This window comes from Somniosus microcephalus, unplaced genomic scaffold (genome assembly GCF_052327205.1).
Source record: "Somniosus microcephalus isolate GS21.2 unplaced genomic scaffold, FLI_Smic_1.0 unresolved_chr3, whole genome shotgun sequence".
In the NCBI taxonomy this organism is placed as follows: Eukaryota; Metazoa; Chordata; class Chondrichthyes; order Squaliformes; family Somniosidae; genus Somniosus; species Somniosus microcephalus.
This window is the reverse complement of record NW_028225181.1, coordinates 6146569-6218657: the sequence shown is the minus strand read 5'-3', so window position 1 is coordinate 6218657 and position 72089 is coordinate 6146569. Positions and strand designations below refer to the sequence as shown.

General features: G+C 49.6%; 1 pseudogene; it reads left to right on the top strand.

The window, feature by feature from the left end:
• Positions 1–50746: 50746 nt before the first annotated feature.
• LOC147091181 (uncharacterized) lies at positions 50747–53095 on the top strand (annotated as a pseudogene).
• The last annotated feature ends 18994 nt before the right edge of the window (positions 53096–72089 follow it).

The following is a 72089-nucleotide window of genomic DNA, read 5'->3' as shown; positions in this document are numbered from 1 at the left end:
CCTACACTAACCGTCCCAATCCCCTCCCTCTCAAGGACCCAATTCCCTCCTTCTCACAGACCCAATCCCCTCCCTCTCACTGAACCAATCCCCTCCCTCTCACTGATCCAATCCCCTCCTCTCAATGCCCCGCTACCCTCCCTCTCACCGACCCAATCCCCTCCCTCTCACCGATCCAATCCCCTCCCTCTCACTGACCCAATCCCCTCACTCTCACCAATCCAAGCCCCTCCTCTCAACGCCCCGCTCCCCTCCCTCTCACCGATCCATTCCCCTCCCCTCACCGCCCCCCTCCCCTCCCCTCACCGCCCCCCTCCCCTCCCCTCACCGCCCCAATCCCCTCCCTCTCACCGACCCACCCCTACACGGCACAAACCCCAATCCCTCCACATCCCAAACCCCAACCCTCACCGACCAACTACGCTCACACTCACTGCAGCACTGCCCTCCCCACCCCTCCCTTTCCCCTCCCACTCAGCATATTCGGAAGTGACCGCTCTGCGTAGACTTCTGCGCCAACATGGCTGCTCCCATGGGGTCTCCGGGGTCATGGGCTTGGTTGACACACTTTCCGAGAGTGCAACGCCTCACTGAGCCGCCAATCCAATGGGGGATCAGCCCACCCGACCCATGATGGAAGGATGGCGAACCAATAAAACAGGTACTGCAATCACTGACAAATAACAGCGTGGCTGTGTCCACTCAGCATTTGCCTCCCGCCGGCACTGTGTTGGACAGCAGAGTGAATCAAAGGCTGAGGGGCGCTGTCGCACTCTGAATATTTGGAGCGCTGCCTTGCTTTTCAAGTGCAGCCCGCCTTATTGCGTCAGTCCCGGATTAGCGTCATTGCGTCATTCCCCGACCAGCAGCTTTGCGTCATTTCGCTTTGACTGTCTTTCGAGTGAGGCACTGCGGGGTTCTGGAACCAATGAGAAACCGGAGGGGGAATCAGCGCTCATTAAAGCGGAGCCAACCACTGGAATTATGGTTGTGCAACTATATTTCACTGATGTCAATTAAAGCGGGAACCAAACTGCGATAATTCAGCGGATGAGAGATGAAGAAACCGCGGGGAGCGGAAGGGAGAAAAATGGAGGGGAAAGGGGTAAAGAAATGGCGTTAGTTGAAATAAAAAGGGAAAGCGGAAAATTACTATCATTGCACAGAAAGAGGCCATTCGGCCAATCTTGTCTGTGCCAGCTCTTTGGTAGAGCAACCCACATAATCCCACTCCCCTGCTCTTGCCCCATAGAACTGCAAATGTTATCCCTTCAACTATTTATCCAATTCGCTGTTGAAAGTTACTATTGAATCTGCTACCACCGCCATTTCAAGCAGTGCCTTCCAGATCACAACAGCTCGCTGTATAACAAAAAAAGCTTCCTCATGTTGTCTCTGTTTTTTGCCAATCACCTTCAATCTGTGTCCACTTGTTACTGACCCTTCTGCCACTGGAAACAGTTTCTCCTTGTTTACTCTATCAAAAACCCTTCATCATTTAGAACACCTCTATCAAATCTCGTAACCTTCGCTGCTCTAAGAAGAACAACCTCAGCTTCTCCACATAACTGAAGTCCCACTTTCCTGGCACCATTCTAGTAAATCTCTTCCGCATCCTCTCAAAGCCCTTGACACAGTCCGTAATGTGTGGTGCCCAGAATGGAACACAATACAACAGCTGAGGCCTAACGTGTGTTTTATAAACTTTTAGCATAACTTCCTTGCTTTTGTACTCTATTCCTGTATTAATAAAGCAAAGGATGCCGTAAGTGTTTTTAGTAGACTTGACAACTTGTCCTGCCGAATTCAAAGATTTGTGTACATACACTCCCTGTCTCTCTGTTCCTGCACCCCCTTTAAAATTGAACCATTTAGTTCCTCTGGCCTCTCTCGTTCTTTCTACCTAAATGTACACTTCCCACTTCTCTACATTAAATTTCATCTGCCCTGTGTCTGCTCGGTTCACCAGTCTGTTCACCTCCTGAAGTCAGTTACTATACTTTACATTGTTTACTACTTTTCCGAGCTGTGTTTCATCTGCTAACATTGAAATCCTGCCCTGTGTACCCAAGCTCAGTTAATTAATATATATCAATTAGAGCAATAGTCCCAACTCCGACCACAGGGAAGCACCACTGCACACTTCCCGCCAGTTCAAGAACAATCGTTCACCACTTCTCTCTGTTTTATGTCCCTTAGAAAATGCAGTATCCGTGGTGCCACTGTCTATTTAATCCCATGGGTTTTAATTGTTCTATTATGTGGTACTTTACCAAATGTCTGTTGAAAGTCCATATACATAACATCAACCGCATTACCCTCATCATCACTCGCCATCAATTCATCAAAGAACTCGATCAAGTTAATCAAACACGATGTGCCTTTTATAAATCTATGATGACCCTTCTGATGAAGGGTTATCGACCTGAAACGTTAACTCTGTTTCTCTCTCCACAGATGCTGCGTGACCTGCTGAGTATTTCCAGCATTTTCTGTTTTTATTTAATATATCTATGCTGATTATCATTTATTAGCCCATAGTTTTCAAAGTGGAAAATAATTTTGTTCTGGATTAATGTGTCTAAAAGTTTTCCCACCACCGACATTAAGCTAACTGTCCTGTAGTTGCCGCCTTTTTCTCTCTCCCCATTTTTATATAGAGTTGTAAAATTTTCATTCCTCCAGTCCCCTGGCACTACGTTCACAGGGCTCAGTACGATGTCTCTTGCTTTTTGTGGTATACATCAATGATTTAGACTTCAACGTTGGGGGCATGATTAAGAAGTTTGCAAATGAAGCAAAAAATGGCTGTGTGGTTGATAGTGAGGAAGAAAGCTGTAGGCAGCAGGAATATTTCAATGGAATGGTCAGTTTTACGGAACAGTTGTAAATGGAATTCAATCTAGAGAAGTGTTAGGTACTGCATTTGGGGAGAGTTAAAGAGGTAAGAAAATACATAATAACTGGTAGGATACTGAGACGTGTAGAGCAACAGAGGGGCCTTGGAGTGCATGTCCAAAGATCCCGAAAGATAGCATGACATGCAGATAAGATGGTTATGAAGACATACGGGATGCATAGAAACATAGAAGATAGGAGCAGTAGTAGGCCATTCGACCCCTCGAGCCTGCTCCCCCATTCAATGAGATCATGGCTGATCATCCAAGCTAAGTACCCTGTCCCTGCTTCTCTCCATGTCCCTTGATCCCTTTAGCCTTACGAAACATATCTAACTACTTCTTGAATATATTTAATGAATTGGACTCAAATTTATAGATATGTGAAGAGAAAAAGATTGGTGAAGTCAAGCGTAGGACCCTTGCAGTCAGAATCGGGGGAATTAATAATGGGGAACAAAGAAATGGCAGACCAACTAAATACATATTTTGGTTCTGTCTTCACAATAGAGGACACAAATAACCTCCCAGAAATACCGGGGAACATATGGTCTGACGAAAGGGTGGAACTGAAAGAAATCAGTATTTGTAGGGAAATGGTGTTAGGAAAATAGATGGGACTGAAGGCCGATAAATCCCCAGGGCCTGATAATCTACATCCCAGGGTACGTAAGGAAGTGGCCCTAGAAATAGTAGATGCATTGCTGGTCATCTTCCAGAACTCAATAGACTCTGGAACAGTACCCATGGATTAGAGGGTAGCTAATGTTACCCTACTATTCAAAAAAGGTGGCAGAGAAAAAGCAGGGAATTATAGACCGGTAAGCCTGACATCGGTAGTGGGGAAAATGCTAGATTCCATTTTAAAAGAAGTAAAAGCAGAGCACTTGGAAAGCAGTGACAGGATCGGACAAAGTCAAAATGGATTTACAAAAGGTAAATCATGCTTGACTAATCTACTGGAATTTTTTGAGGATGTAACTGGTAAAATAGATAAGGGAGAACCAGTGGATGTGGTGTATTTGGACTTTCAGAAGGCTTTCGATAAGGTCCCGCATAAGAGATTAGCGTGCAAAATTAAAGCACATGGGATTGGGGGCAAGGTATTGATTGGATAGAGATCTGGTTGGCGGACAGAAAGCAAAGAGTTGGAATAAACGGGTTGTTTTCTGAGTGGCAGGCAGTGACTAGTGGGGTACCGCAAGGATCGGTCCTAGGACCCCAGCTGTTCACAATATATATTAATGATCTAGACGAGGGAATTGGATGTAATATCTCCAAATTTGCAGACGACACAAAGCTGGGTGGGAGGGTATGCTGTGAGGAGGATGTCATGAAACTCCAGTACGATTTGAACAGGTTAGGTGATTGGGCAGAAACATGGCAAATGCACTATAATGTGGATAAATGTGAGGTTATCCACTTTGGTGGCAAAAACAGGAAGGCAGATTATTATTTGAATGTAAATAGATTGGGAGAAGGGGAAGTGCAAAGAGACCTGGGTGTTCTTGTGCACCAGTCGCTGAAGGTAAGCATGCAGGTGCAGCAGGCGGTTAAGAAGGCAAATCTTATTTTGGCCTTCATAGCAAGAGGGTTCGAGTACAGGAACAAGTATGTCTTGCTACAGTTGTACAGGGCCTTGGTGAGACCGCACCTTGTGTATTATATGCTGTTTTGGTCGCCTTATCTGAGAAAGGCCATGCTTGCCATGGAAGGAGTGCAGCGAAGATTCACCAGGCTGATCCCTGGGATGGCAGGAATGATGTATGAGGAGCGATTGTGTCGATTGGGCTTATACTCACTGGAGTTTAGAAGGTTGAGAGGGGATCTCATCGAAACCTATAAAATTCTGTCAGGCCTGGACAGACTAGATGCTGGAAGGATGTTCCCGATGGCCGGGGAGTCCAGAACCAGGGGTCACAGTGTAAGGATAAGGGGTAGGACATTTAGGACTGAAATGAGGAGGAATTTCTTCACCCAGAGAGTGGTGAACCTGTGGAATTCTCTGCCACAGAGGGCGGTGGAGGCCAGTTCATTAAATATATTCAAGAAAGAGTTGTATATATTTCTTAAGGCTAAAGGGATCAAGGGGTATGGGGAGAAGGCAGGGACAGGGTACTGAATTTGGATGATCAGCCATGAGCTCATTGAATGGCGGAGCAGGCTCGAAGGGCCGAATGGCCTACTCCTGCTCCTATCTTCTATGTTTCTATGTTTCTATGCCTTCTGTGGTAGAGAATTCCACAGGTTCACCACACTCTGGGTGAAGAAATTCCTCCTCATCTCTGTCCTAAATGGCTTATGCTTTATCCTTAGACTATGTCCCCTGGTTCTGGACTCCCCCGCCATCGGGAACATTCTGCCTGCATCTAGTCTGTCTAGTCCTGTTAGAATTTTATAAGTTTCAATGAGGCCCCCTCTCATTATTCTAAACGCCAGTGAGTGTAAGACCAATCGACACAATCTCTCCCCATACGTCATTCCTGCCATCCCAGGTATCAGCCTGGTGAATCTTCGCTGCACTCCCTCCATGGCAAGAACATCCTTCCTCAGATAAGGCGATCAAAACTGCACACAATACTCAAGGCGTGCTCTCACCAAGGCCCTGTACATACTTTCCTTTGTTAGTTGTGGCATAGAATATAAGAGCAGGGAGGTTATGCTTGAACTGTATAAAACACTAATTAGGCCACAGCTTAGAGTACTGCGCACAGTTCTGGTCGCCACATTACAGGAAAGATGTGATTGCACTGGAGAGAATACAATGGAGATTTCCAAGGATGTTGCAATGAAAGGAGAGTTTTAGCCATTCTGAAAGATTGGATAGGCTGGGATTGTTTTATTTGGGGCTGGGGGGGGATTTAATTAAGGTGTATAAAAAATGAGGGGCCTAGATAGAGTGGGTAGGAGAGACCTATTTCCCTAGATAGAGTGGATAGGATGGACCTATTTCCCTAGATAGAGTGGATAGGACGGACCTATTTCCCTAGATAGAGTGGATAGGAGGGACCTATTTCCCCAGATGTGTGGTCAATAACCAATAGAGTTAAAGTAATTGTAGAAGAATTAGAGGGGAGTTGGGGAGAACTTTTTTCACCCAGAGTGTGGTGGGGATCTGGAACTCACTGCCTGAAAGGGTGGTAGAGCCACATTTAAAGAAAGAAAGACTTGCATTTATATCGTGCTGTTCACGACCTCAGGATGTCCCAAAGCGCATTACAGCCAATGAAGAAACGAAAGTGCTGTCCACTGAGCCAAAGCTGACATAAGTACTTTAAAAAGTTAAAGGCGCTATATAAATGCAAGTTGCTCTTGTTGTTTTCATCTAGGGATCTCGAGCCTTGGAGGCCCTTCAGTTCCCCTCATGGGCATATGTCTAGCCTTTGGCTGAACTATCTCCTCTTTGAAATTTTCCCATTGTTGAATTACTGTTTTGCTGACCAATCTTCGATTCCACTGCATCTGGGTCAGGTCCCTTTATAACTCCCTGAAATTAGCCCTCCTCCAGTTAAGTATTTTGGTGCGTGATCGTTCCCCGCCCATTTTCATAACTATTCTAAATCTGATGATATTATGATCACTGTTCTCCTAATCTCGCCTCTCCCCCACTGAAACATGCTTCACTTGCCCCACTTCATGCCCCAGAACTAGATCCAGCACTGATTCCTTTCTTGTTGGACTGGTCAGGAAAGATCCCTTGTGCAAATTTGAGGAATTCCTCTCCCTCTTTGCTCGTTACACTGTTACAATAGATTCAAAGTAAGGGGCAGGAGGTTTAGATTGGATTTGAGAAAAAACTTTTTCACCCAGAGGGTGGTTGGAATCTGGAACTCACTGCCTGAAAGGGTGGTGGAGGCAGGATCCCTCACAACATTCAAGAAGCATTTACATGAGCACTTGAAATGCCATAGCATACAAGGCTATGGGCCAAGTACTGGAAAATGGGATTAGAATAGACAGGGCTTGATGTCCGGCGCAGACACGATGGGCCTCTTTCTCTGCTGTATAGCTCTATGGCCTAGAAATTCAGTTGGTAGCACCAGCCGCTAGTGTCTTAAGGAAGCAATAAGTGGGGTGCAAAGTGGCTAGCGCCCGGGCGTGGCGCGACCTGCGTCTCTCGCGAAATTGAGCGTACATTTAGTGGCGGCGCAAAACCGTAATGCCTGCTCAGCTGCGCGTGCAGATCCTGTCGTCATTTCATCATGCAATGCCCTTGGTGTGCCCCGAACTGGAAATTCACTGGCGCGCCCCTTCTTTGGACCTGGCACTCCCAGCGACTGGTTGACTTGAACGGTACACATTCGCTGTGGGGCTGCGGGGGCGCTATATAAAGGGGGCTCTTCCTGGCTTCTTAGTGGTAGCCATTTTTGGACCACTCCTGTGTGAGAGAGAGATAGATTTGCAGCGAGACAGAGGGAGAGAGCTTTCTGCATTGACTCAGCGCTCGCACAGGTACTTCCAGCTTCAGCCCAGAACTTTGCAGTTGGATTGATTTTTCACTGCCACAGCCTTGAGTAGCCAAATATTATGGGGGCTGCAATGGGTTCAAACGTTGCGTTTCTCCATTGCATTGAGAGGGCTCAGAGACGCTGAGAGAGAGTGCCAATCATGACCAGACGGAGGAGGGACAAGAGGCGTCGGCACAAGAGGCCTTACCCTCCCAGGGTATTCCGCCAGCAGTTCTCATACCTCAACATGTCTGAGGAGCAGTGCATTTGGAGGCTTCAATTCAGAAGGGAGGTGGTCACTGAGCTCTGCCACCTGTTTCAGAGAGATCTGCAGCCTCAGCTGAGGAGCAGGACGTCTCTGTCGGTGGCAGTGAAGTTGACAGTGGCTCTCAACTTCTATGCCACTGGCTCCTTCCAATCCGCTACTGGGAACATTGCCAGTCTCTCCCAGTTCGCGGTGCATTGCTGCATCCGCCAAGTCACCAATGCCCTCTTCAACAGGAGACGTCAGTACATTTCCTTCCCCATCTCCCTGAACAAGCAGCAAGAGCGTGCAATGGGATTTGCATCAATCCCGGGCAACCCCATGATCCAGGGCGCCATTGACTGCATGCATGAGGCTTTGTCGGCGCCTCTAGAGAATGCTGAGGAATACCGCAACTGGAAGGGGTTCGATTCATTGAATGTGCAGTTGTTGTGTGACCACAGACAGCTAATACTAGCTGTCAATGCCCGCTTTCCAGGCAGCAGCCACGACACCTTCATCCTGTGCCAGATTTCTGTTGCAGACCTGTTTGAAGCCCCGGCTCACCCAGGAGGCTGGCTTCTCAGGGACAAGGGCTGTCCTTTGTGTACCTGGCTGATGACCCCACTCTGTGCGCCCAGCACCCCTGCTGAAAAACGATACAATGACAGCCATCAAGCGACCAGGAACATCATTGAGCACACAATCGGCGTGCTAAAGCAACGGTTCTGCTGTCTGGACCATTCTGAGGGAGCCCTTCAGTACTCGCCTGAGCGAGACTCCCATTTCGTGGTAGTGTGCTGCATGCTGCACAACCTGGCTATCCTCAGGACTCAGCCACTGTCAGCAGACATTGGAGCACCACCAGAGGAGGAGGAGGAGGAGGAGCACCAAGACGGGAGGGAGGCACAAAGTGCAAGGGCCGTCCATCAGCGTCTTATTGCAAGACGGTTCTAGGCCCCCTCTGAGGGAATGGCTTGTGCCAGCAAACCCTGAGCTGGTCAAGGCAACAAATAGTTCAAAGAGCAAACATGCACAATCTGAATAAAGACAATTTCTTATTCAACAAGCTCTGTGCCCTTCCCGCATGACAAACAGAAACATAGAAACCCCGAAAAAAACAGTCAAACACATAACTGGCTCTCACCACCTGGAGACAATGAACAAAAGATTTAACCAAAAATGACCATGATCCTCGGCCTTCACAAAAAAAACAGCATTTTGCAACACCTCCTATTTCTCTCCTGCTTGCGCGATTGGCCCCTTCCCACCTTGCTGCTCCTCCGCAATGTGACCCCAGTAGCTGCAGCAAGGCTGGGGGAAGGCTGCTCTGTGTCTGATTGTGAGTTGGCAGATGCCCTTGGGGGACGGCCTGGACCAGCTCTGGGCCTGGAGGGCCCGGCTGCTGACTGCTCCAACTCTGCATGGGCGGCAGCAGTCTGTCCTATGGGTGGTGGCAGCTGCAGTGGAGGAGTGACAGTGTTGGCAGCAGGAATGCTGCCAACCTGACAGAGCACAGGCACTCCCTGGTCGGACGAGACACTGGCACTCACACGGGGCAGCACTGAAGCATGCACAGCAATCTGCTGAAGCACAGTCTGCTGGCGTGCTGCGGCGCAGTGAGGGTCCCGGCTAATGCTGCTGGATCCAGCGAGGGTGGCAGCAGTTAGTGCTCATGTGGCCCTGATCTTTGTCTGCATCAGACCAGCCAATGACTGCATGGCACGCATAAGCACTTGGCTGGAAACCGCCTGTGCTGCACTGAAGTCTTGCAGAATCCTTGCCTGTGCTGCCCCGAATTCCTGTACACTCCTTGCCAGTGACTGTATGGAGTCAGGCATCCTTGCCACTGCAGCCATGAGCTCACTGTGCCTCTGCTCTGCCTTGGCACCCATTTCAGCAAGGAGCCGCATCTCCTCTGCGCTCACTGTAGCAGGACTGGAGGCCACACTCTCCCTCCGGGGAGAAGGCCGCTGAGGTTCCCTACCCCCCTGCATTGCTGCAGCCCGCTGGGCCCCGGAGCTTCATCCTCCTCAGACCCTTCCCACCTGCTCCCCTCCAGGGAAGACATGTCCCCATTATGGTCGTGGCCTGCCTCGGCTGAGGGTGGCACTGATGTTCCGGCTTCCTCTTCCTCCTCCTTGCCTTCTGAATCAGTCCCACTGGCAGCTTGAGGGCCCGCCTCCTCACCTGGCGATTCAGCATCTGAAAGCAGGCAGGTACAAGAGTTGCTTTAGCGCGAGGACAGGGCGGCAGCAAGGGAGGCATGAGTGCTGGAATGCACTGCATTGGTTCGATAGTGGCAAAGGATGCTGGTGTGAGGCACAAGTGGAAAGAGAGAGGACAAAAAGGTGATGACCTTACCATCGCTGTCCAGAATGGGGCCGGCTTCTCCAGAGGTGACGGGGCCACTCAGCCGGCCTGCCATAATCCGCTCGACATGCTGCTCCAGATGGCTCAGGTCCTTAAGTTCAGCATGGCCTCCCCCGGTCCGCTGCTTCTGCCTCCTGTTATGGGCCAGCTTGCCCTGCAAGAGAAAGGACAGGCTCTGAGAACAGTGTGAAGCCCTGATATTGGCTGCACTGCCTCCCATGGTCGAATAGCCCTTACAGTTTGAAGCCCTGATCTTGGCTGCACTGCCTCCCATGGTCGAATAGTCTTTACAGTGTGAAGCCCTGATCTTGGCTGCACTGCCTCCCATGGTCGAATAGCCCTTACAGTGTGATGCCCTGATCTTGGCTGCACTGCCTCCCATGGTCGAATAGCCCTTACAGTGTTTGAAGTGGCGAATGTACATGTGAGTTTCATGAGAGGCCTATAGGTGTTGGATGAGGGCTGGGCATTGGGGCTTTCAGGACACTTTGGCCATAAAGTGAGGTGCACATGCAGGGATGAAGAGGATACTGGAAAGGGTACTCACCCTGACAACCCGAGTGAGGTCGTTGAACTTCTTCCTGCATTGCGTCGGGGTCCTAGGCACCATGCTCTGGAGGTCACTCTGTGCGCCACCTCCCTCCAAACTTCTCGGTACTCATTGGGCAGCGGCCTCCTGCCACTGTCTGGAAAGAGGATCTGCCAGCTGTGCTCCACTGCACCATCCAGCACGTTCAGCGCCCCCTCAGTAAACCGCTGCACCCGCTCCCTGGCCCTCTCCATGTTTGTTGTCCTAAGAATGTCGCAGCAGGTCAGTCCATATCGAGAATCAGGGCTGAAATGCGCAGGGCATGGCTGCAAGCCAAATCGACCCTCCCCCTTTAAGAGGTCACCGGCGCCAGCGTGTATGCCTGCAATCACTAACTGGCCGCACCAGCGCTGTGCCCGCCCTCGGTGGTAGCGCCTCGCCTCTCCGGCTTAGCACCTTAGGATAGTCGTGCAGCGCCTGATTTAGCGCACCAACAACCTCTTGGGGCGAAGCAAGTCACTTTCGCTGAAGGTGGCGATAATTTGCGCCGGGTGTTAAATTTACCGCACGCTCAACTATAGCGCCCCAGACGTGGTGATACTGAATTTCTAGGCCTATGACTCTAATCTCAGTCTATATTAGGATAATTGAAATCCCCCGTTATCACTACTGTGTAGTTCTAGCATCTTTCAGTAATTTGCCTGCAAATTTGCTCCTATATCTCCTTCTCACTATTTGTTAGTCTATAGTGTACACCGAGAAGTGTAATATCTCCTCTACTGTTCCTTAATTCTAACCAAATAGATTCTGTCTTTAGCCCCTCAACTACCTCATCCCTTTCCAGTGCTGTAATAGTTACTTTCATTAATACTGCTACACACCCTCCTTTCTATGCTTCCCTAACTTTCCTGAATACCTTGTAGCCAGGAATATTAAGTTCTCAATCCTCCCCATCTTTGATCCAGGTCTCTGTTATTGCCACTATACCATAGTCGCATGTGGGGACTTGTGCCTGCAGCTCACCAACATTACTTACCAGACGCCGTGTATTTATGTACATGCACTCCAAACCCATCTTAGCCTGCCTCGCATTTACCCTCCAGTCTGATCACTCCTATTTCTGAACTATTCTTTACCCACTGCTACTCGCCTCTCCCTGTCCTCTGTACACCTTGTTCCTCCTCCCCTAATGTATCAGCCTGGTGCCCATCTCCCTGACAAATTAGTTTGAACCTTCCCAGCAGCACAAGTGTGCAGATGTCGGAATGACAGGGGGAGAAGTGGGAAAGGAATGTTGCAATTGGGAAAGAAATGGGAGACCAGGGAACTAAATGGGAGACGAGGGAAAGAAATGGCGAGCTGGAAAGAAATGAAGGGGGGGCGGGTGGGCGGTGTTAGAATTTCAGGTCCGACAAGTGTACGGGGAATTAAGGCTCAGTGCGACTCACAGGAAGTGACCTCATCCCACAGAGGTGATCGCCAACATGGACAACGCCGGCACCACCTTCCTGTCCACTGTCCTGTCAATACTCACCGCATAGACCAGTCAGAGTGAGAGTGAGACAGAACGAGACAGAGTGAGAGAGAGAAGAGAGAGAGAGAGAGAAAAAGAGGAGTAAAGAGAAAGGGTCAGAGGGCGTGAGATGAAGAGAGAGACAGACAGACAGAGATGGACCAAATGGGAAAGAGAGACATACAGAGTGAGTTGCATAGAGGGTGAGAGGGAGAGAGACACAGAGGGCGATGAAGAGTAAGAGAGAGTTAGCTGGGAATGCCACATCCTGTTCCAGGAAAGAGGGACACGGGATGAAAGGGGGAAGAGAAATACCTTATAAGAACATAAGAAGTAGGAGCAGAAGTAGGCCATCGGCACCTCGAGCCTGCTCCATCATTATAGAAGATCATGTCTGATCGTGGGCCACAATTCCACTCTCCTGCCCGATCCCAATATCCCTTGATTCTCTTAGATTCGGAAAATCTACCTCTCTCAGCCTTGAATATACTCAACGAATGAGCATCCACAGCCCCCTGGGGTAGAGTATTCGAAAGATTCACAACCCTCTGAGTGAAGAAATTTCTCCTCATCTCAGTCCTAAATTGCCGACTCCTTATCTTTGGTTGCACTCATGGGAAGCCCATTGTGAGTGTTTGTTTCGAGTATTAACGTGGCTCGTCCACGTTGCAAAAATCCATCAGCTAGCCACAGCCAAAGTGGCCGGCAGAACCAGGATCTTATAGGGACTCGGCTGGTCTTGCAACGGCCATACATATCCACCAAGCGTGAAAGCCCCACCGAGGTAAGTGAACTGAGCCAGTACCGTTCAGTATGATGGTCATCCCTCATCATCTGATGTGTAAATTTAAAAAGCAATACACCGCAAACAAACCAGTCACTTCAAACAACATCAACTATTATATTCACACCCCCGTGTGGAATCCACTTGGTTGCCATACCCCACCCGTAGGGCCCGGCAGTTAATTCTCGGGCAGTCATAGGATTTGACAAACACTTTACCAAATCAGCGGTGTCAGTCCTCTGCCCTAATCGATATCGTCAACTTTGGAACTAACATCCCGGGGTTGCTATGCCAGGCGTCGATGGCGTTGACTGGCCTTTGACTCCGATTCAAAAGTCCTAGGTTGGTAACAAAGTATATGACATTATTCACGCCTATAAGCTGTAAATGGCGGAACCTTCAGCCGGGTAGGACCGAACTGACTCTTGAGGCATTAGACTGAATCCTCTACACAGTTGACTCCAATGAGTCAAAATAATTTTTCCTTGGCCCCTCCTACGGGGAAATGGTTGCCGCCAACCGATTTGAGTTATTTTAGAGTCGATTAGGCTTAAAGCGCCGACTGGACCACGAATGGTACGACCCGCACACGGCCCACCACTCAAAGGCACCGTGGCTATTACAACATCAGTTGCAATCCAGCCTATTTAGCAGATTTCTCGGCCAGTCGGTTTAGCTGCCCTCACAGGCAGCTGGTGGGACCCCAGAGGTACGACTCACTGTGGCGTAGATATCTGCAAGATTACCGCAGCTACGTTTGCGAACACCGGCTAACAACAATCGGTGGAATAACCGGCCTGAGATCCTCGAAGGTTCTCAAAGGTACCGGAATTCTACATCCGAAGAGTTTGAAAGGTTTGGTTGTATCCCACCGAATGAGGTTCTCGGCCAGTTGCTTCAGCCAACACCTAAGTGTTGCCCAGCGGGACCACGTGGAGGTACAACTCACAGTGATATAGAGCCCCAGATTCTCGCTGTTACTAGTAACCCTGAAAACATTTTCGGGAGTCGAGGGGGGAGGGATATTCCCCCTCAACGCCTAATGTAGCCACAGGCTGACCAACTCAAGGAAGACCCTTAAGAGAGTCATAGTTACTCTCTTATGACACCTAGTTCCAGACTCTTCAGACAGAGGGAACAACCTCTCAGCGTCTACCCTGTCAATCCCCTTCAAAATCTTGCAGGTTTCAATGGGATCACCTCTCATTCTTCTAAACTCTAGAGAGTATAGGCCCAATCTACTCAACTTCTCCTTAGTGAACAATCCCCCTCATCAAAGGAATCAATCTAGTGAACCTTCGTTACACCCGCTCGAAGGGAAGTACATCCTTCCATAGGTTCGGAGATCAAAACTGTACACATTACTCCAGGTGTGACCTCACCAAAGCCTTGTACAATTGCAGCAAGACTTCCTTACTAATATACTTGCAATAAATGCCAACATACCATTTGCCTTCCTAATTGTTTGCTTTAACTGCCTGTTAACTTTCTGTGTTTCGTGTACAAGGACAGCCAAATCCCTCTTAACACCAACATTTAAAAGTTTCTCAACATTAAAAAAAATATTTTTTCCATTCTACCTACCAAACTGAATAACCTCACGCTTCCTCACATTACACCCCATCTGCCACCTTCTTGCCCACTCACTTAACCTGTCTATATCCCTTTGCCGGATCTTTGTGTCCACCTTGCAGCTCATTTTCACACGTAGCTTTGTATCATCAGCAAACTTCGATACATTACACTTGGTCATTCATCTAAGTCTTTGATATAGCTTGTAAATTGCTGAGGCCCCAGCATTGATCTTTGTGGCACCCAACAATTAACAACAGCCTGCTGTTGGATTGCAAAAATTGGCCTGTGAATCAAAGCCTGAATCCTCCAGTCTTTAAATATATTAACCAAAGCTGTAGGGAGGGCTGTAGTACTAGAAACCATTCAAAGGATGTTTAGCTTAACGTATTAGGAAATATATATAAAATGAACATGTAGCATTTAGGTAGCTGCGAAGCATGATGGGATACTTGACCATCATATTAACCAAGTACTGTAGGAATAAAATATTTACTAGATTCTTAGTCTCTGTCTTTGTTGTTATCAGTGTTACAGAAGCAGTGTTTAATGCAGCTGGCCTTCTGATAGATAAGGGGAACTGAACTTCATAGGGAGTCGGCCATTGATATCTCTCCCTCAAACACCTTATCTTCCTTTGAAATATCTGCTCACAACCAAAAGCGGACATTGTTTATCATCTCAAGAATTAAGCGACCTTGCTCACAGAAGCTGGAAACTAGATGTTATGCTGTATGTCAGAACACTTCAGGGCAGCTCCCGACATTGAGTGACGAATCACGCCAACCAAGAAGGGAGTGACAGTAGTGACGCTGTTTGTATGTGTACACTTACTTTTGCAACCTAATGGGCGTTACCTATCGAAAGGTACATCAAGGATTGTAGATTGTATTTCGTTGAGAGGAACGGTTCGATTCTGGGGAGATCAGCCTCTCTCCCTTGTGCACAAGCTTTCTAGCTATTTACTAAAAAAACTTTTACTTTATTCTCAATTCCGTTTCAGTCTAGAGTTTCTCCGAATTCGAATCTAACACTGCCAACCATTAAATGACCCATTTGGTCCCACTCTCTGTTTTCTGTCCTCATCTGAACCACACGGTCGGTCTCACCATCGCCTGTGGGTACAATTCTAGACTCCTCGGGGAACGTAGCTGAACTCGTGCAAATATGGAAGCAAGGAGCGGGGTAACCTGGATTGGCATTGGATTGGATTCTGCTGTGCCCCAGCCGAGCTATGCTGGGAGCTGTTTTGTTTCCAGTTTTTCTTATTCAATCACGAGATGTGGGCATCGCAGGCAATGCCATCATTTATGGCTCATCACCAATTGGCCTTGAGAAGGCGGTGGTGAGCCTCTGCAGCCCACACTGCTGTTATGGTTTGGGGTGTTGCAGATTTCCAGAGATGATGAATTAACGGCGATATATTTCCAAGTCAGCGTGTGTGATTTGGAGGTGTTGGTGTTCCCATGTGCCTGCTGCCCTTGTTATTCTAGGTTGTAGAGGTCGCAAGCTTGGGAGATGCTGCCGAAGAAGCCTTGGCGAGTTGCTGCAGTGCATCTTGTAGATGGTACACACTGCAGTCAAGGTGCGCCGGTGGTGGAGGGAATGAATCTTTAAATTGGTGGATGGGGTACCAATCAAGCGGGCTGCTTTGTCCTGGATGGTGTCAAGCTTCTTGAGTGCTGTAGGAGCTGCACTCATCCAGACAAATGGAGAGTATTCCATCACACTCCTGACTTATGTATTGTAAATGGTGGAAAGGCTTTGTGGTGTCACAAGATGAGACACTCGCCACAGAAAACCTAGCCTCTGACCTGCTATTTTAGCTACAGTATTTATGTGGCTGGTCCAGTTACATTTCTGGCCATATGTGAACTCAAGGATGTTGCTGTTGGGGGATTCAACGATGGTAATTCCATTGAATGTCAAGGGGCGGTGGTTAGACACTCTCTTGTTACTAGCCACTTTTCAGTCCCAGCCTGAATATTGTCCAGGCCTTGCTGCATGTGGGCACGGACTGCTTCATTATCTGAGGAGTTGCGAATGGGGCTGCGCACTGGGAAATCATCAGCAATCATCCCCACTTCTGACCTTATGTTGGAGGGGTGGTCATTGATGAAGCAGCTGAAGATTGTTAGGCCTAGGACACTGCTCTGAAGAACTCCAACAGCGATCTCCTGGGGCTGAGATGATTGTCCTCCAACAACCACAATCATCTTCCTTTATGCTAGGTATGACTCGTCACTCTTACAGGATTTGGAACTGAGGTGGGAAGCTGAGTGGGATTCACATTGACTACTAAGAGCAGCTTAGATGCGAGTTGGGTAACTGGGTGGAAGCCTGCAGGAGGACAATGCCGAGTGGGCTGTTGAAGGAAGGTCAGGAACTTTATTCCCCATCTAAGCCAAACTGGGGCCGAATCAGATCCATTCCATTGGCATTGCTGGAGGAACAAAGACCAAGGTCCATCTAGTTCACCTTCTCCCATCCTGGTAGGCGCAGGGTACAATGATAATGGAGTTTTTGACAAAGCACAGCAATCAATCTCGTTCAATTAGCCTACAACAGACCCAGACATTAGATGAGGAAACCCCCCAGTGGTGGAGAGCTTTGGGAACCGTAGGTTTAAAGTCACCGGTTCCTCTCAATCCCCGCTATACTCAACATATGTCATGTCTCAAGTTACTCATACACTATCCTTCAGAGAAATCTCTTTAATGTGCAGGGAATATCTGCTTCCAGCATCATCCTGGGAAGCTTGATCCATAGATTGACATAATGCTCACTGAAATAACATTAGAATAGATTCATGTTTTGGTAAAATAATTACAATGCTAGTGGAATGTTGGCCTTTATCTCAAAGGGGGCTGGAATACAGAGCACTGGAAGTTTATGCTACAGTTGTATGACGCTCTGGTCAGGAGCCATTTGGAGAAACTGTGTTCAATTCTGGGCACCGCACCTCAGGAAGGATATATCGGCCTTGGAGGGGATGCAGCGCAGATTCAGAATGATACCTGGGCTAATATGGGTAAATAATGAGGATGGGTTGAAGAGACTAGACTTGTATTCCCTCAAGTGCAGAAGATTAAGGGCATTGAGGAGTTTAAGATGATTAAAAGAGTTGAAAGAGTAGATAGAGAGAAACTATTTCCTCTGGTGAAAGTACTCCAGTACAAGGGGGCATAACCTCAAAAATTAGAGCTAGGCCGTTCAGGGGTGATGTCAGGAAGCACGTATTCACACAAAAGGTAGTGGGAATCTGGAACTCCCTCCCCCAAAAAGCTGTTGAGGCTGGAGGTCAATTACAAATTTCGAAACTGAGTGTTGTGTTAGATCGGGTTATTAAGGGATGTGGAACCAAGGCGGGTAAATGGAGTAAAGATACAGATGAGCCATGATCTCATTGAACGTGGGAACAGGTTCGATGGGCTGAACCAGCCACTCCTGATCCGATGTTCCTATGTAGACCATTGAATGAGATGGATTGTCCAAGGTGTCCGCACTGAGCTGAATATAATGGTGCAGCAGTAGGTGCTGGGAATTCGGGACAGGCCCACCAGTTACTGTAGTATCCCATCTGAACCCAGCCTTCACCAATCATCTAACAGAGAGCGTTCCTTACGGGAAAAACATAGGTGTCTCATGAATAATTGATCAAGCCATTTCTCCAAAATCAATAAGCTTCTTGAAAAGTTCAGGTTAAGCATTCGTAGATTTATTGAGCACAAAGATCATGCAATAGCACTTAAACATACACTAAAAAGATCGGGCTTACAAACACACCCGATCGTCAGGGACTCAAACACATTACAGTTCTGAGCTCAGTATTCAGGCCCTTCAAACCATTGCAATCCAAATCCTCATTACCCTCTGCCACTTTATTCATACCTTTCTAAGCTACAGGTTTCCTTGTCCAAATGTCCATCAGTAGAAGCTACACAGCCCTGACCATGTCTGGCTCATGTGTGCAGTTTTCCACCTTTACACGACAGAATGGTGACCAATGGGTAATTTTACAACACTTCTATTGATTGACGCGAGTGAAGATGGGAACATCTCAATTTCCACTTCCTCGGGAATAAAACTCCGGATAAGGAGAATCTCACAGGATCCGCCCCTTATCAGTAACTTCAGTTAATAAATCTGGTGTCCTCACTGTTTCCACTGGGCTCATGAGCTCGGTATAACTTATTTACTTCGTTATCTTATCAAGCATTTAGCTTTTGTCACACGTAATTTCTATTCTACCAAATAAAATCTTTACTTATAAGTAAATGTTTGATTCTGTAAAGTCCAGAACCAACTATTTCACCCACTCTACAGAAACCCCAATTAAAAAGAAGAGATTTACCCCGAGGTTCTCCTTTTACCAGGACTATCTGTTGCCCTTGCACCTGTTATCAGTGCTGACAGCTCCCTGAAGCTTAGGAATCTCTACACAATGGTAGGTCTTTAATGAAAGTCCCTCATTAAGCAGGAGATCACTTCTACCTGAACCGGGCCAGAGCTGTAGTGTCAGTCTTGGTTCAGCAGTCCAGTGGTCACTACTTCAAAATGGAATGGTATTTAACACAGCAAAGGCTACAAGCTCCCACACCCCTGCAGTATGAAGAGGAATCAATCGCGATATAAGAATAGCACACGTCTAGTTGGAAATTAACCCTTTGCTGGCAGTTTCCTTGGGTTGAACAAGTTGAAGGTGAGGCACAGCCGTAATCGAGCGAGGCTGTGAAACACACGGAGACGGGATCACGGGCTCCGGGCACTCGCTGACACGGTCGGTCACCTTCATTCTTCCACAACCGAGCACTCAAAGTCATCCGCACTCAAATGGGACTCCTCGTTCGCACATTGATCCTTCAACATCAGCTTCACCTGCATCACAGACAGGAGAAAGGACGAGTGTTGCAGCAAGGATGGGGAGGGATGTAGGATAGACAGAGAGAAAGATAGAGAGAGGCAGAAAGTGACAGTGTATGAGAGAGATAGAGAGAGAGAGAATGACAGAGAGAAAGACAGAGACAGAGAGAGAAAGAAAGAGACAGATTGAGAAGGAGAGAAAGAGAGTGTGTTAGATAGAGAGAGAGAGAGTCATGAGAGAGAGACAGAGAGAAAGAGACAGAGAAAGACAGTGTATGAGCGAGAAAGAGAGAGACAGAGAGATAAAGATAGACAGTGAGAGACAGTGACAGTGAGAAAAAGACAGAAAGATAGAGACAGGGAAAGAGAGAGATAGACAGAGAAAGACAGTGTATGAGAAGCCTGAGACACAGAGAGAAAACAGACAGAGAGAGAGACAGTGAAAGAGAGAGAACGACAGAGACAGACAGAGAGAGAGAGAATGAGAGAGTGTGTAAGAAACAGAGAGAGAGACAGGGAGAGACAGAGAAAGAGACAGGGGAGAGAGAGAAAGACAATGAGAGATAGAATGGGAGAGAAACACTGAAACAGCGACATACAGAGAGAGAGGAAGAGACAGAGAGGGAGAGGGAGAGACAGACAGAGAAAATGAGCGACAAATCGAATTGATTCTACGCTCAGCAAGCCATTCAGCCGCTCGAGCCTGTTACACAGGAACAGGAGGAGGCCATTCAGCCCCTCGAGCCTGCTACACAGGAACAGGAGGGTGCCATTCAGCCCCTCGAGCCTGTTACACAGGAACAGGAGGAGGCCATTCAGCCCCTCGAGCCTGTTACACAGGAACAGGAGGAGGCCATTCAGCCCCTCGTGCCTGCTCCTCAGGAACAGGAGGGCGCCATTCAGCCACTCGAGCCTGTTACACAGGAACAGGAGGAGGCCATTCAGCCCCTCGTGCCTGCTTTACAGGAACAGGAGGAGGCCATTCAGCCCCTCGAGCCTGCTCCACAAGAACAGGAGGAGGCCATTCAGCCCCTCGAGCCTGCTACACAGGAACAGGAGGAGGCCATCCAGCCCCACGAGCCTGTTACACAGGAACAGGAAGAGGCCATTCAGCCCTTCCACAGCCTGCTACACAGGAACAGGAGGAGTCCAGTTTGCCCCTCGAGCCTATTACACAGGAACAGGATGAGACCATTCAGCCCCTCGAGCTGCTCTGTACCACAGCTCCATGAATGAGGTGGTCTGGGTGACAGGATGACATCCAGAGGGGGAAGTGGATCTGGTTACATATCTGATGTGGAGATGCCCATCAGTGAATTCAGACATCGAGAGGGAGGATCTGCTGTCGCCCTGTGTTTGCTCTCAGTGCAGTGCAGTCTCTCACCCTCTCCACAGCGATTCTCTTCGCCATTTCATCATCGAGTTCTGTCATTGAAGTGATCTGCACATCAATCCGCTGGTACTGAATATCTAAAAACAACAGGCACAACTTCAAAAGGTTAAACAGGTTGAGAGTTCAGCACAAGTCACGGGATGACTGTGAACTCTTGCTGCCCTCTATTGAATGCTCTCTTACCGCGGTTTTTGCATTCGCTCTATCCTTTACCTCTCTTTTATTCTCGTTTTATCTCACCCCTCTTGTCTCCATTCTACTCTCTCTGTGTATTCATTCTCTGCCCTCCATTCCACCGCCAGCTTTTATTTCCTCTCCCGCTGTGATGTCACCACTTGCTTCACACAATGCTCAGTTACTACATCCAACTCCTATCGAAATCCCCATCCCAATTCCCTCAGTCTCCTCATCCAATTGGCCTCGGAATCCTCATCCCACTCCACCCAGTCTCCTCATCCAACTGGTCTCGGAATCCTCATCCCACTCCACCCAGTCGTATCATCCAACTCCCCTCAGTCTCCTCATAACACTCCCCTTAGTCGCCTCATTGCACCCCCTTCAATCTGGCCATCCTATTCCCCTCAGACACTGCACTCACAACCCTCAATCATTGCATTCAACTCCCCTCAGTCTCCCCGTCCAAGAACCATTCGTCTCCTCAACCCAGGACCCTCAGTTAGAGATTTGATGAATCTGAGGGGCAGAGGATTTCAACAGTTGCATTGATTGAACAGTGTGTTTAATGGACGCCAAAAGGCAGATACCTGAGGTTTCAGGTCCCCCCGGAACAGTGGATGAACGGACAGTGGATTCGCGAGTGGATTGTTCCTCGGGTTTCTCAGTTGGGGATGTCTCGGGATCTGTAATAAAGGAAGAGAGAAAGGGCAGAGTGCTGAGTGGAGCACACCTGAACTGGTCATCAGGCTGGTGCTAGAGTACGAAGAATGTCAGAAACCAGTCTACAGAAAAACTGGAATCTTCGAATCCCACACCGTTAAGTCACTGGATCCCACTACACTCAGTCACTGCAACACACTCTACTCACTCCTCCTTCCACTCACCTCAGCCTCCTCATCACATAGCATTCAGTCTCCTCATCACGCTCCCCTCAGTCTCCTCATCAGACTCCACTTCAGTCTCCACATCCCTCTCCCCTCAGTCATTGCAGCCAACTACACCCAGTCACTGCAGTCCACACACCTCAGTCCCTGCAGCCCACTCACCTCAGTCCCTGCAGCACACTACCCTCGGTAATTACAGCCCAATCCCCTCAGTCACTGCAGCCCACTCCCCTCAGTCACTGCAGACCACAACACTCAGTCATTGCAGCCCACTCCCCTCAGTCACTGCAGCCCAATCTTCTTAGTCATTGCAGCCCATTCCCCACTGTTCCTTCAACCCAATCCCCTCAGCCACTGCAGCCCACTCACCTCAGTCACTGCTGCCCACTCCCCTCAGTCACTGCAGCTCACTCCCCTCGGTCACTGCATCCCACTCCCCTCAGTCACTGCAGCCCACTCCCCTCAGTCACTGCAGCCCACTCCCCTCAGTCACTGCAGCCCACTCCCCTCAGTCACTGCAGCTCACTTCTCTCAGTTTCTGACTCCCACTCCCCTCAGCCACAGCAGCACACTCCCCTAAGTCACTACCACCCACTCCCTCAGTCACTGCAGCCCTTTCCCCTCAGTCACTGCAGCCCACTCCACAGAGTAACTGCATCCCACTCCCCTCAGTCACTGCATCACACTCCCCTCAGTCACTGCATCCCACTCCCCTTAGTCACTGCAGCCCATTCCCCTCAGTCATTGCCACCCACTCCCCTCAGTCACTGCAGCCCACTCCCATCAGTCATAGCAGCACATTCCAATTAGTCACTGAGTCACTCTCCCTTCAGTCACTGCAGCCCATTACTCTCAGTCAGTCACAGCAACCCATTCCGCTCAGTCAATGCACCACACTCCCCTCAATCCCTGCCTCCCACTCCCTTCAGTCACGGAAGCCCATTCCCTTCAGTTACTGCAGCCCACTCCACTCAGTAACTGCTTCCAACTCCACTTAGTCAATGCAGCCCACTCCCCTCTGTCATAAACGCCCACTCCCTTCAGTCACGGAAGCCCATTCCCTTCAGTTACTGCAGCCCACTCCACTAAGTAACTGCTTCCCACACCCCTTAGTCAATGCAGCCCACTCCCCTCTGTCATAAACGCCCACTCCCTTAAGTCACGGAAGTCCACTCCCCTCAGTCATTGCAGCCTACTCCCCTCAGTCACTGCAGCCCACTCCCCTCAGTCACTGCAGCCTCTCCCCTCAGTCAATGCAGCCAACACCCCTCAGTCACTGCCTTCCACAACCCTTCAATCACTGCAGCCCACTCGCCTCAGTAACAGCATCCCACTCCACTGAGTCACTGCAGCCCACTAACCTCAGTCACTGCAGTCCACTCCACTCAGTCACTGCAGCCCACTCCGCTCACTCACTGCATCCCTCTCCACTCAGTCGCTACAGCCCAAAACCTCAGTCACAGCAGCCCACTCCCCTCAGGCACTGCATCCCACTCTGCTCAGTCACTGCAGCCCACTCCCCTCTGCCATTGCCACCCACTCCCCTCAATCAATGCCTCAATCTCCCCTCAGTCACTGCAGCCCACTCCCCTCAATCAATGCCTCAATCTCCCCTCAGTCCCTGCAGCCCATTCACCTCAGTCACCGCAGCCCACTCCCCTCAGTCACTGCAGCTCACTCCACTCAGTCTCTGACTCCCCCAACCCTCAGTCACAGCAGCCCACTCTCCTCAGTCAGTGCAGCTCACTCCACTCAGTCACTACCACCCACTCCCTCAGTCATTGCAGCCCTTTCCCCTCAGTCACTGCAGCCCACTCCACAGAATAACTGCATCCCACTCCCCTCAGTTACTGCATCCCTCTCCCCTCAGTCACTGCATCCCACTCCCCTTAGTCACTGCAGCCCATTCCCCTCAGTCATTGCCACAAACTCCCCTCAATCACGGCAGCCCACTCCTCTCAGTCACAGCAGCACAATCCAATTAGTCACTGAGTCACTCTCACCTCAGTCACTGCAGCCCATTACGCTCAGTCACTGCAGCCCAATCCCCTTAGTCACAGTAACCCATTCCGCTCAGTCAATGCACCCCACTCCCCTCAGTCAATGCACCCCACTCCCCTCAGTCACTGCCTCCCACTCCCTTCAGTCACTGCAGCCCATTCCCTTCAGTTACTGCAGCCCAGTGCACTCAGTAACTGCTTCCCATACCTCTTAGGCACTGCAGCCCACTCCCCTCTGTCATAAACGCCCACTCCCTTCAGTCACAGAAGCCCACTCCCCTCAGTCATTGCAGCCCACTCCCCTCAGTCACTGCAGCCCACTCCCCTCAGTCCCTACAGCCCACTCCCCTCAGTCACTGCATCCTCTCCCCTCAGTCAATGCACCCCACTCCCCTCAGTCCCTACAACCCACTCCCCTCAGTCACTGCAGCCTCTCCCCTCAGTCACTGCAGCCTCTCCCCTCAGTCACTGCAGCACACTCCCCTCAGTCACTGCAGCCCACTCCCCTCAGTCCCTACAGCCCACTCCCCTCAGTCACTGCAGCCCACTCCCCTCAGTCACTGCAGCCTCTCCCCTCAGTCCCTACAGCCCACTCCCCTCAGTCACTGCAGCCTCTCCCCTCAGTCACTGCAGCCTCTCCCCTCAGTCACTGCAGCTCACTCCCCACAGTCACTGCAGCCCACTCCCCTCAGTCCCTACAGCCCACTCCCCTCAGTCACTGCAGCCTCTCCCCTCAGTCAATGCAGCCCACTCCCCTCAGTCGCTGCCTCCCACTCCCTTCAGTCACTGCAGCTCATTCCCTTCAGTTTCTGCAGCCCACTCCAAGCAGTAAATGCTTCCCATACCTCTTAGTCACTGCAGCCCACTCCCCTCTGTCATAAACGCCCACTCCCTTCAGTCAGTGCAGCTCACTCCACTCAGTCACTACCACCCACTCCCTCAGTCATTGCAGTCCTTTCCCCTCAGTCACTGCAGCCCACTCCACAGAATAACTGCATCCCACTCCCCTCAGTTACTGCATCCCTCTCCCCTCAGTCACTGCATCCCACTCCCCTTAGTCACTGCAGCCCATTCCCCTCAGTCATTGCCACAAACTCCCCTCAATCACGGCAGCCCACTCCTCTCAGTCACAGCAGCACAATCCAATTAGTCACTGAGTCACTCTCACCTCAGTCACTGCAGCCCATTACGCTCAGTCACTGCAGCCCAATCCCCTTAGTCACAGTAACCCATTCCGCTCAGTCAATGCACCCCACTCCCCTCAGTCAATGCACCCCACTCCCCTCAGTCACTGCCTCCCACTCCCTTCAGTCACTGCAGCCCATTCCCTTCAGTTACTGCAGCCCAGTGCACTCAGTAACTGCTTCCCATACCTCTTAGGCACTGCAGCCCACTCCCCTCTGTCATAAACGCCCACTCCCTTCAGTCACAGAAGCCCACTCCCCTCAGTCATTGCAGCCCACTCCCCTCAGTCACTGCAGCCCACTCCCCTCAGTCCCTACAGCCCACTCCCCTCAGTCACTGCATCCTCTCCCCTCAGTCAATGCACCCCACTCCCCTCAGTCCCTACAACCCACTCCCCTCAGTCACTGCAGCCTCTCCCCTCAGTCACTGCAGCCTCTCCCCTCAGTCACTGCAGCACACTCCCCTCAGTCACTGCAGCCCACTCCCCTCAGTCCCTACAGCCCACTCCCCTCAGTCACTGCAGCCCACTCCCCTCAGTCACTGCAGCCTCTCCCCTCAGTCCCTACAGCCCACTTCCCTCAGTCACTGCAGCCTCTCCCCTCAGTCACTGCAGCCTCTCCCCTCAGTCACTGCAGCTCACTCCCCTCAGTCACTGCAGCCCACTCCCCTCAGTCCCTACAGCCCACTCCCCTCAGTCACTGCAGCCTCTCCCCTCAGTCAATGCAGCCCACTCCCCTCAGTCGCTGCCTCCCACTCCCTTCAGTCACTGCAGCTCATTCCCTTCAGTTTCTGCAGCCCACTCCAAGCAGTAAATGCTTCCCATACCTCTTAGTCACTGCAGCCCACTCCCCTCTGTCATAAACGCCCACTCCCTTCAGTCACGGAAGCCCACTCCCCTCAGTCATTGCAGCCCACTCGCCGCAGCCAATGCAGCCCACTCCCCTCAGTCCCTACAGCCCACTCCCCTCAGTCACTGCAGCCTCTCCCCTCAGTCAATGCAGCCCACTCCCCTCAGTCACTGCCTTCCACTCCCTTCAGTCACTACAGCAACTGCATGCCACTCCCCTCAGTCACTGCAGCCCACTAACCGCAGTCACTGCAGCCCACTAACCTCAGTCACTGCAGTCCACTCCACTCAGTCACTGCAGCACACTCCGCTTACTCACTGCATCCCACTCCCCTCAGTCGCAACAGCCCAAAACCTCAGTCACAGCAGCCCATGCCCCTCAGGCACTGCATCCCACTCCGCTCAGTCACTGCAGCCCACTCCCCTTAGGCACTGCATCCCACTCCGCTCAGTCGCTGCAGCCCGCTCCCCTCTGCCATTGCCACCCGCTCCCCTCTGCCATTGCCACCCACTCCCCTCAGTCATGGCACCCCACTCCCCTCAGTAACTGCAGCCCACTCTCCTCAGTCACTGCAGCCCACTCCCCTCAAACAATGCCTCAATCTCCCCTCAGTCACTGCAGCCCAATCCCCTCAATCACTGCCTCCGACTCCACTCAGTCACTGCAGCCCATTCACCTCAGTCACAGCAGCCCATTCCCCTCAGTCACTGCAGCCCATTCCCCTCAGTCACTGCAGCCCACTCCCCTCAGTCACTGCAGCCCATGCCCCTCAGTCACTGCAGCCCATGCCCCTCAGTCACTGCAGCCCACGCCCCTCTTCTCTGTAGCCCTCTCTACTCAGTCACTAAAGCCCACTCCACTCAGTCACTGCAGCCCACTCCGCTCACTCACTGCATCCCTCTCCACTCAGTCGCTACAGCCCAAAATCTCAGTCACAGCAGCCCACTCCCCTCAGGCACTGCATCCCACTCTGCTCAGTCACTGCAGCACACTCCCCTCTGCCATTGCCACCCACTCCCCACAATCAATGCCTCAATCTCCCCTCAGTCATTGCAGCCCACTCCCCTCAATCAATGCCTCAATCTCCCCTCAGTCCCTGCAGCCCATTCACCTCAGTCACCGCAGCCCACTCCAGTCAGTCACTGCAGCTCACTCCTCTCAGTCTCTGGCTCCCCCAACCCTCAGTCACAGCAGCCCACTCTCCTCAGTCAGTGCAGCTCACTCCCCTCAGTCACTACCATCCACTCCCTCAGTCATTGCAGCCCTTTCCCCTCAGTCACTGCAGCCCACTCCACAGAATAACTGCATCCCACTCCCCTCAGTTACTGCATCCCACTCCCCTCAGTCACTGCATCCCACTCCCCTTAGTCACTGCAGCCCATTCCCCTCAGTCATTGCCACAAACTCCCCTCAGTCACGGCAGCCCACTCCTCTCAGTCACAGCAGCACAATCCAATTAGTCACTGAGTCACTCTCACCTCAGTCACTGCAGCCCATTACACTCAGTCACTGCAGCCCAATCCCCTTAGTCACAGCAACCCATTCCGCTCAGTCAATGCACCCCACTCCCCTCAGTCAATGCACCCCACTCCCCTCAGTCACTGCCTCCCACTCCCTTCAGTCACTGCAGCCCATTCGCTTCAGTTACTGCAGCCCAGTGCACTCAGTAACTGCTTCCCATACCTCTTAGGCACTGCAGCCCACTCCCCTCTGTCATAAACGCCCACTCCCTTCAGTCACAGAAGCCCACTCCCCTCAGTCATTGCAGCCCACTCCCCTCAGTCACTGCAGCCCACTCCCCTCAGTCCCTACAGCCCACTCCCCTCAGTCACTGCATCCTCTCCCCTCAGTCAATGCACCCCACTCCCCTCAGTCCCTACAGCCCACTCCCCTCAGTCACTGCAGCCTCTCCCCTCAGTCACTGCAGCCTCTCCCCTCAGTCACTGCAGCTCACTCCCCTCAGTCACTGCAGCCCACTCCCCTCAGTCCCTACAGCCCACTCCCCTCAGTCACTGCAGCCTCTCCCCTCAGTCAATGCAGCCCACTCCCCTCAGTCGCTGCCTCCCACTCCCTTCAGTCACTGCAGCCCATTCCCTTCAGTTTCTGCAGCCCACTCCAAGCAGTAAATGCTTCCCATACCTCTTAGTCACTGCAGCCCACTCCCCTCTGTCATAAACGCCCACTCCCTTCAGTCACGGAAGCCCCTCCCCTCAGTCATTGCAGCCCACTCGCCGCAGCCAATGCAGCCCACTCTCCTCAGTCCCTACAGCCCACTCCCCTCAGTCACTGCAGCCTCTCCCCTCAGTCAATGCAGCCCACTCCCCTCAGTCACTGCCTTCCACTCCCTTCAGTCACTACAGCAACTGCATGCCACTCCCCTCAGTCACTGCAGCCCACTAACCTCAGTCACTGCAGCCCACTAACCTCAGTCACTGCAGTCCACTCCACTCAGTCACTGCATCCCACTCCCCTTAGTCACTGCAGCCCGTTCCCCTCAGTCATTGCCACAAACTCCACTCAGTCACGGCAGCCCACTCCACTCAGTCACAGCAGCACAATCCAATTAGTCACTGAGTCACTCTCACCTCAGACACTGCAGCCCATTACGCTCAGTCACTGCACCCCACTCCCCTCAGTCCCTACAGCCCACTCCCCTCAGTCACTGCAGCCTCTCCCCTCAGTCACTGCAGCCTCTCCCCTCAGTCACTGCAGCTCACTCCCCTCAGTCACTGCAGCCCACTCCCCTCAGTCCCTACAGCCCACTCCCCTCAGTCACTGCAGACTCTCCCCTCAGTCAATGCAGCCCACTCCCCTCAGTCGCTGCCTCCCACTCCCTTCAGTCACTGCAGCGCATTCCCTTCAGTTTCTGCAGCCCACTCCAAGCAGCAAATGCTTCCCATACCTCTTAGTCACTGCAGCCCACTCCCCTCTGTCATAAACGCCCACTCCCTTCAGTCACGGAAGGCCACTCCCCTCAGTCATTGCAGCCCACTCGCCGCAGCCAATGCAGCCCACTCCCCTCAGTCCCTACAGCCCACTCCCCTCAGTCACTGCAGCCTCTCCCCTCAGTCAATGCAGCCCACTCCCCTCAGTCACTGCCTTCCACTCCCTTCAGTCACTACAGCAACTGCATGCCACTCCCCTCAGTCACTGCAGCCCACTAACCTCAGTCACTGCAGCCCACTAACCTCAGTCACTGCAGTCCACTCCACTCACTCACTGCAGCACACTCCGCTTACTCACTGCATCCCACTCCCCTCAGTCGCAACAGCCCAAAACCTCAGTCACAGCAGCCCACTCCCCTCAGGCACTGCATCCCACTCCGCTCAGTCACTGCAGCCCACTCCCCTTAGGCACTGCATCCCACTCCGCTCAGTCACTGCAGCCCGCTCCCCTCTGCCATTGCCACCCACTCCCCTCAGTCACGGCACCCCACTCCCCTCAGTAACTGCAGCCCACTCTCCTCAGTCACTGCAGCCCACTCCCCTCAAACAATGCCTCAATCTCCCCTCAGTCACTGCAGCCCAATCCCCTCAATCACTGCCTCCGACTCCACTCAGTCACTGCAGCCCATTCACCTCAGTCACTGCAGCCCATTCCCCTCAGTCACTGCAGACCATTCCCCTCAGTCACTGCAGCCCATGCCCCTCAGTCACTGCAGCCCATGCCCCTCAGTCACTGCAGCCCACGCCCCTCTTCTCTGTAGCCCTCTCTACTCAGTCACTAAAGCCCACTCCACTCAGTCACTGCAGCCCACTGCCCTCAGCCACTGCAGCACACTCCCCTCAGTCACTGCAGCCCACTCCCCTCAGTCACTGCAGACCATGCCCCTCAGCCACTGCAGCCCACGCCCCTTTTCTCTGTAGCCCTCACTACTCAGTCACTAAAGCCCACTCCGCTCAGTCACTGCAGCCCACTCCCCTCAGTCACTGCAGCCCACTCCCTCAGTCACTGCTGCTCACTCCCTCAGTCACTGCAGCCCAATCCCCTCAGTCACTGCAGACCATTCCCCTCAGTCACTGCAACCCACTCCACTCAGTCCCTGCATCCCACTCCCTCAGTCACTGCAGCCCACTCCCCTCAGTCACTGCAGCCCACTCCCTCAGTCACTGCTGCTCACTCCCTCAGTCACTGCAGCCCAATCCCCTCAGTCACTGCAGACCATTCCCCTCAGTCACTGCAACCCACTCCACTCAGTCCCTGCATCCCACTCCCTCAGTCACTGCAGTCCAATCCCCTCAGTCACTGCAGCCCTCTGCCCTCAGCCATAGCAGCACACTCCCCTCAGTCACTGCAGCCCACTGCCCTCAGCTATAGCAGCACGCTCCCCTCAGTCACTGCAGCCCACTCCCCTCAGTCACTGCAGACCATTCCCCACAGTCACGGTGCCCCACTCCTCTCAGTGTCCTTATCACTCTTCCTACATTCTGCTCATCCAGCCCCCCTCGGTCACTAAATCCCACACCCCTCAGTACGAGATGGACGAAGTGTTGGGACTGAAGATTTCAGCATTTACATTGGGTGCGCATTCTGACAACATTTTGGAGCACACTAGACTAATACTAGAGGTTGCAGACCCCTCTGGAATAGTGGATGAACATTCAACGGATTCGCAATGCGATTCTTCCTCGGGTTCCTGATTTGGGGGTGTCTTTGCATGTGCAACAAAGGAAGATTAACATGGGAGCATGCAGAGTGGAGAACACCCGAATAGGTCATCAGGCTGTTACTGGAGTCCGGAGAATGTCAGACTCCAGTCTTTATAAAACTCATTAAGGTACTACGTACAACTCCACTCAGTAACTAGATCCAACAACTCTGGCTCAATGCATCGCAGACCTGTCAGTCACTACAGCTCACACCCCTCAGTCACTGCAGCCCACTCCCCTCAGTCACTGCAGCCGATTCCCCTCAGTCACTGCAGCCCACTCCCCTCAGTCACTGCAGCCCACTCCCCTCAGCCAATGCAGACCACGCCCCTCAGTCACTGTAGCACATACTGTAGTGTATGTACCTTTAAGGGGAGAACTACTTTTTACAGCTCCTGTATACTGTAGTACCGGCAGTGACCACACCTGTATATAAACCCTGAGTAGTGATCTGTACGGTTAGTTTTAGAGTATCCCTCATCCAGTAAACACCTGTTGATTGTTCCCTGCAGTCTCTTGTCTAATTATTGAAGGAAACACAACATCAAGATACACGGATCTAACATTGGCGACGAGAAGATTCAAACCTACCTGCAACTCTGCATCACCTCCCAGGGATTCGCTCCTGGAGAACAGTGAAAGAAGAAGGCCGAGTCCAGAAGCACGGGCGTCGACCATCCAGCGGAGACTTGAGCATCGCAGGGGAGGCTGTTGTGAGCTGGGCTTGGTTCTCCAGTCACGGTGGTCCTGCTTAATGGGCTGGCAACAGGTACGGCGCAGACCCTTCCCGGACAGCGGCGGCTAGAGCCGACCGACGGCACAGAAAAGGCTGAGCAGCGTCAACGGGAGAAGAGAGAGGGTAGAGTGCACAGGGCGCAGCCGGTGTTCAGGACCGAGCGGCGTCGACGGGAGAAGAGAGAGGGTAGAGCGCACAGAGCACAGCCGGTGTTCAAGGGCCGAGCAGCGTCAACGAGAGAGAGAGGCACGCAAGAAAATGCACAGAGCGCAGCCGGTGTTAAAGGGCCGAGCTGCAGCGGAGAAGAAGGGAGAGTGCGGGTGACGCCATTTTGAGCTGCAGCAGAGAAGAAGGGAGAGCGCGGGAGACGCCATTTTGAGCCGCAGCGTAGAGGAAGGGAGAGCGCGGGAGATGTCATTTTGAGCCAGTCTAACCACACCCAAAAATGCTGAAGAGTGGCAGTATCACAGCGTTCGACAATGAAGTCGAAGATTGGACGACATATGTCGAACGCATTGAAGTATACTGCAAGGCAAATGAAGTGACAGATGACAAGAAAGCGCTGGTATTGTTGAATTCAATGGGTGCAAAAACGTATGGCTTACTGCGAAACCTAGTAACCCCAGAGAAGCCAGTGGAAAAGGATTTTGAAAACATAGTGTCAATCCTACAGGACCACTTAAACCCCACACCGCTGCTGATAGCAGAAAGATTTAAGTTTCACAAAAGGAACCAGCATAAAGATGAAAGTAATGCTGAGTATTTAACGGAACTGCGCAAGCTATCGAAACACTGCCAGTTTGGAACGGGACTAGCAGATCCTTTAAGGGACAAGTTTGTGTGTGGGCTTCAAAGTGAAGGAACCCAGAAACGGCTTCTATCAGAAAAGGATGTTACGCTGGACAAGGCTTTCAACATGGCAGTATCACACGAAGCAGCAGCAGGGGGCGTGGAAGAGATACAACGGAGACCGCAAGAATATGGCACAATTGAAATGTCATACGGAACAGTGAAGTGCTATCGCTGCGGCAGAACAACACACGACCATAAGGATTGCTGGTTCAAGGACCAAGTGTGCAGACAGTGTGGAAAAGTAGGACACATAGCAAGAGTCTGCAGGTCAGAAAAGAAAACCAGCAGCAAGAAATCTCCACAGGAGAAGTACAAGAAGGTACATAAGGTGACGGAGAGTAGTTCAGATGAACAGAAAAGTGATACAGACTCCAGAAGCAAGGAGCTGGGTTGTGTGAAACTACATAATGTGATCAAAACGGAGGATCACCAAACTGTCTGGGTCACGCTCAAGATAGCCGGAGTCCAAGTGAAAATGGAATTGGACACAGGATCAGCCCTAACAGTCATAAACCAAAGAGACTACAAGCGGCTATTCTCACGTATACCCTTGAGAGATACAGAGATCGTCTTGAAGACGTACACGGGGCAAAAAGTCTACCCAAAGGAAAAATAAGGGTGAACGTTATATATAACGGCAAGGAAACACCAAAAATGGACCTATATGTATTGCCAGAGGGAGGACCACCATTACTAGGACGTGAATGGATCCGATAGATACAGATAGATTGGCATTCCATACAAGCACTGATTGTAGATGCCAAAAAGGATGACGACGTCACACCTGGACGACTGTCAAAAATGCTAACTGACGCACAAGAAGTGTTCCAGGAGGAACTCGGGACACTAAAAGGCATAACAGCAATGATCGAAATAGAGGAAAATGCAAGCCCAAAGTTTTTTAACGCCAGACCGGTGCCTTATGCGATCCGCCCAGCCGTCGAAGCAGAGCTGGAAGGTTTGGAACGTTCAGGAGTACTGTCCAAAGTGGACTGGAGCGAGTGTGCTACACCCATCGTTCCTGTAATGAAGAGGTCATTGAGTAATACGCTTGGGGAACCAAAGCAGGTTCACATCTGTGGGGACTTTAAGGTGACAGTGAACCCAGTCCTTCACATGGTACAATATCCGCTTCCGCGGATTGAAGATATTTTCGCCTCGCTATCTGGAGGGAAACGCTTCACTAAGATTGATCTGGCCCAGGGGTACCTGCAAATGGAGGTAGAAGAAGCCTCGAAACAGTACCTCACGATCAACACTCATAAAGCTCTCTACCAATACAATCGGCTGGTGTTCGGGGTAGCATCAGCTCCGGTTATTTGGCAAAGGGCAATGGAACAAGTCCTGCAAGGGATTCCAGGGACCCAGTGTTATTTGGATGACATCCTGGTCACGGGCGAAAATGACAGTGATCACCTCACCAACCTGGAACAGGTGCTCACTAGATTGAAGGAATATGGGCTCCGAGCTAATCACCACAAATGCGAGGTTTCCAGAAGCAGATCTCGTATTGTGGCCACGTTATTGATGAAGAGGGGTTACATAAGTCCCCTGAAAAGATTGAGGCAGTAGTCAAGGCTCCAGCACCAGAAAATGTGTCACAACTGAGGTCGTTCCTCGGGCTGGTGAACTACTACCATAAGTTCTTGCCGAATTTGTCTACCGTACTGCACCCATTGAACACCCTACTGCAAATGGGGGTACCATGAAAGTGGAATGACGAATGTAAAAGAGCTTTCCAGAAGAGCAAAACATTGATCACATCAAAAGAGGTGTTGGCTCATTTCAACTCAGCACTACCAATTCGGTTGGCGTGTGATGCATCACCCTATGGCATTGGAGTGGTGCTGTCGCACAAATTCTGGGATGGCTCAGAGAGTCCAATAGCCTTTGCGTCACGATCACTAACCTCAGCCGAGCGTAACTGCACCCAGATTGACAGGGAGGCCCTCAGCCTAGTGTGGGGAGTGAAAAAGTTCAACTACTGTCTGCACGGGCAGAAGTTCACCTTGCTGACTGACCACCAACTACTTGTCTCCATATTTAATCCAGAGAAGGGCGTTCCAGTGATGAATGCGCAACGGCTACAAAGATGTTCCCTTTTCCAATAGGTGAACCAATATGAAATTGAATATAAGGGCACAAAACAGCACGGAAACGCTAATGGGCAATCGCGCCTGCCACTGCCTACTGCAGAGGAAGCACCAGCAGTGGACCCTGTCGAAATATTTCATTCGACTATAATTGAACACTTGCCAGTAACTAATGCTGATATAGAGAAGGAGACCCGAAATGACACAACAATCTCTCGGGTATATGACTTGACGGTGAAGGGATGGCCAACACATGGCGACTCACTGTTGCCAGCATTCTCATCCAGAAGAGAACAGCTGTCAGTATGCCAGGGGACCTTGATGTGTGGATCCCGAGTGGTATTTCCACCCAAGTCAAGGGAGAGAGTGCTCAATGAGCTTCACGAAGGCCATCTGGGAGGGGTGAAAATGAAAAGCCTTGCTAGGGCTTATGTGTGGTGGCCAGGGATCGATCAGCAAATCGAGGACCTGACAAAGGGCTGCTCAGGATGCCAGAAGGTCCAAAATGCACCACCACATGCCCCTCTACACCCATGGGAGTGGCCCTCATCTCCATGGCAACGGGTGCATATTGAATTTGCTGGTCCATTCATGGACTCAATGTTCTTAATAGCCGTGGATGCGCACTCCAAATGGCCTGAGATGATCAAAATGTCCTCCACCACAAAGGGAGAAAGCTATTGCAGTCCTACGGACCAAATTTCCCAGGAATGGCTTGCCAGAGCAGATTTGCTCTGATAACGGACCACAGTTTGTGTCCGAAGAGTTTCGGAAATTTATGAGAAGGAATGGGGTAAGGCATTACACATCCGCCCCGTATCATCCAGCCACAAATGGATTGGCTGAGAGGTTCGTACAAACCTTTAAAAAGGCAGTAAGGGCCATGTGCGATGACGACATTCCACTGCAGCATAAGTTGGACAATTTCCTGTTAGCTTACAGAAATGCAACACATGCAGTTACCAACCAGACCCCAGCCATGATGTTCTTTAACCAAAGGTTGAGATCTCGTCTGGATTTGCTCAGACCAAATGTACGAAGAAATGTTGAGAATAAGCAATTCCAGCACATCAATGAGAAGCCGACAAGGAGCTTCAATGTAGGGCAAACAGTCTTGGCCCGCGACTACCGAACAGAGAAATGGCAACCAGGAACGATATGCACATGGCAGTGGCCACTAATGTACACAGTGGATGTTGGGGAGAGCATTGTGAGATGCCATGTTGACCAGATCCTAGCGTCACAGGAACGAGTCAACCCCATGTCTCGCGTACCTGGTGATGAACCCGACATAATGGTACCATCTACCCCAGAAACAGTAGCATCGGAAGCTGATGAACCAACCGACGACAGGGGGGCAGAATCGCCTCCGCACCAAGAGCAAGACACTCAGGAAAGGCGCTATCCAGAAAGGATCAGGAAGCCGCCCGAAAGACTGAATTTATAAATGGACTATTTTCAGTTAATGTTGCATGTTAAAAGTGTTAACTGTTAAATGAATGTTATGGTACTGTTAATCTAAAAGGGGAGGAATTGTAGTGTATGTACCTTTAAGGGGATAACTACTTTTTACAGCTCCTGTGTACTGTAGTACCGGCAGTGACCACACCTGTATATAAACCCTGAGTAGGGATCTGTACTGTTAGTTTTAAAGTAACCCTCATCCAGTAAAGACCTGTTGATTGTTCCTCTGCAGTCTCTGTCTATTTGTTGAAGGACACCATACATCAAGATTCACAGATTTAACAATTACAATTAACACATTTAACATGCAACATTAGCTGAAAATAGTCTATTTATATATTCAGTCTTTGGGGAGACTTCCTGATCCTTTCTGAATAGCGCCTTTCCCGAGTGTCTTGCTCTTGGTGCCGAGGCGATTCTGGCCCCCTGTCGTCGGTTGGTTCATCAGCTTCCGATGCTACTGTTTCTGGGGTAGATGCGACCTGTACGCCGGGTGCATCACCAGGTACGTATGGGCGAGGCATGGGATTGACTTGTTCCTGTGACTCTAGGATTTGGTCAGCATGGCGTCTCACGATGCTCTCCCCAACGTCCACTGCGTACATTAGTGGGCCCTGCCGTGTGCATATCGTTCCTGGCTGCCATTTTTCTGTTCGGTAGTCGTGGGCCAAGACTGGTTGCCCTACATTGAAGCTCCTTGTTGGCTTTTCATCGATGTGCTGGAATTGCTTACTCTCAACATCTCTTCGTACGTTTGGTCTGAGCAAATCCAGACGAGATCTTAACCTTCGGTTAAAGAACATCATGGCTGGGGCCTGGTTGGTGACTGCATGTGTTGCTTTCCGGTAGGCAGACAGGAAATTGTCCACCTTGTGCTGCAGCGGAATGTTGTCATTGTACATAGCCTTTATTGCCTCCTTAAAGGTTTGTACGAACCTCTCAGCCAATCCATTTGTGGCTGGATGATACGGGGCTGATGTGTAATGCCTTACCCCATTCTTTTTCAAGAACCTCCGGAACTCTTCGGACACAAACTGTGGTCCATTGTCAGAGCAAATCTGTTCTGGCAAGCCATTCCTGGCAAAAATGGTCCATAGGACTGCAATAGTTTTCTCCGTGGTGGTGGAGGACATTTTGATGACCTCAGGCCATTTTGAGTGCGCTTCCATGGCTATTAAAAACTTTGAGTCCATGAATGGACCAGCAAAATCAATATGCACCCGTTGCCATGGAGATGACGGCCACTCCCATGGGTGTAGAGGGGCCTGTGGTGGTGCATTTTGGACTTTCTGGCATCCTGAGCAGCTCTTGGTCAGGTCCTCGAATAGTTTATCGATTCCCGGCCACCACACATAAGCCCTGGCTAGGCATTTCATTTTTACCCCTCCCAGATGACCCTCATGAAGCTCATTGAGCACTCTATCCCTTAACTTGGGTGGAATTACCACTCGGGATCCACACATCAAGGTCCCCCGGCACACTGACAGCTGTTCTCTCCTTGTCGAGAATGCTGGCAACAGTGAGTCACCATGTGCTGGCCATCCCTTCACCGTCAAATCATATACCCAAGACAGTGTCAGGTCATTTTGGGTTTCCTTTTCGATACAAGCGTTACTTACCGGTAGGTATTCAACTCTAGTCGAATGGAATATTTCGACAGGATCCACTGCTGGTGCTTCCTCTGCAGTAGGCAGTGGCAGGCGTGATAGCCCATCAGCATTTCCATGCTGTTTCGTGCCCTTATATTCAATCTCATAGTGGTGCGCCCCTAGAAAAAGTGACCATCTTTGTAGTCGTTGCACAGTCATCACCGGAAAGCCCTTCTTCAGATTAAAAATGGAGACAAGAGGCTGGTGATCAGTCAGCAAGGTGAATTTCTGCCCGTGCAGATAGTGATTGAACTTTTTCACTCCCCACACTAGGCTGAGGGCCTCCCTGTCAATCTGGGCGTAGTTACGCTCGGCTGAGGTTAGTGATCGTGACGCAAAGGCTATTGGCCTCTCTGAGCCGTCCGAGAATTTGTGCGACAGCACCGCTCCATTGCCGTAGGGTGACGCATCACATGCCAACCGAATTGGTAATGCTGGGTTGTAATGGGCCAATACCTCTTTCGATGTGATTAGTGTTTTGCTCTTCTGGAAAGCTCGTCTTCATTCGTCACTCCACTTCAATGGCACCCCAGTTTGCAGTAGGGTGTTCAGTGGGTGCAGTATTGTAGACAAATTTGGCAAGAACTTATGGTAGTAGTTTACCAGCCCGAGGAACGACCTCAGTTGTGACACATTTTCCGGTGCTGGAGCCTTGACTACTGCCGCAATCTTCTCTGGGGGCTTATGTAACCCCTCTTTATCGATAACGTGGCCACAATACGAGATCTGTTTTCTAAAGAACTCGCATTTGGGGCGGTTAGCTCAGAGCCCATATTCCTGCAATCTAGTGAGCACCTGCTCCAGGTTGGCAAGGTGATCACTGTCATTTTCGCCCGTGACCAGGATGTCGTCCAAATAACACTGGGTCCCTGGGATCCCTTGCAGGACTTGTTCCATTGCCCTCTGCCAAATAGCCGGAGCTGATGCTACCCCGAATACCAGCCGGTTGTATTGGTAAAGACCTTTATCGGTGTTGAATGGGAGGTATTTTTTTGATGCTTCTTCTACCTCCATTTGCAGATACGCCTGGGCCAGGTCAATCTTCGTGAAGCATTTCCCTCCAGATAGCGAGGCGAAAATATCTTCAATCCGCGGAAGTGGATATTGTACGGTGTGAAGGACCGGGTTCACTGTAACCTTAAAGTCCCCACAGATGCGAACCTTCCTTGGTTCCCCAGGCGTGCTGCTCAACGACTTTTTCATCACAGGGACGATGGGTGTAGCCCACTCGCTCCAGTCTACCTTGGACAGTACACCTGAACGTTCCAGACTCTCCAGCTTTGCTTTGACGGCTGGGCGGATCGCATAAGGCCTTAAAAAATTTTGGACTTGCTTTTTCTTCAATTTTAATTGTCGCTGTCATGCCTTTTAGTGTTCCGAGTCCTTGCTGGGACACTTCTTTCGCGTCAGTTAGGATCTTTGACAGTCGCCCAGGTGTGACGTCATCATCCTTTTTGTCAGCCACAGTCAGTGCCTGTATGGAATGCCAATCCAGTTGTATTTTCCGGATCCATTCACGTCCCAGTAATGGTGGTCCTCCATCTTGCAATACATACAGGTCTAGTTTTGGTGTTTCCTTACTGTTATATATAACAGTCACCCTTATTTTTCCTTTGGGGTAGACTTTTTGCCCCGTGTACGTCTTCAAAATAATTTTTGTGTCTCTCAAGGGTATGTGTGAGAATAGTCTCTCGTAGTCCCGTCGGTTTATGACTGTTAGGGCTGATCCTGTGTCCAATTCCATCTTTACCTGGACTCCTGCTATCTTGAGAGTGACCCAAATGGTTCGGTGATCCTCCGTTGTGATCACATTATGTAGTTTCAGACAACTCAGTTCCCTGCTTTCGGAGTCATTATCACTCTTTTGTTCCGGCGGTTCTCGTGGCAATGGCGGCGCCCTGTAGGTTTTGCGCGCTTCTCCTGCGCTGCTGCCAACACCGCTCTCGGTGGTCCTCGTGGCAATGGCGGTGCCTCGCGGGTTTCTGCACGTCTCTCTCTCCCTCTCTTCGATGCTGCTCGGCCCCTAAACACTGGCTGCGCCCTGTGCACTCTGCCTTCTCTCTCTCTCCCCCGTCGACGCTGCTCGGCCCTTTGCTGTGCCGCTCGGTCGGGCTCTAGCCCGCCACTGTCCAGGAAGGGTCTGCGCACTACCTGTTGCCAGCCCATTTCGCTGGACCACCTCGACTGGAAAGCCAAGCCTGGCTCTCGACAGCCTCCTCCGCAATTCTCGAGCCTCTGCTGGATGACTGGGCGGTTGCCCGTGGTTGATGCCCGAGCCTCTGGCCTTGACCTCCAATCCACTGATTTCCAGGAACGAATCCCCGGGAGGTGATGCAAAGTTGCAGGTAGATTCGAACTTCCCTTGTCGCCAATGTTGTGTCTGTGTATAATAAGACACAGACTGCAGGAGAAACGGTACAACAGGTGTTTACTCAACGTGGCTCACAGTGGAACTGACTGTACAGATTACTACTCAGTGCTATATACAGGTGTGGTCACTGCCGGTACTACAGTATACATGAGCTGTGAAAAGTAGTTCCCCCCTGAAAGGTATATACATTACATCCAGTTAGTTGTTTAATTGTCCACCACCATTCATGACTGGATGTGGCAGGACAGCTGTGCTTTGATCTCATCCATTGATTGTGGGCTCACTTAGCTCTGTCTATAGCATGCTACTCCCGCCATTTAGCATGCATGTAGACCTGTGTTGCAGCTTCCCCAGGTAGGCACCCCATTTTTAGGTACGCCTGGTGATGTTCCTGGCATGCTCTTCTATACTCCTTATTGAAACAGGGTTGGTCTCCTGGCTTGATGGTCTTGGTAGAGTGAGGGGTATGCCAGGCCATGAGGTTACAGATTGTGGTGGAATCCAATTCTGCTGCTGCTGATGGCCGACAGCCATTCATGGATGCCATGTTTTGAGCTGGACCTGCTCTGTATCTATCTCATTTAGCACGGCAGTAGTCCGACACAACATGACTGGGGTGTCCTCAGTGTGAAGATGGAACTTCGTCTCCACAAGGACCGTGCGGTGGTCACTGCTACCAATACTGTCTTGGACATGTGCATCTGCGACAGGTAGATTGGTGAGGACGAGTTCAAGTAGGTTTTTCCTCCCGTGTTGGTGCTCTCACCACCACCTAAGATGCAGTCTGACAGCTGTGGCGTTCAGGACTCGGCCTATTCGGTCAGTAATGGTGCTACCGAGCCACTCTTCGTGATGGATATTGAAGCCCCCATCTCAGAGAATGTTCTGTGCCCTTGCTACCCTCAGTGTTTCTTCCGGGTGGTGTTCAGCATTGATGAGTATTGATTCATCAGTTGAGGGAGGGCAGTGCCTAATCAGCAGGAGGTTTCCTTTCCCTTGCTTGACCTGAAGCCATGAGACTTCATGGGTTCCAGAGTCAATGTCGAGGACTCCGATGGCCACTCCCTCATGACTGTATATCCTGTCCCGCCACCTCTGTTGGGTCTGACCTGCCGGTGGGACAGGATATACCCAGGGATGGTGATGGAGGATTCTGGGACATTGGCTGAAAGGTATGATTCTGTGAGTATGACTATGTGAGGCTGTTGCTTGACTAATCTGTGGAACAGCTCTCCCAATGTTGGCACCAGTTCCCAGATGTTAGTGAGGGGTCTTTGCATATTCGACTGGGCTGAGTGTGCCTTGTCATGTCCGAAGCCAATGCCTCGGTCTTCGCCGGATGGTCCATCCAGTTTTATTCTTATTCTTGTTTCTCGTAGCAGTTTTGTAAGGATTCCGGGGGCTTCTTTTAAACTGGTTTAAGGTAATCTACCTGGCCAGCAGTCTTTTTGCTGCTGCACTCTAAACCAATTTAGAAACAGCGGTTTCGAATCGCTACCCCCCCTTTAGTTCTGAGTGGAGGAACTTACAATTAATGATATTAAAACGGAACAAGTGGTTTGGATGAGAGAACAAAAATCAAGCTTTATTAACTAAAAGAAACTATAATCACAATATCAAACTATCCCACACGAACACAGTAAATTTGTAAAACTATATAACAGGGAGGTTGCAGACGGCTAAAACGAGGGATACAATGGCTACAATGTTATTTAAACAATCTTAGTAATTCCCTTAAATCACCATCCCCCCTTAACTCCTGCTAGGTTGCCTTGTTGAGGAGTCAGAAAATCTGCTCACATGTGGTCCAGCGAAGAGAGAGAGAGAGAGAGAGAGCTCACCTATGGTCCCAGGAAGTCAAGAGAGCTAGCTTCTCAGCCCTATCTTTATATCTGGTGAGCCCCTCCCGTCCTGCCTTGCAAGGCTGTGTGCAAAATTCCCCACCCAAAAGGGTCCAATACACAAGAGAAGGCTGTGATAGGCTAACTCAAAGTGGTTGGATTGAGTTAATGTGATTTTCGGAGCTCCCTGTTCTGAAACAAAAGGGAGATACAACTGCTCTATTGTCCAGTACTGGGGTGATTTAAAATCCATTCAAATGTTAACGCTTCCCATTCAAGATACAAAAGCCTCTTCTGCAGTTTAGATGTCTTTGTCTTCATTGAACCTTACTTCCAGACACAGAAAGCTGCATTCCAAACGTCTTTTGTCATTCGGCCATGTGGTGCGACAGTCATTTTTATCCCTGGAAATTTAAAAGCACATTGCCCAGGGATACTTTAATCAAAAAAATGAATCTTCAGAACTGTAAATTATTGCGAATTCTTACAGCCCGCCCTTGGATACTTCAAGCTTGCTTGTAGTATCCTCTTGAAGAAATGAGCAATGATTTCTGACCCCCCACAAACAACCATCCACTGTATTTACCTAATAGCTATCTGCCACTGATCCCCATCCCGTCTATTCCCCTTAAATTCCAGAAAAAAAACCATGCTACCGTAGGCATCTTACAGATACTTCAGTTTACAATAAGGGGTTTCATACCCCTACACGCTTGTAAAATTATACAGTGTAAACCAAATTTACAATCACTTTTTTTTTACATCATAAGTTATTACAAAATGTTGCAATCTTAGTTAGACAATGTACTCAAATTATCGCAAGCACAGAGATGGTCCTACGCCTCTGCTCATCTTGGAGTTGTCACAAACTGGTCCCAAGCACGGAGAGGATCCGACGCCTCTGCTCAACTTGGGGCTGCAACACAAAATACAAAAAATCATTAAACAACATGCTTAAATGAACCGTGATCATCACGTGCCGATGATGGGTCGCGAAATTCGAGTGGGTCTTGCTCCTCCCGCTCGGGCAGTAAAAGTACCTTCCAGCCCCCTTTGATCAGCTTAAACTTTAAAACAGGCAGAATGGATTTAGCGACCAGCCTGCTCCGCCAGCCCCGAGCCATTCCCTGGTCCCTTTGTGGAGGCGGGGTGCCCCTCACGTTTAAAATATTACCTTAGCACAGACGGAGACCGGGGAGTATGGGATCTCATGACTCCCAGTCCCTCCCCCTCCCGTCTTCCTTCGACTGGCTGCAGAAAATGATGAGTGCCTGTGTGGCGGCTCTCCCTGGCCCTACACTGATCTGGCCACCCACTCATCCTTCCCAGCCTCACTTATCCTCTTGGCCCGTGGGTCCCCGGGTGAGTACCTCCCTCCCCCGACAGCACCCACGTTACTCTTGGGTCTCCCCCTCCTCTGTACAATCTTCCCGGGCCATCACCACCCACCCCCGGGGAACGCATTCCTATCACAAGGTGCCCGCGCTTCCCCATCGTGACTCCTCGACAGCGAGGCCTCCCGCAAGTGAACTTCGGTCAGGATAGTGTTGGGTTGGGGGCCGTGCCCCACCCAGCTGGGGCCATCTCCTCCCTGTAGTAGGAGTAGGCAAGTTCCTCCGGACTCTGTCTGGTTTTTCCCGAAGATCGCTGTGGGGTCTCCTGGATTCGTCCAGTGGCGAGGTGATCCCCAACATTCCGTATCTTCATTCGATGTCCAGCTCGGGCTGGGCGAACATGGCTGCTTCATTTTCCCATCTCCTGCAAAAGCTTAAAAGGGACATGGAGCCAGGTCTCACTGACCTGCTGCCTTAGGTGGAGACATGTTCGGGTCCCTCGACCTCGGACCAAAATACAAACATTCGGCACACATGTAAACTTAAACTCTTTAAACTTTAACTTAAGACTAGTTATATCAACAAAACTTAAAATACACCTTGAAGCAAGCTATATACACACACATAGCTATAATACAAATGCCGCCCGTCTCTGGACGGCCAGTCTAATCTCTGGCATTGTCGCAGATTGCTGCTGGCTGCAGCGAAGCTGGACTGCCTCCAGTCTCTGGTCCCTCGCAGCTTATGGCTGTTGAGTGGGGACCTCTGTTCTCTGGCTTCTCCCTGGCTCAGGAAACCGCCCTACTCCACTGTAAAGTGGGTGACCATGATTTCTTAGGCTGGGGCACCCACTGAGACCTTCTGAGGGGTGTCTCCATGGGGGAAACTTTGGCTGGTGGACCCTGAGCTTGGGTCACAGCCCCAGCTGGCTGGGAACCTTCTCCCCCATTTCCAAATAGCCCGCACTGTATAATGTACCTGGCAGCCTGCCAGTGCAAATCTCTCTCTTGGTTTGTCTGCTTTTCACTGGAAACAAGTCACAGTTCCTGTTTTTGTGGGCTGTGAACTTTAACTTGCATGGACAGCAAACTCATGTTCCCTCACCCAGGTGGCTTTAAATGGGGAATTTTGGACCTGCCTTTTTCCTGGGGCCAAAACTATCCCCTGTGTGCCTCCCTTGTCCTGGATTTCTGCTACTGGGCCTGCTCTACAGGGGTCCCAGAACTCTCCTTTCCTGTTCCCTGGCTTAATCAGCTTACTCTGAATATGAATGGCTCCTCCCCCCACACAAGCCACAGTGCTTGCCTGGGCTGAGGATTCCTATTCTCAGGCTCACTCCTCACGGGCGAACCGTACCTCCGTTGTTGGAGGGGGTACACTGGTCCTGGTCCCCGCCTGCCTAGTGGACCTGCTGGTGTTCTTCTACCACCCCATTGTCCACCCGTCCTCGCTGCCAGAGGTCTTCAAGACTCGGAGCTGTGGGCTGCAGTCTTGGGGTCTCTAATTCGCAATCCAGCACCGTTCTGGGTGCTGCCTGTGGGATAGTTCTACTTGGGCTGCCAGTAAAGTCCAGCTGACCTGTCTTCAGGCTGATCATGCAAATCATCCCCTTAAATGCATTTAAAGCCACGTTAAGGCTTTCTATCTCTGTCCTACAGGGGCCATGATCTGCTTCCTCAAACCTTAGGGTGCAGGCCAGCTTATGAGCTGCCTTTGCTTCCCTAAACCTTTCCTCCTGCTCTCTCTTCACACCCTTCCTAACCCAGCCAGCTATACCCCGATAGGTCAGCCTGCACGCTGCTGCTAACATCCGCAGGGCTACCCACATACTGCAAACAACGAGAGAATCAAGAGCTGATGCTTCCACCAGATCCAGACCACTTATTAAATCAAAAACTGCCTCCACTCCTGGCTGGCTCGCCATTGCAAGGATTCCGGGGGCTTCTTTTAAACTGGTTTAAGGTAATCTACCTGGCCAGCAGTCTTTTTGCTGCTGCACTCTAAACCAATTTACAAACAGCGGTTTCGAATCGCCACCCTCCTTAATTCTGAGTGGAGGAACTTATAATTAATGATATTAAAACGGAGCAAGTGGTTTGGATGAGAGACCAAAAATCAAGCTTTATTAACTAAAAGAAAATATAATCACAATATCAAACTATCCCACACGAACACAGTAAAATTGTAAAACTATATAACAGGGGGGTTGCAGACGGCGAAAACGAGGGATACAATGGCTACAATGTTATTTAAACAATCTTAGCAATTCCCTTAAATCACCATCCCCCCTTAACTCCTGCTAGGTTGCCTTGTTGAGGAGTCAGAAACTCTGCTCACATGTGGTCCAGTGAAGAGAGAGAGAGAGAGAGAGAGCTCACCTATTTACCAGGAAGTCAAGAGAGCTGGCTTCTCAGCCCTATCTTTATATCTGGTGAGCCCCTCCCGTCCTGCCTTGCAAGGCTGTGTGCAAAATTCCCCACCCAAAAGGGTCCAATACACAAGAGAAAGCTGTGATAAGCTAACTCAAAGTGGTTGGATTGAGTTAATGTGATTTTCGGTGCTCCCTGTGCTGAAACAAAAGGGAGATACAACTGCTCTATTGTCCAGTACTGGGGTGATTTAAAATCCATTCAAATGTTAACGCTTCCCATTCAAGATACAAAAGTCTCTTCTGCAGTTTAGATGTCCTTTGTCTTCATTGAACCTTACTTCCAGACACAGAAAGCTGCATTCCAAACCTCTTTTGTCATTCGGCCATGTGGTGCGACAGTCATTTTTATCCCTGGAAATTTAAAAGCACATTGCCCAGGGATATTTTAATCAAAAAAATGAATCTTCAGAACTGTAAATTATTGCGAATTCTTACAGTTTGCTACAACTGAGTGGCTTGCTAGGCCATTTCAGAGCGCAGTTAAAAGTCAACCACATTGCAGTGGTGGCATAATTGAAGTCCCTCATATCTGCTACCATTCTAGTATAAATCCTCTGCACCCTCGCCAAGACCTTGATAAGCTGCCTAAGATGTGATGCCCAGATCAGGACACAATACTCCAGCTGGGGCCGGACCACTGTTATATAAAGGTTGAGCAATTACTTCCTGGCTTTTGTTCACTGTGCCTCTATTAATAAAGCCTCGGATCCTGTATGCTTTTCTAAAAGTCTTGTCAACTCGTCCTTCCAAGATTTGTATTTATACACCACAGGACTCTCTTTTCCTGCACCCACGATATAATTGGACCATTTAGTTCACATTGCCTCTCCTCATGCCTCCTAGCAAAATGCATCACCTCACAACAAACTCACACTTTTACACGCTGACATTTTCTTAGCCTCTGGTGTGTAAAGAAAACAAAGATGGAAGCCCTTCCAATTGCCTCTCTGGATCATTCTGCTTCTGCCCGTTTCTATGACCCTAAAATGCCCTCTCAGCATCACCTCAACACTGACACATCACTGACACGGGAGAGATTCAACCTCTAACCATTCTCTCGATGACACTCAGTGTCCATTAAAGTTCCAGCCTTGGTGATGCTTGACTTTCAATGTCAATACAGAGACCATTGCAGTCCCTTTACAGGCCCAGTGTAAGTGGGTGAGCAGCAGTCTGTGTCTGGGACAGTGACATCCGGGGACTCCCAGTGTCCCCTGTCCTGGTTAAACAAACACTCTCCTAGTACGCCATAATCTGGAGTAACTGTGTCCAATTCTGGGCCCCGCACCTCAGGAAGGATATATTGGCCTTGGAGGGAGCTCAGCGCAGATTCACCAGACTGATACCGGGCATTGTGGAAATCTACCTTTTTAAAGCTGAACATGTGCCCCTTTTTGACAAAAAAAATGGAGTCCCGGTCCTCCCAGAAGCCTCTGCAGAAATGTCCTCTACTACTTCATTAAACATGTTAACCTTGACTAAACACTGAGAACAGTTGCTTATCTGCGTTGTAAACAAAGGCCATTTACATGAGTAAAGGGAACCTTACGCAAGCCATCTGGCCAGAGGCTTGACCACCAGATAATAGAAGAAACATACTGTATGAAGTATCTACATTCCAAACAGCACTGATAGTCTTAATTAAATAGTCTAGAATAAATAACTACCCATTGTATTATCAATAGTCTTTCGCTACGCCAGACTTTAGAAATATGTAGAAACTTAGTTAAGGATTGAAGAACTCTTTGTCCCTTTGTCTGACTTGAAAGACACATGATGAAACCATAACCTGTTTACTTTACTGTATAAATATGTTATTGATCTGTACTTCTGTAGAGAGTCTCTGTTTAGCCTTTGACTGAGCGGGACGCTCTCCTTGCCACAAGTAAAAGCTTAATAAAAGAACATCTACCAGAGCTGATTGTTTCAGAGTCTCATTGAGAGTCGAGATTTCGACAGTTACTTCTTGGAGTTTCCACCGAGATCGCTTACTCTCTAGTCTGTGAGCGAACAGATGCCGGCATATTGCCTCTTCAGTGAAGGGCTTAACTGGCCAGAATAAGGTGAGCCTTTTTGTTCACAAAGAGTCTCTTTGCTGTTGAACTGCATATGTAATCTGTTGTCCACAGCGGAGGTACTGCGATCTACGAGACTCGAAATCTAAGATCTAAAGTTATTTTTGTAATCATTTCCTTTTCAGCCTAGAGGCAGAAGGGATCTGATCCTGAAAATATCCGGTCTTGAAACAGCCCGGGGAGATTTTCATTAGTTGAAGGTAAGAAGAGCGCTATAGAAATCGATCGATTATCCTTGTGTGATAGGATAATTATCCTTGTGTGATAGGATAAGACAAGTCCGTGAAGGGACAGGATACTTGTTTGATAGGAACATAGAGATGAATAAGATTTCTTTTTTAATAAATTAGGATAAGTTAAGGACTCGGTCTGTAGCGGCGTACAATGCAGACTGAGAATTGACTATTTGTATAGATAGAGTTTAAGGCTATAATTTGTATACCCGCGTGGATGTTGTTTGTCCTAGTTGTCCTTGTTATACTGTTGTGTTCAATACTTTTGTGTGACATTGCAATTGAAGAACCGGGAAGAGACACTAGGGAAAATTGTGATTCGGAAAAACATTCTTTGATTAAGAAAGGAAACAGTGCCTAATTGATCCACTGCAGTTGGTTCGTGTCAACATATCTCACACGCCCAGACTGAGCCTGAATTAAGAGCCTTTTTAGGCCACGTGATGGCCAGGAGAAGTGGGCGTAGAGAACTCAGTTGAGCAAAAAGGATTGTGAGATCAGAAACTGTAAAAACTCTCAATCAATCAGAATGGGTGCCGGAGCAAGTAAAACACCACCAATGGGAACGCCAGCCTATTTTATGCTCCGGAATTCTGGTCAGTCTTCAATTGACCTCTTACAAAATTGGACAAAATGGACTAAGGATGGAAACAGGCCATTTCGACCTGATCGTTCCTTTACTTTAGAAAGAATAACATGTCTAGAGGAGTGTCTTACAGACAGAGACCCAGGCAGAAGAGGTAAAAAGAAAGTAAATTGGTCGGCATTTGGGGATTGGAAAAGGGAAGCTGAAAAACTACATGAGAAAAGCCTACAGGTCAGCAAGCAGTGTACTAAATGGAAAAAGCAAGCAAATAAACGAACAGAGCAGGTAAATGGTCCTAGACATGATAAAAACCCATTTATGATGGTTGCTAAACAAAGAAAAGGACACCCGTCAAATGCCCCTAAGGATCGGAAAAAAGATGAGGATGAGGATTGGGATGAGAATTGGACTCCCTACGGCATGCTCAAGACCAAAATGAAGGTGATCAGGCCGTTCCACCTGTAGTTCAAGCAGAGCCTGTACTTCAGGCTCTTGCACCCCCGGCTGCCCCACAAAATGGGCCACAAAACGGCGCAGTAGCAGGAGCACCTGTCACTCCTGACAATGATAATACAAATCAATTCCACGAAGGTCCGGCAGGGTATATACAGAGTCGTACAGAACAAAGGGAACGCATTGAAAATAATACAGGATCTGACCCTCCACCCGCTCTTACGATGCCAGTGAGACTTTTTCCCAATCCAACTCCGAACGGAGAACCAGTTGGTGTTTATCGACCATGGTCACCAAGTGAATTAAGAACAATTGTGGAAGGATTAACAGACCCCAAAACCAGTCTTGAAAAGGCCATAGACCAATTAAAAGTAATCGTCATGTGCCATGAGCCCAGCATATTAGATGGCCAAATTCTGCTAAAAGCATGGTTAAAAGACACCAAATTTGCTGAATTCGAGATGAAATTCCAAGATTTTAAAACACATCGCGAAACTGTCGGTACCGCGCCCGGCACCAGACCACCCAATGAGGAATTCTGCGGAAGGTGCTGGGAAGCCTTACACAAGGTGTTCCCAAAGAAAACAAATTGGTCTAAAATTATGGAAACCATACAAAGAAAAGATGAGGATGTTGCGTATTACGTTGAGAGGGTGCGAGAACTTACGAGCCAATGTTCAGGCATGAAAACAGAGGAATTAGATTCTCCCATGCTCAGCGCCGTTGTAAACGGACTACGACCTGAACTCAGGGATCCCTTTAAATGAGTTTGTTTCGGATGATGACAGGAAATGCTATCCAAGGTTGTTTATATGTCAAAAGACAGACAAGATCGAAATAGAGAAACTAAAAGCAAGGTTACCGTGTTCATGGAGCGAGCAGCTCCAACGGCACCAGCCCCAACAACACCCACCTATTACCCACAACGTGGCAGGGGAAGAGGACGGGGTGGTGGAAGAGGACATTTTAGGGGTAGAGGCGGTGGCGGTGGAGGACGAGGACAATCCGGTGTCTGTTACAATGGTGGCCAGACTGGGCACTGGGCTAAAAATTGCCCATCAAAACAGCAGCAACCAAATTATAACTGGACTCAACAGGCTGGTAACGGGCCACCTCCTCCACCTCCAGAACCCAATCCGTATGTGACCCGAGCCCAGGTACATGCCAGACCTGAAACTACATTTTCTGCTCAAAATCCATTTGGACCACAAAATCAAAATTCGAAACAATTCGGCCCAGGATTCAATTGTCCGTATAATCAATGACTAGTTGCTCCATATCCAAGTGCTGCAAGTAAACAATTACCCGTTGTTGCATTAAATGCCAAGCACATACAGGCCACTTGGATGAGGCAGCACTTGGAAATGCCAGAGCTGACAATGCAGCTAAATCAGCAGCTCTGTCAGACGAAGGGGAAGAAGTATCCGCATTCCCAGTAAGGGAAAATAATTCCACTGATTAACCGCCCACTATTAATGATGTGCTGGCCTTTCAGTCACAGGCCAGTACGGATGAGGTATTAACCTGGGCAAGGGATCAATGTTGTAAAACTCAAGAAGGAATATGGGTTTACCATGACGGCCACATGGTGTCACCCAAATCCTTACTTCCATGGATTGCCCGATGTGTTCATACATTCACACATGCGGTCAAAAGGGGAATGGCAGATTATATTTTGGCAACTTGGTATGCACCAGGTATTTCGGCAATTGCAAAACAAATTTGTGAAAATTGTGTTACCCGTCAGACAATGAATCCGGGTAAGACGGAAAAGGTAAAACCTGCCTCCCACCCAAACCCAACGGGACCTTTTGTACATTTACAAATGGATTTTATTGAATGACCTATGTGTATGGGATTTAAGTATGTATTAGTTATTGTAGATGTGTTTCTAGCTGGATTGAATTTTTTCCTTGTAAAAAGGCCGATGCCACTACTGTTGCTAAATATTTGTTGAAAGAAATTGTGCCGCGCTTTGGAATTACTGTTAAACTTTCAAGTGATAATGGGTCTCATTTTACTGGAACTGTCATAAAAGAAATGTGTAAAGCCTTAAAGATTAACCAACATTTTCATTGCAGTTATCATCCACAATCAGCTGGACTTGTTGTGAGATATAATGGAATGCTTAAAAATAAACTGCTGAAACGATGCAATGACACTGGACTAGAACTGCTGCCTTTAGCCTTGATGGTAATGCGATCTGCAACTAGCAGAACAACAGGCCTGTCACCGCATGCGAGAGTTATGGGACGTCCCCAACGGCTACCTTTTACAGCACCGTTTACTGCAAAACAAATGGGCATCCATAAAATCGAAGAAAATATGTTGAATTATTGTATTGCACTAACCAAATGTATTTCCAGCTTTCATTCACAGGTAAAAGAAGCTCAAGTCGAACCAGCAGAAGCGAAGTACCATAACCTGGAGCCCGGAGAATTCGTTTACATCAAGATTTTTAAACGTAAAAGCAGTCTACAACCCAGATTTGAAGGACAATACCAGGTTTTGCTGACAAATAAGGCTGCAATCAAGATGAAAGAAAGACCAACATGGATCCACGCATCCCATTGCAAAAAAGCACCCGATCCGGAGGAAATGGCGAAGGAACCAGAGGGAGAGGAAAAGATTTCCACAGACTATGGGGACTGACAGGACTGTGCTTAACAGGGTTATGCTTTGTGTTACTGATAGTACCAGAGATACAGACACGTGAACAAAGGGAACTACATATAAATGTATTCATGGCACTGAGTCCTGAGTATGCACAAGAAAGAGATTTATCCAACTGTTGGGTATGTGCACATGTGCCCATTCACTCGAAAGGAGGCATCCCTCTAAGACCCATTCCCTTTAACGAATCAGACATGGCTGAGTGGATAGTCAGTCAGAACAATACGCATGGTAATACCTCCCAGAAAAGGCACACATCCTATAGGGGCACTACTAGTACAGAGGATTGGAGGCCGGAATGGGAATCAGCAGGCTATAATCTTAGTGCCTTCCAGGGGTGGTACCAACTCAAATATAATCGGAATCGGCAGCCTCCATTCCTAGTTCTTACGAAAACCTCAGTTATAGGGGCCCCAATGGGTAAAATATGTTTAGTAAGGAACATAGCAGGGGGCGAGAACGTGGGTAAAAGCAAATGCGCCCAGAATTTTACCATAACTCGACCCCACAACTTGCACGATGTGGGTCAGTTTAACATGACAAATGTCCGTAATAAGACGAGTGGGAGTACCTGGACAGGTTCCAACCCTATGATGACAAAGAAGAAGTTGCAATTCACTTCTTATAATGGAACCTATTTTATCTGTGGTCATAAGGCGTACCCCTGGTTACCACAATCATGGACGGGATCCTGTTACTTAGGATATGTGATACCCTTTATTAGAACAACAAAGACCCTGAGGGACGCCTACGAAAGCCATCGACCTAAATGGGATTTGACATGGTTGAATGGATTATTCAAGGTAATGATACCACCCTATGGGACAATGTCACAGGAGTGGGAAATACGGGAACTGGCTAAATTAGTAGAATCAGTAGCCAACGCAACCTCACAAACCTTCGAAAGGGTAAATGATGAAGTGGTAGCCATTCGGACAGTGGCTCTCCAAAATCGTATGGCCCTAGATTATCTCCTAGCCAAGGAAGGAGGGACATGCACTTTGATTGGTGAGGAATGCTGTACGTACATCGTGGATCACTCAGAAAAGATCAGCAGTCTGTCAGGACTTATTAGAGAGAAGGTAATAGAGTACAAACAAATTACTGGCCTTGGCGGTACCACTTTGTGGGGTTGGGCACCCGGATGGCTAGGATCCCTGGGAAAATCCCTGGTACAGGGCCTGATCATATTCTTGCTGATAATCTTTTCCCTATACCTTCTGTTTGTATCAATCAAGTGCTGCTGTGTCAGATTGGGAAAAACAGTGTTACCAACAGCAACCACTACTAAGGTTATGGTAGCAACAACTACGAAGGATTCTGTGTGCAAATGGAAATAGAAAGACTAAGCAGGATTGGAATGGATGAAGTTGTCCTCGTGAAGGACAAAAGGGGGGAATGTGGAAATCTACCTTTTTAAAGCTGAATATATTTACATGTGCCCCTTTTTGACAAACAAAATGGAGTCCCGGTCCGCCCAGAATCCTCTGCAGAAATGTCCTCTACTCCTTCCTTAAACATGTTAACCTTGACTAAACACTGAGAACAGTTGCTTATCTGCGTTGTAAACAAAGACCATTTACATGAGTAAATGGAACCTTATGCAAGCCACCTGGCCGGAGGCTTGACCACCAGATAACAGAAGAAACATACTGTATGAAGTATCTACATTCCAAACAGTACTGATAGTCTTTATTAAATAGTCTAAAATAAATAACTACCAATTGTATTATCAATAGTCTTTCCCTACACCAGACTTTAGAAATATGTAGAAACTTAGTTTAGGATTGTAGAACTCTTTGTCCCTTTGTCTGACTTGAAAGACGCATGATGAAACCATAACCTGTTTACTGTATTGATCTGTACTTCTGTAGAGAGTCTCTGCTTAGCCTTTGACTGAGCGGGACGCTCTCCTTGCCGAAAGTAAAAGCTTAATAAAAGAACATCTACCGGAGCAGATCGTTTCAGAGTCTCATTGTGAGTCGAGATTTAGACAGCATAAAAGGGTTAAATTATGAGGACAGGTTGCATAGTCTATGCTTGTAAGTCCTTGAGTATAGAAGGTTGATTGTAGTGTTTCAGGTGATTAAAGGAACTAATAGGGTAGATAGAGAGAAACTATTTCCTCTGGTGGGGGGAGTCCAGAACAAGGGGCATCATCTTAAAATTAGAGCTAGGCCGTTCAGTGGTGATGTCAGGAAGCACTGCTTCACACAAAGTATAGTTGAAATCTGGAACACTCTCTCGCCTATATGCTGTTGAGGCTGAGGATCAATTAAACGTTTGAAAACTGAGATTGATAGGTTTTTGTTGGGTAAGGTTATTACAGTTACGGAATCAAGGCGGGTAGGTGGAATTATGGTACAGGTCAGACAAGATCTGAGTGAATGCTGGAGCAGGCTTGAGGAGCTGAATTGCCTCTTCCTGTTCCTTTGTTTCCATGTTTCTATGACCCTAACACTTCTCTCTCTGTCCCTCCTCACTCTAGTTTTCTTTTTTTTTTTAATGAGCAGCGCTGAGCTTCAGCAGATCTTATCGCTGCTTGTGATTTGGACCGGTCATTGTTCTCAGTCTCTGAGCAGCCTCTGACAAACAACAACAAGCTCTCACCTTTTGAACACTGACATTGTCTTGCCTGCTGCACACAGCGTACAACATTCAAATCTGTTAGCCACAGTGGATGGAAAGATCAGGCAGTCTCTAAAATGACAATGTGTTCAGATTGGCAGCGAGTAACTTCCTTGTATGCAGGAATTAACCCACGGGGATTCACAGATTCGGCAACCTGGGGAGAATGGAGATTGATGAAACTATCGGGGACCAGGGCTTGAACATGAGCTGGTTGGGAGGGAGATGGAAAGTCAGTCAGCTCTTTTAATGCGGACTGTCACACTGAGCAATCAGCTGCAATAAAAAGATTGAGATCAATGTGGGTACGGTGACATACTGGTTAGATCACTGGGATATTGATGCAGAGAACTACAGTTCAAATCCCACCCCGGAAGTTTGAGAATGTGAATTAAAGTGTAAAAATCTGTGTATGAAAAGCCTGGTATCAGTGAATGTAGCTGACACATAGGGTGGATTTATTCTGTGAATATTCTCTCGCTAACACTCAGTGTCCTCACATGTAAGTGGGTGGCATGTGTACCTAATATAGGTGGGATTTGACACTGATTTGGTGGGATTTCTCTCTGATATGCGTGAGAGTTGTCTCTGATATGGGAAGGATTTGTGTACATGGATCCCTGAATCACTTGGCTCCTCCACAGTACCTAGATTCTCACCATTTAGAAAATACTCTGATCTTTCTTTCTCAGGTCTGGAGTGGATGAACTCACACGTTCATGGGCACTGAGTGTCAGAAAGAGAATATTCACAGGGTAAATCCCTCCCATATCAGTAATGCATCATTAATGGGCGAGGGTCTATCGATATCTGTCTCTTGTACAGCTTACATTAATCCTTCGACAGACACACTCTTGGTGGTTATTGACATTTAATTTAAATACAGAGACCAACGCCAGTCCCTTTACTGTCCCAGTGTGAGTGGTTGAGAAGCAGTCAGGGTCGGGGACATTGATATCTGGTCAGGGGCCTCACAACGTCGCGTTTCCTGGTTACACACTCTCCCAGATCGCTCTCTCTCCCCTCAATCTAGTTTGCATATGTTGCGAAATTATCTCCTGTGCTCTTTAAAAGAACTTTTCCGTGCTTCTGATGTGAACAATCTATTGTGCTCAGTCTGTCAACATCATCTGACAAGCATTACATCATAGGATCATAGAATGATACAGCACAGAAGGAGGCCATTTTGCCCATCGTGCCTGTTCCGGCTCTTTGAAAGAGCTGTCCAATTAATCCCACCCCACTGCTCTTTCCCCATAGACCTGTAAATCATATCCCGTCAAAGTGTATCCAATTCCCTTTTGAAAGTTACTATTGAAAGTTTCAGGCAGTGCATTCCAGATCACAACCACTGCTGCGTAAGTAATAATTTTTCCTCATGTCGCGTCTGACTCTTTTGCCAATCACCTTAAATCTGTGTCCTCTGGTCACTGACCCTTTGGCCACGGGAAACAGCTTAACCTTCTTTACTCTATCAAAACGATTCACGGTTTTGAACACCTCAATCAAATCTCCTCGTAATCTTCTCTGCTCTAAGAGGAACAACCCCAACTTCCCCAGTCTCTCAACAGAACTGAAGTCCCTCTTTCCTGCTACCATTCTGGTAAATCTCCTCCGCACCCTCTCCAAGGCCTTGACAACATGCCTAAAATGCATTGCCCAGAATTGGATGCAATACTCCAGCTGAGGCCTAACATGTGTTTATAAATGATTAACAATAACTTCCTTGCTTTTGAACTCTGTGCCTCTATTAATAAAGCCCAAGATCTGGGGTAGTATTTTAACAACATTCTCAACTTGTCCTTCCAAGATTTGTGTACATACAGTCCCAGGTCTCTCTGTTCCTGCACCCCTTTAAAATTGTACCATTTAGTTCTTATTGCCTCTCCTCAGGCCTCCTACCAAAATGTATCAAATGACAACAAACTCCAACTTTTCACAGGCTGACATTGTCTCACCCTCTGATGTGTAAAGAAAGCAAAGATCGATCCCATTCCATTTGCCTCTGAATCATTCAGTTTCTGCCCGATTCTCACTCCCGGGGACCCCCTGTAAATACTGACACACTCCCCGGGACACTCTGTAAATACTGACACACTCCCCGGGACACACTGTAAATACTGACACACTCCCCGGGACACACTGTAAATACTGATACACTCCCGGGGACCCTCTGTAAATACTGACACACTCCCGGGGACTATCTGTAAATACTGACACACACCCCGGGACACACTGTAAATACTGATACACTCCCGGGGACCCTCATTAAATACTGATACACTCCCGGGGACCCTCTGTAAATACTGACACACTCCCGGAGACACTCTGTAAATACTGACACACTCCCGGGGACACACTGTAAATACTGACACACACCCCAGGACACACTGTAAATAATGATACACTCCCGGAGACAGTCTGTAAATACTGACACACTCCCCGGAGACACTCTGTAAATACTGACACACTCCCGGGGACACTCTGTAAATACTGACACCCCCCCGGAGACACTCTGCAAATACTGACACACTCCCGGGGACAATCTGTAAATACTGACACACTCCCGGAGACACTCTGTAAATACTGACACACTCCCCGGGGACATGCTGTAAATACTGACACACTCCCGGGGACACTCTGTAAATACTGACACCCCCCCGGATACACTCTGCAAATACTGACACACTCCCGGGGACAATCTGTAAATACTGACACACTCCCGGAGACACTCTGTAAATACTGACACACTCCCCGGGGACATGCTGTAAATACTGACACACTCCCAGGGACAATCTGTAAATACTGACACCCCCCCGGGGACACGCTGTAAATACTGACACACTCCCCGGGACACTCTGTAAATAATGACACACTCCCGGAGACACTCTTTAAATACTGACAAAATCCCGGGGACCCCCTGTAAATACTGACACTCTCCCGGGGACCCTCTGTAAATACAGACACACTCCCGGAGACACTCTGTAAATACGGACACACTCCCGGGGACTCTCTGTAAATACTGACACACTCCCGGAGACACTCTGTAAATATTGAAACACACCCGGGGACACTCTGTAAATACTGATACACTCCCGGAGACACTCTGTAAATACTGACACACTCCCGGAGACACTATGGAAATACTGACACACTCCCGGAGACACTCTGTAAATACTGACACACTCCGGGGGACGCACTGTAAATATTGACACACTCCCGGGGACACTCTGTAAATACTGACACACTCCCGGGGACGCACTGTAAATACTGACACACTCCCGGGGACGCACTGTAAATACTGACACACTCCCGGGGACACTCTGTAAATACCGACACACTCCCAGGGACAGGCTGTAATTACCGACACACACCCGGAGACACTCTGTAAACACTGACACACTCCCGGGGACACTCTGCAAACACTGACACACCCCCGGGGACACTCTGTAAATACTGATACTCTCCCTGAGACACTCTGTTAATATTGCCACACTACCGGAGACAATCTGTAATTACTGACACACTCCCGGATACACTCTGTAAATACTGACACACTCCCGGAGACACTCTGTAAATACAGGCACACCCCCGGAGACACTCTGCAAATACTGACACACACCCTGGGTCACTCTGTAAATACTGACACACTCCCGGGGCACTCTGTAAATACTGACACACTCCCGGAGACACTCTGTACATACTGACACACTCCCGGGGACACTCTGTAAATACTGACACACACCCCGGTACACAGTGTAAATACTGATACACTCCTGGGGACAGTCTGTAAATACTGACACACTCCCGGGGACACTGTAAATACTGACACACTCCCGGAGACACTCTGTAATACTGACACACCCCCGGGGACACTCTGTAAATACTGACATGCTCCCCGGGGACACGCTGTAAATACTGACACACTCCCGGAGACACTCTGTAAATACTGACACACCCCCAGACACACTCTGTAAATACTGACACACTCCCGGGGACACTCTGTAAATACTGGCACACTCCAGGAGACACTCTGTAACTACTGACACACTGCCCGGGGACATGCTGTAAATACTGACACACTCCCGGAGAAACTCTGTAAACACTGACACACTCCCCGGGACACTCTGTAAATACTGACACACTCCCCGGGACAATCTGCAATTACTGACACACTCCCGGGGACACACTGTAAATAATGACACACTCCCGGGGACAATCTGTAAATGCCGACACACTCCCGGAGACACTCTGTAAACACTGACGCACTCCCGGGGACACTCTGTAAATATTGACATACTCCCTGAGACACTCTGAAAATACTGACACACTCCCGGAGACAATCTGTAAATACAGACACACCCCCGGAGACACTCTGTAAATTCTGACATGTTCCCGCAGATACTCTGTAAATACTGACACACTCCCGGAGACACTCTGTAAATACAGACACACCCCCGGAGACACTCTGTAAATACTGATACACACCCCGGGACACTCAGTAAATACTGACACACTCCCGGGGACACTCTGTAAATACTGACACACTCCCGGAGACACTCTGTAAATACAGACACACTCCCGGGGACCCTCTGTAAATACTGACACACACCGCGGGACACACTGTAAATACTGACACACTCCCGGGAATACTCTGGAAATACTGACACACTCCCGGAGACACTCTGTAAATACTGACACGCCCCCGGAGACACACTGTAAATACTGACACACTCCCGGGGACACTCTCTAAATACTGACACACTCCCGGAGACACTCTGTAAATACAGACACACTCCCCGGGGGCACTCTGTAAATACAGACACACTCCCGGGGACACTCTTTAAATACTGACACACTCCCGGGGACATGCTGTAAATACTGACACACTCCCTGGGGACATGTTGTAAATGCTGACACACTCCCGCAGACACTCTTTAAATACTGACACACTCCCGGAGACATTCTTTAAATACTGACACACTCCCGGTGACACGCTGTAAATACTGACACACTCACCGGGGACACGTTGTAAATACTGACACACTCCCGGAGACACTCTTTAAATACTGACACACTCCCGGAGACACTCTGTAAACACTGACACACTCCGCGGGACACTCTGTAAATACTGACACACTCCCGGAGACACTCTGTAAATACTGAAACACTCCTGTGGACCCTCTGTAAATACCGACACACTCCCGGGGACCCCCTATAAATACTGACACTCTCCCGGGGACCCTCTGTAAATACAGACACACTTCTGGAGACACTCTGTAAATACTGACACACTCCCGGGGACCCTCTGTAAATACTGATACACTCCCGGAGAGACTCTGTAAATACTGACACACTCCTGGAAACACTCTGTAAATACTAACACACTCCCCGGGACACTCTGTATATAATGACACACTCCAGGAGACACTCTGTAAATACTGACACACTGCCCGGGGACACGCTGTAAATACTGACACACTCCCGGAGGCACTCTGTAAACACTGACACACTCCCCAGCACAATCTGTAAATACTGACACATTCCCCGGGACAATCTGTAAATACTGACACACTCCCGGCGACACTCTGTAAATACTGACACACTCCCGGGGACACTCTGTAAATACCGACCCACTCCCGCAGACACTCTGTAAATACTGACAGACTCCCGGAGACAATCTGTAAATAATGACACCCACCCCGGGACACACTGTAAATACTGACACACCCCCGGGGACACGCTGTAAATACTGACACACTCCCGGAGACACTCTGTAAATACTGACACACCCCCAGGTGCACTCTGTAAATACTGACACACTCCCGGGGACACGCTGTAAATACTGACACACTCGCCGGGGACACGTTGTAAATACTGACACACTCCCGGAGACACTCTTTAAATACTGACACACTCCCGGAGACACTCTGTAAACACTGACACACTCCGCGGGACACTCTGTAAATACTGACACACTCCCGGAGACACTCTGTAAATACTGAAACACTCCTGTGGACCCTCTGTAAATACTGACAAACTCCCGGGGACCCCCTATAAATATTGACACTCTCCCGGGGACCCTCTGTAAATACAGACACACTTCTGGAGACACTCTGTAAATACTGACACACACCCGGGGACCCTCTGTAAATACTGACACACTCCCGGAGGCACTCTGTAAACACTGACACACTCCCCGGCACAATCTGTAAATACTGACACATTCCCCGGGACAATCTGTAAATACTGACACACTCCCGGCGACACTCTGTAAATACTGACACACTCCCGGGGACACTCTGTAAATACCGACCCACTCCCGGAGCCACGCTGTAAACACTGACACAATCCCGGGGACACTCTGTAAATACTGACACACTCCCTGAGACATTCTGTAAATACTGACAGACTCCCGGAGACAATCTGTAAAAACAGACACACGCCCGGAGACACTCTGTAAATAATGACACCCACCCCGGGACACACTGTAAATACTGACACACCCCCGGGGACACGCTGTAAATACTGACACACTCCCGGAGACACACTGTAAATACTGACACACCCCCAGGTGCACTCTGTAAATACTGACACACTCCCGGGGACACTCTGTAAATACTGACACACTCCCGGGGACAGTCTGTAAATACGGACACATTCCCGGAGACACGCTGTAAATACTGACACACTCCCGGAGACACTCTGTAAATACTGACACACTCCCCGAGACACTCTGTAAATACTGTCACACTACCCGGGACACTCTGTAAATACTGACACACTCCCGGGGACGCTCTGTAAATACTGACACACTCCCGGGGACACTCTGTAAATACCGACACACTCCCGGAGACACTCTGTAAACACTGACACACTCCCGGAGACAATCTGTAATTACTGACACACTCCCGGGGACACTCTGTAAATACTGACACTCTCCCGGAGACACTGTGTAAATACAGACACACCACCGGAGACACTCTGTAAATACTGACACACACCCCGGGACACTCTGTAAATACTGACACACTCCCGGGGACACTCTGTAAATACTGACACACTCCCGGAGACACTCTGTAAATACTGACACACTCCCGCGGACACTCTGTAAATACGGACACACTCCCCGGGACACTTTGTAAATACTGACAGACACCCCGGGACACTTTGTAAATACAGACACACCCCCGTGGACACTCTGTAAATACTGACACACACCCGGGGATACTCTGTTAATACTGACACCCACCCGGGGAAACTCTGTAAATACTGATACACTCCCGGGGATACTCTGTAAATACGGAGACACCCCCGGGGATACTCTGTAAATACTGACACACCCCCGGGGACATTCTGTAAATACTGACACACTCCCGGGGACACTCTGTAAATATTGACACACTCCCGGAGACACTCTGCAAATACTGTCACAACCCCGGGGACACTCTGTAAATACTGACACACTCCCGGGGACACTCTGTAAATACTGACACACCCCCGGGGGTACACTGTAAATACTGACACACCCCCAGGGATGCTCTGTAAATACTGACACACCCCAGGGGATACTCTGTAAATACTGACACACCCCCGGGGATTCTCTGTAAATACTGACACACCCCCGGGGATACTCTGTAAATACTGACACACCCCCGGGGACCCTCTGTAATTAATGACACACCCCAGGGAACACTCTGTAAATACTGACACACCCCCGGGGACACTATATAAAAACTGACACACCCCCGGGGACTCTTTGGAAATACTGACACACCCGCGGGGATACTCGGTAAATACTGACACACCCCCGTGGACACTCTGTAAATACTGACACACCCCCGGGGATACTCTGTAAATACTGACACACCCCCGGGGATACAGTGTAAATACTGACACACCCCCGGGGACACTCTGTAAAGACTGACACACCTCCGGGGATACACTGTAAATGCTGACACACCTTTGGGGATACTCTGTAAATACTGACACTTCCCCGGGGACACTCTGTAAGTACTGACACACCCCCGGGGATACTCTGTAAATATAGACACACCCCCGGGGATACTCTGTAAATACTGACACACCCCCGGGGACACTCTGTAAATACTGACACACCCCCGGGGATACTCTGTAAATACTGACACACCCCCGGGTATAATCTGTAAATACTGACACACCCCCGGGGATACTCTGTAAATACAGACACATCCCCGGGGATACTCTGTAAATACTGACACACTCCCGGGGATAATCTGTGAATACTGACACACCCCCGGGGATATTCTGTAAATACTGACACACCCTAGGGGATACTCTGTAAATACTGACACACCCCCGGGGATACTCTGTAATTACTGACACACCCCCGGGGACACTCTGTAAATACTGACACACTCCCGGGGATACACTGTAAATACTGACACACCCCCGGGGATCCTCTGTAAATACTGACACACTCCCGGGGATACTCTGTATATACTGACACACCCCCGGGGACACTGCGTAAATACTGACACACCCCCGGGGATACTCTGTAAATACTGACACACCCCCGGGGATACTCTGTAAATACTGACACACCCCTGGGGATACTCTGTAAATACTGATACACCCCCGGGGACACTCTGTAAATACTGACACTCCCCCGGGGATAATCTGTAAGTATTGACACACCCCCGGGGACACTCTGTAAATACTGACACACCCTCGGGTCACTCTGTAAATACTGACACCCCCCCGGGGACATTCTGTAATTACTGACACACCCCCGGGGATACTCTGTAAATACTGACACACCCCCGGGGATACTCTGTGAATACTGACACACCCCCGGGGATACTCTGTAAATACTGACACACCCCCGGAAATACTCTGTAAATACTGACACACCCCCGGGGACCCTCTGTAAATACTGACACACCCCCAGGATACTCTTTAAATACTGACACACTCCCGGGGATACTCTGTAAATACTGACACACCCCCGGGGACACTCTGTAAATACTGACACACCCCCGGGGATATTCTGTAAATACTGACACACTACCAGGGGTACCCTGTAAATACTGACACACCCCCGGGGACACTCTGTAAATACTGACACGCACCCGGGGATACTCTGTAAATACTGACACACCCCCGGGGATACACTGTAAACAATGACACACCCCCGGGGCACTCTGTAAATACTGACACGCACCCGGGGATACTCTGTAAATACTGACACACCCCCGGGGATACTCTGTAAATACTGACACACCCCCGGGGATACTCTGTAAACAATGACACACCCCCGGGGCACTCTGTAAATACAGAAACACCCCCGGGGTCACTCTGTAAATACCGACACACCCCCGGGGACCCGCTGTAAATAATGACACACCCCCGGGGATACTCTGTAAATAAAGACACACCCCCGGGGATACTCTGTAAATACTGACACCCCCCCGGGGATCCTCTGTAAATACTGACACACTCCAGGGTATACTCTGTAAATACAGACACACTCCTGGGGATACTCTGTAAATAATGACACACTCCCGGGGACACTCTGTAAATACTGACACACCCCCGGGGACACTCTGTAAATACTGACACACCCCCGGGTATACTCTGTAAATACTGACACACCCCCGGGGATACTCTGTAAATACAGACACACCCCCGGGGACACTATATAAATACTGACACACCCCCGGGGACTCTTTGTAAATACTGACACCCCCCCGGGGATACTCGGTAAATACTGACACACCCCCGGGGACACTCTGTAAATACTGACACACCCCCAGGGACACTATATAAATACTGACACACCCCCGGGGACTCTTTGTAAATACTGACACACACCCGGGGATACTCGGTAAATACTGACACACCCCCGGGGACACTCTGTAAATACTGACACACCCCCGGGGATACTCTGTAAATACTGACACACCCCCAGGGATACAGTGTAAATACTGACACACCCCCGGGGACACTCTGTAAAGACTGACACACCCCCGGGGATACACTGTAAATGCTGACACACCTTCGGGGATACTCTGTAATTACTGACACTCCCCCGGGGACACTCTGAAAGTACTGACACACCCCCGGGGATACTCTGTAAATACAGACACACCCCCGGGGATACTCTGTAAATACTGACACACCCCCGGGGACACTCTGTAAATACTGACACACCCCCGGGGATACTCTGTAAATACTGACACACCCCCGGGTATACTCTGTAAATACTGACACACCCCCGGGGATACTCTGTAAATACAGACACACCCCCGGGGATACTCTGTAAATACTGACACACTCCCGGGGATAATCTGTGAATACTGACACACCCCCGGGGATATTCTGTAAATACTGACACACCCCCGGGGATACTCTATAAATACTGACACACCCCCGGGGATACTCTGTAAATACTGACACACCCCCGGGGATACTCTGTAATTACTGACACACCCCCGGGGACAATCTGTAAATACTGACACACTCCCGGGGATACACTGTATATACTGACACACACCCGGGGATACTCTGTAAATACTGACACACTCCCGGCGATACTCTGTAAATACTAACACACCCCCGGGGACCGTCTGTAAATACTGACACACTCCCGGGGATACTCTGTATATACTGACACACCCCCGGGGACACTGCGTAAATACTGACACACCCCCGGGGATACTCTGTAAATACTGACTCACCCCCGGGGATACTCTGTAAATACTGACACACACCTGGGGATACTCTGTAAATACTGATACACCCCCGGGGACACTCTGTAAATACTGACACTCCCCCGTAGATAATCTGTAAATATTGACACACCCCGGGGACACTCTGTAAATACTGACACACCCTCGGGTCACTCTGTAAATACTGACACCCCCCTGGGGACATTCTGTAATTACTGACACACCCCCGGGGATACTCTGTAAATACTGACACACCCCCGGGGATACCCTGTGAATACTGACACACCCCCGGGGATACTCTGTAAATACTGACACACCCCCGGGAATACTCTGTACATACTGACACACCCCTGGGGACCCTCTATAAATACTGACACACCCCCGGGATACACTTTAAATACTGACACACCCCCGGGGATACTCTGTAAATACAGACACAACCCCGGGGACACTCTGTAAATACTGACACACCCCCGGGGATACTCTGTAAATACTGACACACTCCCAGGGATACCCTGTAAATACTGACACACCCCCGGGGACACTCTGTAAATACTGACACACACCCGGGGATACTCTGTAAATACTGACACACCCCCGGGGATACTCTGTAAACAATGACACACCCCCGGGGCACTCTGTAAATACGGAAACACCCCCGGGGTCACTCTGTAAATACCGACACACCCCCGGGGACACGCTGTAAATAATGACACACCCCCGGGGATACTCTGTAAATACAGACACACCCCCGGGGATACTCTGTAAATACTGACACCCCCCCGGGGATCCTCTGTATATACTGACACACTCCAGGGTATACTCTGTAAATACTGACACACTCCTGGGGATACTCTGTAAATACTGACACACTCCCGGGGACACTCTGTAAATACTGACACACCCCCGGGGACACTCTGTAAATACTGACACACCCCCGGGGATACTCTGTAAATACTGACACACCCCCGGGGATACTCTGTAATTACTGACACACCCCCGGGGACACTCTGTAAATACTGACACACTCCCGGCGATACTCTGTAAATACTGACACACTCCCGGGGATACTCTGCAAATACTGACACACCCCCGGGGACACTCTGTAAATACTGACACACCCCCAGGGACTTACTGTAAATACTGACACACCCCCGGGGACACTCTGTAAATACTGACACACCCCCGGGGATACTCTGTAAATGCTGACACACCCCCGGGGATACTCTGTAAATACTGACACACACCCGGGACACTCTGTAAATACTGATACATCCCCGGGGACACTCTGTAAATACTGGCACACCTCCGGGGATATTCCGTAAATACTGACACACCCCCGGGGACACACTGTAAATACTGACACACCCCCAGGGACACTCTGTAAATACTGACATACCCCCGGGGAAACTCTGTAAATACTGACACACCCCCGGGGATACTCTAAATAGTGACACACCCCCGGGGATACTCTGTAAATACTGACACACCCCCGGGGACCCTCTGTAAATACTGACACACCCCCGGGGTACTCTGTAAACACTGACACACTCCCGGGGACACTCTGTAAATACTGATACACTCCCTGAGACACTCTGTAAATACTGACACAGTCCCGGAGACAATCTGTAAATGCAGACACACCCACGGAGACACTCTGTAAATTCTGACATGCTCCCGCAGATACTCTGTAAATACTGACACACTCCCGGAGACACTCTGTAAATAAAACACACCCCCGGAGACACTCTGTAAATACTGACACACACCCCGGGACACTCTGTAAATACTGACACACTCCCGGGGACTCTCTGTAAATACTGACACACTCTCGGAGACTCTCTGTAAATACTGACACACTCCCGGGGACACTCTGTAAATACAGACACGCCCCCAGAGACTCACTGTAAATACTGAAACACTCCCGGGGACACTCTGTAAATACTGACACACTCCCGGAGACACTCTGTAAATACTGACACACTCCCCGGGGACACTCTGTAAATACTGACACACTCCCGGGGACTCTCTTTAAATACTGACACACTCCCGGGGACACGCTGTAAATACTGACACACTCCCCGGGGACACGTTGTAAATACTGACACACTCCCGGAGACATTCTTTAAATACTGACACACTCCCGGAGACACTCTTTAAATACTGACACACTCCCGGAGGCACTCTGTAAATACTGGCACACTCCCGGGGACACTCTGTAAATACCGACACACACCCAGGGACAGGCTGTAATTACCGACACACTCCCGGAGACACTCTGTAAATACTGACACACTCCCGGGGACACTCTGCAAACACTGACACCCTCCCGGGGACACTCTGTAAATACTGATACTCTCCCTGAGACACTCTGTTAATATTGCCACACTCCCGGAGACAATCTGTAATTACTGACACACTCCCGGAGACACTCTGTAAATACTGACACACTCCCGGAGACACTCTGTAAATACAGGCACACCCCCGGAGACACTCTGCAAATACTGACACACACCCCGGGACACTCTGTAAATACTGACACACTCCCGGGGACACTCTGTAAATACTGACACACTCCCGGAGACACTCTGTACATACTGACACACTCCCGGGGACACTCTGTAAATACTGACACACCCCGGTACACAGTGTAAATACTGACACACTCCCGGGGACACTCTGTAAATACTGACACACACCCCGGGACACAGTGTAAATACTGATACACTCCTGGGGATACTCTGTAAATACTGACACACTCCCGGGGACACTGTAAATACTGACACACTCCCGGAGACACTCTGTAATACTGACACACCCCCGGGGACACTCTGTAAATACTGACATGCTCCCCGGGGACATGCTGTAAATACTGACACAGCCCCGGGGACACTCTGTAAATACTGACACACTCCCGGAGACACTCTGTAAATACTGACACACCCCCAGACACACTCTGTAAATACTGACACACTCCCGGGGACACTCTGTAAATACTGACACACTCCCGGAGACAATCTGTAAATACTGACACACCCCCAGACACACTCTGTAAATACTGACACACTCCCGGGGACACTCTGTAAATACTGACACACTCCAGGAGACACTCTGTAAATACTGACACACTGCCCGGGGACACGCTGTAAATACTGACACACTCCCGGAGAAACTCTGTAAACACTGACACACTCCCCGGGACACTCTGTAAATACTGACACACTCCCCGGGACAATCTGTAAATACTGACACTCTCCCGGGGACACTCTGTAAATACTGACACACTCCCGGGGAAAATCTGTAAATACCGACACACTCCCGGAGGCACTCTGTAAACACTGACACACTCCCGGGGACACTCTGTAAATACTGACATACTCACTGAGACACTCTGTAAATACTGACGCACTCCCGGAGACAATCTGTAAATACAGACACACCCCCGGAGACACTCTGTAAATTCTGACATGCTCCCGCAGATGCTCTGTAAATACTGACACACTCCCGGAGACACTCTGTAAATACAGACACACCCCCGGAGACACTCTGTAAATACTGACACACACCCCGGGACACTCTGTAAATACTGACACACTCCCGGGGACCCTCTGTAAATACTGACACACACCCCGGGACACACTGTAAATACTGACACACTCCCGGGAATACACTGGAAATGCTGACACACTCCCGGAGACACTCTGTAAATACTGACACACTCCCGGGGACACTCTGTAAATACTGACACACTCCCGGAGACACTCTGTAAATACTGACACACTCCCCGGGGACACTCTGTAAATACAGACACACTCCCGGTGACAGTCTTTAAATATTGACACACTCCCGGGGACTCGCTGTAAATACTGACACACTCCCCGGGGATACGTTGTAAATACTGACACACTCCCGGAGACACTCTTTAAATACTGACACACTCCCGGGGACACGCTGTAAATACTGACACACTCGCCGGGGACACGTTGTAAATACTGACACACTCCCGGAGACACTCTTTAAATACTGACACACTCCCGGAGGCACTCTGTAAATACTGACACACTCCCGGAGACACTCTGTAAACACTGACACACTCCGCGGGACACTCTGTAAATACTGACACACTCCCGGAGACACTCTGTAAATACTGAAACTCTCCTGTGGACCCTCTGTAAATACTGACACACTCCCGGGGACCCCCTATAAATACTGACACTCTCCCGGAGACCCTCTGTAAATGCAGACACACTTCTGGAGACACTCTGTAAATACTGACACACTCCCGGGGACCCTCTGTAAATACTGACACACTCCCGGAGACTCTCTGTAAATACTGACACACTCCTGGAAACACTCTGTAAATACTAACACACTCCAGGAGACACTCTGTAAATACTGACACACTGCCCGGGGACACGCTGTAAATACTGACACACTCCCGGAGACACTCTGTAAACACTGACACACTCCCCGGCACAATCTGTAAATACTGACACACTCCCCGGGACACTTTGTAAATACTGACACACACCCCGGGACACTTTGTAAATACAGACACACCCCCGTGGACACTCTGTAAATACTGACACACACCCGGGGATACTCTGTAAATACTGACACCCCCCCGGGGAAACTCTGTAAATACTGACACACCCCCGGGTATACTCTGTAAATACTGACACACCCCCGGGGATACTCTGTAAATACAGACACACCCCCGGGGATACTCTGTAAATACTGACACACTCCCGGGGATAATCTGTGAATACTGACACACCCCCGGGGATATTCTGTAAATACTGACACACCCCCGGGGATACTCTGTAAATACTGACACACCCCCGGGGATACTCTGTAATTACTGACACACCCCCGGGGACACTCTGTAAATACTGACACACTCCCGGGGATACACTGTAAATACTGACACACCCCCGGGGACCCTCTGTATATACTGACACACCCCCGGGGATACTCTGTAAATACTGACACACCCCCGGGGATACTCTGTAAATACTGACACACCCCTGGGGATAATCTGTAAATACTGATACACCCCCGGGGACACTCTGTAAATACTGACACTCCCCTGGGGATAATCTGTAAATATTGACACAACCCCGGGGACACTCTGTAAATGCTGACACACCCTCGGGTCACTCTGTAAATACTGACACCCCCCCGGGGACATTCTGTAATTACTGACACACCCCCGGGGATACTCTGTAAATACTGACACACCCCCGGGGATACTCTGTGAATACTGACACACCCCCGGGGATACTCTGTAAATACTGACACACCCCCGGAAATACTCTGTACATACTGACACACCCCCGGGGACACTCTGTAAATAATGACACACCCCCAGGATACTCTTTAAATACTGAGACACACCCGGGGATACTCTGTAAATACTGACACACCCCCGGGGACACTCTGTAAATACTGACACACCCCCGGGGATACTCTGTAAATACTGACACACTCCCAGGGATACCCTGTAAATACTGACACACCCCCGGGGATACTCTGTAAATACTGACACACCCCCGGGGATACTCTGTAAAAAATGACACACCCCCGGGGCACTCTGTAAATACGGAAACACCCCCGGGGTCACTCTGTATATACCGACACACCCCCGGGGACCCGCTGTAAATAATGACACACCCCCGGGGATACTCTGTAAATACAGACACACCCCCGGGGATACTCTGTAAATACTGACACACTCCAGGTTATACTCTGTAAATACAGACACACTCCTGGGGATACTCTGTAAATACTGACACACTCCCGGGGACACTCTGTAAATACTGACACACCCCCGGGGACACTCTGTAAATACTGACACACCCCCGGGTATACTCTGTAAATACTGACACACCCCCGGGGATACTCTGTAAATAGAGACACACCCCCGGGGACACTATATAAATACTGACACACCCCCGGGGACTCTTTGTAAATACTGACACCACCCCGGGGATACTCAGTAAATACTGACACACCCCCGGGGACACTCTGTAAATACAGACACACCCCCAGGGACACTATATAAATACTGACACACCCCCGGGGACTCTTTGTAAATACTGACACACACCCGGGGATACTCGGTAAATACTGACACACCCCCGGGGACACTCTGTAAATACTGACACACCCCCGGGGATACTGTGTAAATAATGACACACCCCCGGGGATACAGTGTAAATACTGACACACCCCCGGGGACACTCTGTAAAGACTGACACACCCCCGGGGATACACTGTAAATGCTGACACACCTTCGGGGATAATCTGTAAATACTGACACTCCCCCGGGGACACTCTGAAAGTACTGACACACCCCCGGGGATACTCTGTAAATACAGACACACCCCCGGGGATACTCTGTAAATACTGACACACACCCGGGGACACTCTGTAAATACTGACACACCCCCGGGGATACTCTGTAAATACTGACACACCCCCGGGTATACTCTGTAAATACTGACACACCCCCGGGGATACTCTGTAAATACAGACACACCCCCGGGGATATTCTGTAAATACTGACACACTCCCGGGGATAATCTGTGAATACTGACACAGCCCCGGGGATATTCGGTAAATACTGACACAACCCCGGGGATACTCTATAAATACTGACACACCCCCGGGGATACTCTGTAAATACTGACACACCCCCGGGGATACTCTGTAATTACTGACACACCCCCGGGGACACTCTGTAAATACTGACACACTCCCGGGGATACACTGTATATACTGACACACCCCCGGGGATACTCTGTAAATACTGACACACTCCCGGCGATACTCTGTAAATACTGACACACCCCCGGGGATCCTCTGTAAATACTGACACACTCCCGGGGATACTCTGTATATACTGACACACCCCCGGGGATACTCTGTATATACTGACACACACCTGGGGATACTCTGTAAATACTGATACACCCCCGGGGACACTCTGTAAATACTGACACTCCCCCGGGGATAATCTGTAAATACTGACACACCCCCGGGGACACTCTGTAAATACTGACACACCCTCGGGTCACTCTGTAAATACTGACACCCCCCCGGGGACATTCTGTAATTACTGACACACCCCCGGGGATACTCTGTAAATACTGACACACCCCCGGGGATACTCTGTGAATACTGACACACCCCCGGGGATACTCTGTAAATACTGACACACCCCCGGGAATACTCTGTACATACTGACACACCCCCGGGGACCCTCTGTAAATACTGACACACCCCCGGGATCCTGTTTAAATACTGACACACCCCCGGGGATACTCTGTAAATACAGACACAACCCCGGGGACACTCTGTAAATACTGACACACCCCCGGGGATACTCTGTAAATACTGACACACTCCCAGGGATACCCAGTAAATACTGACACACCCCCGGGGACACTCTGTAAATACTGACACACACCCGGGGATATTCTGTAAATACTGACACACCCCCGGGGATACTCTGTAAACAATGACACACCCCCGGGGCACTCTGTAAATACGGAAACACCCCCGGGGTCACTCTGTAAATAACGACACACCCCCGGGGAC